Below are 72089 nucleotides of genomic sequence, written 5' to 3'. Positions count from 1 at the left end.
CAGTTGTAAAGCCATTACTAAAAAAACCTAACTTGGATAGTAATGAAATGGCAAATTATCGTCTATTATACAACGGCATGCAAATTTCTCGATTCTGATTGGCCATTCACACGTCTTTATTGGCAACAATCCACGGTCCTGGGCTCAGGACCCGCCCACAACCAAATCACATAACCCTCCCCGGCTCACTCCGGGAGAAAACAGGATCGCGGACAACAAATGGTTATGTTGAAAGCACCATAACGACTAAATATGAAGCGATTCTGTCAAGGGGAATGTGTTAGTATTTTAAACAATGTTGGATGATGTAATTGATGGGTCTTGACTCAATCTAGAACAAAAGAAAAATCGCGGATTGATTGATAGATTAATTGATTGATTTAAATTTCTTCCTTCCTACTTTCTACTGAATGCAGCGTTCTCTCTCACACTGTCCGACGCTGGCGTACCCACAAACACACACACACACATACACACACACACACACACACACACACACACACACACACACACACGCACACACACACTGTGACACACACACACACACACACACACACACACACACTCCTGTCTGCAACAGCGGGGGAGTCAGACTGAGAGAGAAGCAGCGCTGTTTTAAGTGAGCATGGTCTATTGAATTGATTGATTGGTTGATTGCTAATTTTATTACTGTACCCCTGGTTTCCAACTGGTTAAGTTTAGGCTAAAAGAAATAAATAAAAAAATAGGGCGAAGAAAACAATTGTGTGTATTGAGCCGTATTGTATTGTACCCATTCTGCATCTGGTAATAAAATTTTCAATCAATCATTCCAATAATACACAGTTGGATGTGTTAGTTGGTTGGATGCACTTCAAGCTGCTTCCACATGAGGCAACTTCTCTCAATCATTCCAATAATACACAGTTGGATGTGTTAGTTTGGTTGGATGCACTTCAAGCTGCTTCCACATGGAGTTGTGGGAACTACTTTTTCTGGCGGATGGTTTTTTCAATAAATCTTCGATTAATGTGTGTTTATTGTATAGAAATAAGGTTGGATGAATCTGGCAGTTGTATAAAAGCTTTACACCACGTGCAGTCGTGATTTGTGACCAATAAACCATGCCTAGGGGGGTCTAACGACCCTCGGCTGCGCCTCGGGCCTAACAACCACCCCTAGGCATGGTTTATTGGTCACAAACCACTCCTGCGTGTGATGTAATGCTTAAATATCCAACCTACCATTCATTAGTAAAGTACTTGAAAAGATAGTTTCAGTTCAAATAAATTCCTTTCTTGAAGAAAACAACATCTTAGAAGAATTTCAGTCAGGATTCAGAAAATATCATAGCACTGAAACTGCCCTCACCAAAATAATCAGTGACCTCAGGCTAAACTCTGATGAGAATAAGATCTTCATCCTTATCTTGCTAGATCTCAGTGCAGCATTTGATACAATCGATCACGATATTCTAATCGATCGTCTTGAAAACCATGTCGGTTTCTCAGAACATGTGCTAGGCTGGTTTAAAACATACATCAGAGGGAGGAAATTCTATGTTAAACTAGGAGATCACATTTCTGATATATACGACAACAACTATGGAGTTGCACAAGGGAGTTGCTTAGGTCCTTTACTCTTCTCCCTTTACATGTTACCGCTGGGTGATATCATCAGAGAACATAATGTAGATTTCCATAGCTATGCGGATGATACACAACTGTACATATCTGCTGAACCAAATGATACAGCGATTAGCTCCATTACAGACTGCTTACTGGCAATAAATAAATGGATGAGTAAGAACTTCCTGAAACTAAACGAGAACAAAACTGAAATTCTAATTATCGGCCCCAAAACTAAAAAAGAAACATTAATAAAGAACCTGGGAGGACTAACCCCTTGGATCAAATCTGAGGTCACTAGTCTCCGGGTTATCATAGATTCAGAACTGAACTTCAATTCTCATATTAACAAAGTGACGAAAACATCATTCTTCCATCTCAGAAATATAGCAAAAGTACGACCATTTATTAATCAGAACGATGCTGAGAAGCTAATTCATGCATTCATATCTAGCCGGTTAGACTACTGTAATGCACTTTTCACAGGTCTCCCTAAGAAAACCACAGAGAGGCTTCAGCTAATCCAAAACTCTGCAGCCCGACTGCTAACTAGAACCAAAAGGAGAGAGCACATTAGTCCAGTCTTAGCTGCTTTACACTGGCTTCCTGTAACATTTAGAATTGACTTTAAGGTCCTTCTCCTTACATACAAAGCTCTAAATGGACAGGGACCTAGCTACATCGCCAACACTCTAATAAATTACACACCAGCAAGAACACTGCGATCATCAGCTGCTGGACTACTAGAGGCTCCCAGAAACAGTCAAAAGAGGATCGGTAATGCAGCCTTTATCAACTATGCCCCAAAACTGTGGAACAAACTACCCCAAAACATCAGAGAAGCCAACTCGCTAGACATCTTTAAAAGACAGCTTAAAACCTATCTCTTTGCTCAGGCATTTCACTGTGGGGTAATGCAGGCAAATATCTGAAGATAGATATCTGCTACCACCTAGTGGCAAGGGGAAATATTATTATAGAAACATCAGGGATATCCTGACACAAATTGTACTTACTTGCACTATTCTTACCCTGCCTACTTTTATACACTGCCTATCAAATTCATGTGTCGGTTATCACACTTTTTACTTCTTACTGATGACTATTTTTAAACTGAATCATTTTAAACTATTTTTTATTATTTGTATTACTGAATCAAACTGTAAACAGAGCTATATTCTTACCCTACCTACTTTCATACACGTCCAATGAAATTCATATGTATGTTAGTGTGACGTACATGGGTACGTGGGTTGGGCATTACCATTATTCCTGTATTTATGACACCATCTGAACATCAGGTTAGTATATTATTTGTGTTGTCTGTTATGTGTGGTGTTGTGTCATCTCCTAATTGCTGTTTCTATTCACAGATGCCACTCATCTCCCTGATTGGATTGGTTGCATCTGATTGGTGCACCTTGGAACAGGCAGTGGAGATGGGTGGTTAATAGAGTGGAGATGACACACATCGGGGCGCCTCACTCTGTCAGTTGTCACTGATCAGAGTTTCGTGAGGTTGCCATTTATTGACCATTGTGGAACGATACTGTGCTTGTCTACTGCTTCGTGTGGACTAAGTACTCGGTATCTCTCTTGTTGGCTTTAGGCCTATTTTCCACTGAGTGTGGAATTGTACCTTTGGTACCTTTGAGTGTCTGTGGGCGCTTATTTAGTATATCTCACTTTGTCTGTTCTCCAATTACCTTTCTCCCTATTTGTTACATGTTTGTGGGTTGTCTTTTCCCTTTGTTGCATTATAAGTCAGAGGAGGTTTAAAGCCCTACCCTGTGTAATAAATATAATTTACTATTTTGGATCAACGTCTTGTGTTCACTTTATTACCTGCTCGGGACCTTGCTTTAAAAGCACTACTGGACGGGCTGGTTTTCACATACAGCCCGTTCCAGCTTATTCTATATTGTCTTGTGACATTGTTATGTGACATGGGGGCTCATTTCCGGTCTTTCATGTTCTTGTGACATGGGGGGCTCAATGCCGGTCTGCTGTGTACGTTTGACATAGGGGCTGATGGTATCAGGTAAAGTGGCGTTGTTGTTTATTAGTATTTATGTATCCATGCTGTGTTTTGTATAATAATTAACCATTCGTGTATGCTCTTAACCAGATCTCTTTTTTCTACCACATAGGTAACAGGGGGGGGTCACCTGCTTGGCTAGAGGGTGGGGGGCACGAGTCGTGATTCTGGTGGAGCGCGCAATGAAATCGGTAAGCGACTGAAGACATGTGTAGCCTTCATCCCGGTAGGGGAGTAGTTTAGCTGGGATAGGCTAGAGTGACACAGGTGACTCCTAGTTAAGTGGTTAGGAACATTTGTTATTGTTTTCATTTGGTAGATGTGGTCAGTTGGATTGTTTTGGTTAAGAGGTATAAAAGCAGAATGTGTCTATTATTATTGCGCACGGTCATGGTTAACTAAGTGAGGACGTGATATATATATATTTTTTTGGTGTATCATAAGTCACGCATAAAGACATATTATGGCTGCGTCGGCGTTTGTTTTTGAAGTCTTCGTGGCGGATCCAATAGAGGATCAGGTGGAAGGTTGCACTAAGGCGGAATTATGCCTTATTGCTAAGCATTATAATATTACTGTGCAAAGTTCCCAGTCCAAAGCTGATATGAAGGCGGCTGTAATAGCGGGGTTGGTGGAGCAACAGGTGTTCAGCACGGCTCGGGGAGTAGTGAGTCATAGTGACCAGGAGGTTGAAAACACTGGCGAATGGGTTGACTCTCCCTTGCGTGATCTTAACCCGGAGGGTGGTGCTATTAGGAAGAATGGTAGTACGCCTAGAGCTGAAAGTGAGGGCGCGGGGGATTCAGATAAAGAATCCACGTCTTCTGGCCATACGCGCTCTAGTCTGCGTTTTGCCCGTCTCCAGATGGAGGAGAGAGCGCTTTTGCGCAGGGAGGAGCGAGACAGGGAAGAGAGAGAGAGAGACAGAGAGGACAGAGCAGCTGTACGAGACAGAGAAGAGAGAGCGGCTGTACAAGATAGAGAGGAGAGAAAGGACGAGAGAGCCGGGCTGGAGAGAAAGGAGGAAAAAGACAGGGAACTTCAACTGGCCATAGAGAGGCTGAGGTTGGGAGCTGGAGCTGGTAGTGCTACCTCCTCTCCAGCTGGGGTTTCCCCGGCTCACTTTAATATCGGCCAGCACGTTAATCTGGTACCCATGTTCCGTGAATCAGAAGTAGAGGCTTATTTTTCTGCTTTTGAGCGGATTGCACAGGCTCTGCATTGGCCGGTGGAGATGTAGGTGATTTTACTTCAGACCAGGCTCACTGGCAAAGCCAGTGCAGCGGTAGCGTCATTAACTATGGCAGACAGTCAAAGTTATGAGCGGGTGAAGAATGCTGTTTTGCGTGTGTATGAGTTGGTTCCCGAAGCATATAGACAGCGTTTTCGCTCGCTCAGAAAGTCCCCTTCTCAAACAAATACAGATTTCTCCCGTGAACAGAGGAATCTTTTTGAACGATGGTGCGCGGCGAGTAAGGTGCAGGATCTTGCAGCCATGAGCGAGTTAGTACTCATGGAACAATTTAAACTCTGTATGCCCGAACGAACCGAACTGTATCTGAATGAACAGAAAGTGTCTACTCTCCAAGACGCTGCTGTTTTGGCGGATGAATTGGCGTTGACGCACAAACATGCTTCGGTGCGTAACGATACTGTGTGTGTTAAAAACGGTGCGTTTCCCTCTCGGGAATTACCATTTCGGGGAAATGGCGAGCGTGCGTATCGGCCACGCTCGCCTCCGTCTGAAAGGAGACATTGTAATTATTGTAAGAAGCCAGGTCATTTGGTGGCGGACTGTTATGCATTTGTGCGCGATCGGCAAAATACTGACAGGCCAGCTCAGGAACCAAAGGTGGTGGGGTTGATTAGCACTGTCTCACGCCCTGGGCGGGAGAAACCAGACAGTTGTTTTGATCCTTTTATGTCTTCTGGTTTTGTGTCACTGTCGGGTAAAGTCTGTGACCAGCGCGAGGTGAGGATCCTTCGTGATACAGGTGGTTCACAGTCCTTTATGCTGGCGGATGTATTGCCGTTAGATGTGGAGTCGTCTTGTAAATCAAATGCTATTGTGTGCAGGATAGAGATGGGCTACACACCCGCTCCGTTGCATATGATACATGTGAGGTCAAAACTAGTCACAGGTTGTTTTCCCGTGGCGGTTCGTTCCTCTTTTCCGGTAGCCGGAATTGATTTTATCATGGGGAATGATATAGCTGGGGGGAAAGTAATTCCATGTCTGGAGATGGTGGCCGCCCCGGTGTCTGAGTTTCTGTGCGATGCGTTGATTGAGTCAGCATCCCCACCACGCTCGCTGCCGTCTAGGAGACCGGTGGTGTGCAATTATTGTAAAGAGACAGGCCATGTGGTAAAAGGATGTCGTACGCTGAGGAAGCGACAGGACAAAAGAAAGTCAGCCCAGAAACCAAAAGGTGTGGGGGTTGATTTTGTCATGGGGAACAAGTTCGCTGGGAGAGTGTGATCCCTGTAGTGGAGGTTGAAAAGGCTCCATTGACTGACTTGTGTTGTGATGAATTGATTGATAATCACCCCAATGTGTTTTCTGCTTGTGTTGTCACCAAGGCACAGGACGGAAAGCGAACTCAAGTTTTGGCGTTGAGTGACTCTGTCGGTGGCGAGGCTCTCGCCGAGGACAGGGGGCCATCTATTGGAGATTATTGTAATTATTGGAGAGATGAGATGGAAGAGGTTGCTGTATGTAGCGTTCAGGGGAAGCTGGTAATTCCCGAACCATCTATTGGGGAGATGGAAGACGTATCACTACCACCTGAATTTTACATTCATCAAGCAGTGTCGCCCGAGCAGTTGATCGCTCTAAAGCGGTGGAGGCTGGGTGTGTAGCTGACCATGTGCGTTTGACATGGTTATTTGTGAGTTAGATCTCACCACATTTTGAGAACGGTTTGCATACGGTAGCCGGTGTGTGCTACATGCAGTTTTCACTGACGTCACTGCGCGTCTATTTGGCATACATGCATTGTTGTGCGTGGTGTTGTACGTGTGCATGAGACAATTGTTATGTTGTCTGGCCTGTGTGGTGCTGGTGTGCCCATTTGGTGGGTGATTGTGGGAGGAGAATTTTTTTTGTTGTTTCTGTTCTCCCTAGTGTGTGTACTAACCTCATGTTGGGTAATAAGTAATAATGTTTTGCTCACCCTACAGGTTCGCTCTTATGGGGGGAGGTGTGACGTACATGGGTACGTGGGTTGGGCATTACCATTATTCCTGTATTTATGACACCATCTGAACATCAGGTTAGTATATTATTTGTGTTGTCTGTTATGTGTGGTGTTGTGTCATCTCCTAATTGCTGTTTCTATTCACAGATGCCACTCATCTCCCTGATTGGATTGGTTGCATCTGATTGGTGCACCTTGGAACAGGCAGTGGAGATGGGTGGTTAATAGAGTGGAGATGACACACATCGGGGCGCCTCACTCTGTCAGTTGTCACTGATCAGAGTTTCGTGAGGTTGCCATTTATTGACCATTGTGGAACGATACTGTGCTTGTCTACTGCTTCGTGTGGACTAAGTACTAGGTATCTCTCTTGTTGGCTTTAGGCCTATTTTCCACTGAGTGTGGAATTGTACCTTTGGTACCTTTGAGTGTCTGTGGGCGCTTATTTAGTATATCTCACTTTGTCTGTTCTCCAATTACCTTTCTCCCTATTTGTTACATGTTTGTGGGTTGTCTTTTCCCTTTGTTGCATTATAAGTCAGAGGAGGTTTAAAGCCCTACCCTGTGTAATAAATATAATTTACTATTTTGGATCAACGTCTTGTGTTCACTTTATTACCTGCTCGGGACCTTGCTTTAAAAGCACTACTGGACGGGCTGGTTTTCACATACAGCCCGTTCCAGCTTATTCTATATTGTCTTGTGACATTGTTATGTGACAGTTAGAGTGATGCTCTGTTGTGAGGAGAAGATGACTTTTGACCTAAATCTAGCAAAGTTGTTTACCATTCCAGTTAGGTACATCGTGCCAAGGTTGATTCTCCTAACTGGGCCATTTTCATCTGCTTGAACAATCTTATCACACTTTTTACTGTAACCTTGCTATTTACATTTTTTATTTTTTTATGCTCGCTTATGCCTGTATTTTTTTACTGTTGTTGTATGTCCGTTCTATTTTATAACTTTTAGACTATTTTTAAACTTAATCATTTTAAACTATTTTATTATTTGTATTACTGAATAGAGAGCCTATTAGGATGTTAGATCCTAATGTGAAACACTGTGATTTACCATACCTTGTATGAAAAGTTCTATACAAATAAAGTTATTATTATTATTATTATAACATATAACAAAAATCATCATCCATAGCAATCAATACTGTATTGGCTGTGTGCCAGTATAAGAGACACCATCAACAGACAGTTACTCCACCAGGCATGTGTCAATGGAAATATGTACTGTAAAGATGCCAAGAACAAATGCAATGAAAATAACTGATGTATAGAGCCATGATGACTGAATGGAATTCCTTACCACCTGCACTAACTAGGGTTGAAGACAAACAGACATTTAAAAAACGCCTTAAAAATCATATAAGAAAGAGTGGTACTGTCAGTTAAGTAAACATAGTGGGTGATTGAGAAGATGGGTATGTGTGATTGGTGAACTTAGATATTTTATTATATAATATTTTTACGTGTTATTGAGGTGTATTGTATTGTTTTATTGTATTGTATTAATTGTATTGTATTGATTGTATTGTATTGTATTGATTTGTGTGGACCCCAGTAATAGTAGCCTATGCCTGTGGCAATGGCTAATGGGGATCCGAATAAACTAAACTAAATAAGAGAACATCGATTGTGTTGCGTCTTTCGTCTTTGTCCTTTTTCTTGTTATATTGTCTTGTATTAGACAACTATTTTACTTGCTTGAATTGACCGCAAAGTCAAGACAGCCATCCATCAAGTCATGTCGGGTCTCAAAGAAAGGTGGAAACACGTGGAAATATTATTATCTATATAAACCCATATGAAATACAATCCTGAGTATTATTATTAATATGCAAAAATAAACATGTAAAATTGTAAGCGAATATAACTAGATTAACCAACTGTTAACCATAGCTGCATTTACATATATCCACATCTGTCTGTACATACCTGCATATAATCCTTTGTATATCTGTAGATACTAGCCTCTATCTATCTATACATTTTCTACATATCCCTTACCTACTCTTACTAGTTACGCTGCTGGCCAGTATGACTTACTACTACCATAGTGTCTTTATACCTGTGTCACTGTACATGTTAATACTTAATACTACAACTCTGTACATACATCTGATTAGCACTAATACTAATCAGTGGCTCGGGAGGTAGAGCAGTCATCTGGTAATCTGGAGGTTCCCAGTTCGATTCCCCTTCTCCCGGGCAGCGTGTCGAAGTGTCCTTGAGCAAGACACTTAACCCCTAACTTAACCCCATTGCATTAGTCGAGGGAGGCGAGACGTGACTGTTGATTGGACGAGGAGTTGAGTGGCTTCTTTTGTCAGCAAGGGGCGGATCCTTCTGACATTGCTCAGGAGGAACATTCCATGCAGGGCAGGGATACAAACTGGTCAGACTACTGCTTGACCTTACTCCTAGAACCCACCTCACCCCTGCCCACTTTGACAATCTAGGATGGCTTAGAGTAGACGACAGAGTACAGCAACTTGCAATGGGCCTGGTCTACAAGATACACTACACGAGACCCCAAAGGGAGCTCCACAAATCATGTCAAACCCAGATTCGGCTCAAACAAGGGACTAAACATGTTTCGCAACTATGCCACATCAATGTGGAACGCCCTACCCACAGCTGTGAAGGAATGACTACCCACTTTCAAAAACACTCTCAAAGAACACCTACGAGACTGCAGTTCGAAACTGGCCCCTGTAAATATCCTAACCCAATGTACAGTAAATGTCCTAACCCAAAAATACACAAGACCCTCTTCTTGGGACCAAGTAAGGTTTAGTCGATATTCCAATGTACAGTTTTGCTTGTACAGTTGTAGTTTCCATCACCCACAACCCCCCCCCCCCCCCCACCTCCAATGTACAGATCCCCCCACCTACCCCCCCCCCCGCCCAACCTCCTCCAATGTACAGTTTCTACGTCAAATGTATATACTCTCTTTTTTACTCTTTTTTGTATCACAAACAGTACTGTATTTGTAAATCTGGTATGTCATAAATGTATAGATGTAGTAGTGCTGTCTATCTGTATGTCGTGTATGTCATATATGTTATGATTAATTTAAAATGGGGGACCCTGATGTAAACAAGACGAAAGTATTTCTCTGGTCTGCATCCCCTTAAAAATGTTGTGTATTGAGCCGTACTGTATTGTACCCATTCTGCAATCTGTTAATAAAGTTTTCAATCAATCAATCAATCAATCATACACGACACACTGAGGCCTACAACAAACTGACCGGATCGTCCTTTATTCATTATGTTGATTGTACTGTAGCACTATTTTACTCTGTCCATTCTATTGCATAATTTTACTATCTATTCTATTCTACTATTCTATTATTGCACTGTATTATTTTACTCTGTCTATTACTTTTCATTACAGGTACGAAACTGTCAGGTATTAAACTGTGTGGGTATCAAACAAGAGACTGTCGGGCTTTAAAACTGTAGGACTCAGGTCTAGAACTGCACCCTGAGAGAGGGAACTGCGCTCTGAGAGGGAGGTTCGAAGGGTCAAAGTGGGTATCAAACAGGAGGAAAGACTGTCAAGTTTTAAACTGTGGATACCAAACAGAGAAGGTAAAGACGACTTTGAACTGTTGAACAGTAATCCAGAACAATTTTATTGCACTGAAAACAAAACAAAAAATTTGCATGGAATAGCGCACAAACTACAGCATGTAGAAATGAACTGGTTAGTCAGTCTTGGACTATAAACAATGCATGTCAAATGAGCCATACTATTGTCTCCATAGCTATAATACAGAACACACGATGGGTCCGCCAACATCGCTAAAATGGTCAATAACGCTGGCGCCATTGAGTAAAGATGGGAAAAGAGCGTCAAAGTGTTAACAGGGACGGGGTTGAATGTGAACTAGATGAGGGAGGGACGGACGGACGGACGGACGTGAGTTTGTTTCTTCTCTGGTGTGAATCATAATGTGTCTCTTTACATCTGCCTTCCGAGTAAATCCTTTCCCACAAACTTCACAACTAAATGTTTTTCCCCAGTATGGCTTCTCATGTGTCTATTCAGGTATCGCCGTGTAATGTATCTTTTAGGACACAGTGTGCAACTATAGGGCTTTTCCCCAGTATGGCATCTTATATGCACTTTTAGGGAATATTTTTCACTAAATCTTTTAGGACACAGTGTGCAACTATAGGGCTTTTCCCCAGTATGGCTTCTCATGTGACTATTCAGGTGTGACCGTGTAGTATATCTTTTAGGACACAGTGTGCAACTATAGGGCTTTTCCCCAGTATGGCTTCTCATGTGAATATTCAGGTGTGACCGTGTAGTATATCTTTTAGGACACAGTGTGCAACTATAGGGCTTTTCCCCAGTATGGCTTCTCATATGTGCTTCCAAGTGTGTAAGAGTAGTACATTTCTTGCCACAAACAGTACATGTCCTGTGAGTTTGAAGGTGAAGTTTCAAGCTCTCTGTGGGTTCTAAATGTTTTCCACACAAACCACAGTCACTAGAATGGACTTTAAGATGGCGCATTAAAGCATTCCTATTAGGAAAACATTTCCCACACACTTTACAGCTCCAGGTCTCACATGGTATTTGGTTTGATAATTTCACCTCATGGGATGAAACCACAGAGCTCTTGAACTGGTTGCTGTTAGACAAACTCTGTGCTTTGTTTCTCTGTGTCTTCTTTGATGTCAGTGAGTTTAAACCAGGATGAGGTTCATTAGTCTCCAGCCAATCATCACTGTCATCAGTATCAGTTCCAGAACAGTCTGAAGAGAGGAGCTGGCCATCTGTAGTTGGTTCTAAATCACCATCTGGATCTAAGTTACTCACTGGTTCTGATAATCCACAGTTCTCTCCATCAGGTTCTGTTTTCATCTGTTCTGTTGAGGTGCTGGCTAGAGGCTCTGTCTCTCTGTTTTCCTGAGTCTGGGTTTGGTTAAACCACGAGGACTGAGGTTTCTCTTCATCATGTTCACTCTTCACAGGGACAGGGTTGAAAGTGAACTTGATATCAGCCTCCTCCAGACCTTGAAGCTGCTCTCCCTCCTGACTGGTCCAGAGTTCCTCCTGTTCCTCTTTAATCTGTAGGGACTCTGGGTCCTGGGTTTGGTTAAACCATGAGGACTGAGGTTTCTCTTCATCATGTTCACTCTTCACAGGGACAGGGTTGAATGTGAACTTGATGATATCAGCCTCCTCCAGACCTTGGAGCTGCTCTCCCTCCTGACTGGTCCAGAGTTCCTCCTGTTCCTCTTTAATCTGTAGGAGCTCTGTCTGCTCCTGACCCAGACTGGGGCTCCTCTCCTGCTGTTCAGGGGGAACCTCCTCTTCACAGACGGAGAGCTGTGGGGGATCTGGAGGGAGGCAGAATAATAACATGAATAGTTGTAATTGCTGTCACCATTGGAAAGCCACCCATTTTAAGAATTCACACATGTTCTTCCTATGCCCCAGGACAGTTCAGTCAGTATGTTCTTCCTGTGCCCCAGGACAGTTCAGTCAGTATGTTCTTCCTCAGTAAATCAAATCAAATCAAATCAAATTTATTTATAAGGCCCCGACAACACACGTCAATGTCCCCATGGGCCGTACACGTCCTCCCCAAACAAGTCAAGAAGAAACATCACATCAAATCAAGAACAAAACAAGAAAACCACAAGGTCAATTTTTTTTTAACAAACTTAAAATTAGACAAAGGCTCTGTGGCCGGCGGATTTCTTTTTAACCCTAAGAATCGATAGAAGCCCCGCATTTTGTGAGCACAGAGCAAGAGCAGCACAGAGCAAGAGCAGGCGAGTATCGAGAGATGAGATCGGATAGATAGAGCGGTGCAAGCCCATTTAAAATTTTGTAGGTGAGGAGTAGCACTTTAAAGTCAGATCGGGCTTGAATAGGAAGCCAGTGTAGGGCGGACAAAACTGGTGTGATGTGATCAAATTTTCTAGTTTTAGTTAGTATCCGTGCAGCCGCATTTTGCACAAGTTGACGTTTTTTTATGCTTGAATTAGGTAGGCCTGAAAAAAGTGCATTACAGTAGTCTAGACGTGATGAGACAAAAGCATGAATTAGGGTTTCAGCATCAGCCAGAGTTAAAATGGGGCGAATTTTTGCGATATTACGAAGATGGAAGAAGGCAATTTTGGTGACATTTTTTATATGTGCATTAAATGAGAGGGAGGTTTTTTTTGGTGGAGCTCTGGGATACATGACAAGTATCAAAGTTGAGGGAGATGTCCTGAAACAAGCCTCTGTGGTTTGGGGGGCCAACAATTAATATCTCAGTTTTATCTGCATTAAGGAGTAAAAAGTTTTGCGACATCCACTTTTTGACGGCAAGCAGGCAAGCCTCAATATTTTGTAATTGGGAGGAATCATTTGGCTTAATAGGTATATATAATTGGGTGTTGTCAGCGTAAAAATGAAAGTTTATGCCAAATTTGCGTATGATATTGCCGAGGGGTAGCATGTAAATCGAAAATAGTAAAGGGCCCAGGACAGAGCCTTGTGGGACCCCACATTGCACTGGGAGGGTCTCAGATGTTAAATCATTATAGACCACGCAGTGTGTTTTATCAGTTAAATAAGATTTAAACCAAGCAAGTGCGTGACCCCGAATGCCAACATGATTCTCAAGCCGACCTAGAAGAATCTAATGATCGATAGTATCAAAGGCTGCACTGAGATCAAGCAATAAGAGCACAGAAGTTAGGTTTGAGTCAAGAGAGAGCAGTAAGTCATTTGTGACTTTGGTAACCGCCGTTTCGGTGGAGTGTAAGGCTCTAAAGCCAGATTGAAAAGATTCATTAAGATTATTGTTTGATAGATGGTCAGTAAGTTGCGTTGCGACAATCCGTTCTAATATTTTGGATAGGAACGGAAGATTGGAGATGGGTCTGTAATTTTTTAAGATTAGAGGGTCGAGGTTCGGTTTTTTAAGTAGTGGTTTAATGACGGCTGATTTAAAAGCCAGGGGCACCACGCCAGTAGACAAGGAGGTGTTGAAGATATTGAGTAGGGCAGGGCCTAGAGTTGGGAAGAGCTTTTTGATGAGAGTTGCTGGAAGAGGGTCAAACAGACAGGTTGAGGGTTTAGCCGCGCCAACCAGTTTAGAGAGGGCACTAAGTGAGACGTTTTCAAGGCAGCATAGCGTATGGCTGGATTCAAAGTCGGGGGGAAAGCCCATCAGAGGTTGGGAGGGACTCTGATTGTTGAGTAAGCCAACAATTTCATCTCTTATGAGATCAATTTTCTTGGTAAAGAATTTAATGAATTCGTTAGCCGAGAACGCATGGTTTAGGGCACTTGGTTGTTTCTGGGTAAGTTTTGCAACTGTGTCAAACAGAAACTTTGAGTTGTTTTTGTTTTCGTTAATGAGCCTGGAAAAATATGAGGTTTTGGCAAGTGAGAGTGCCTTTTTGTAGTTACGTAAACTATTATTCCAGGCAAGGCGGAATACTTCGAGTTTGGTCGAACGCCATTTATGTTCAAGTTTGCGACATGCCTTTTTAAAGGAGCGAGTTTCCTCCATAAACCAGGGAGTTTGTTTTTGCGGAGCTCGTTTAATTTTAGGCTTAAGGGGAACGACAATGTCGAGCGTGCTACGAAGGGCGGCGTTAAGTTTGTCTGTAAAGAGATCAAGGGGGCCAGAGTAAGTTTAGTTTAGTTTATTTGGATCCCCATTAGCCACAGCAGTGCTGGGGCTATTCTTCCTGGGGTCCATAACACGTAAAATACAGTTACAGACTTATACACTCACAACATTCACATGTCATACAGACAATTAAAACAACAATAACAACCCAAATCAAATTCATAATACAATACAGCATGATATACTATTTAGCTTTTACATACATTATCTATGTTCATATCAGCCAATTATACCATCTTTTAATAATATATCCCTATCAGACACATGCCTTTTCATCTATACCTATCTCTTTATCAGACACATACATAAGGGAGAGGAAGGGAGAGAGGGTGTCTGGTAGGCAGTTAACTAGAATTGGGACAGTTGAGGCGTTAATACGACGGCTCATGTAGGATTCTACACTGTCTGGACGAGAAACCGTCAAATCAATTTGAAATTTGATGAGGTAGTGGTCTGAGAGAGCAGAACATAGGGAGAAACGGTCAAATCTGACACAGTGAGACCGCGGGCTAGGACTAAGTCAAGGGTGTTCCCACCACTGTGAGTGGGTTGGTCAACGATTTGAATGAGACCGACAGAGTCAATGATGTCGGTAAAAGCCTTATTTAGGGGATCTAGAGTTTTGTTGGAATGAATGTTAAAATCACCAACAATTAAAATGTTATCTGAGCGTGTAACAAGCTCAGAGATAAAAAGTGAAAACTCATCTAGGAAGAGGGTGTAAGGGCCTGGGGGGCGGTAAAGGACAGCCATTACAAAGGATGCAGTGGAGGTAGGAATCAGACTGCCACACTTTCTGTTGGGGGGAGAGGGACGCAACAGGAGCACCTCAAACGAGGAAAACGTACAGTTTGCGTCGGATGTAAAGTTGTGCTTAGAGTCGTAAATTAGAGCAACTCCGCCTCCTTTCTTGGAGGTGCGTGCGATATGGGAGCTACTATAATTAGGGGGCGAAGCCTCGTTTAAGGGCAGAAAGTCATTAGGTTTAAGCCATGTCTCAGTGAGGCCCAATACATCGAGACTATGGTCTGTTATCAGTTAATTTACCAAAAGAGCTTTGGTTGGCAGAGAGCGAATGTTGATAAGGCCAACCTTCACGCACTCTGTATATTTAACAGCGCGATTTTCAACCATGCGGGTAGGTTTAATCGCAATTAAGTTGGCATGGTTTATCGCACAAGGACGAGCTGGGTAAAGCGGAGCGTAATGAGATATTCTAGTTTTGATTGTATGTACCGGAAAGATACTATTATTATGTGATCCTGGCCCAATTGCAATACATAATAATAAATAATTTAGGACCTGCTCAGAGGTCATTAATCGGCAGTGATGCCACAGATTACTTGTAAAAGTAATCCGATTACTGATTACTGATTACTCCTTTAAAAAGTAATCTTAGTTACTTTACTGATTACTTGATTATCAGAGTAACTTAGTTACTTTGAAAGTAACTAGGTTACGAAGTCGTCGTCCCTGCTGCTGCCACAACATAAGAATGACAAAAAAAAATTAGTAAAATGTACTCAGTTTGAGTAAAATGTACTAATAGGGCAGGTAGGCCTATCTTGCTATCTATAGATCTATAGATTTCACAAAAGATAAATGGTCAATAACACCACATGTAGGCTGATATGTAGCCTACCTTTGAGGCCTGCCCCATTCAGATATGGTTCTACGTTATTATTATTTATTATTGTGTGAATGAATGAATGAAAACTTTATTTAACAGATTGCAGAATGGGTACAATACAGTACGGCTCAATACACACAATTGTTAAGGGGATGCAGACCAGAGAAAGACGTTTGTCTTGTTTCCATCAGGGTCCCCCATTTTCAATTCATATAGACATTTATGACATACACAACATACATGACATTTATGGCATAGGGACATATAGGTATTTAGTACTGATACATTTGTGACATAAGCGGTATTCAAATATACAGTACTGTTACCCCTAGATCATGACAGAGTATATACATATGATGGGGAGGGGACTGTACATTAGGAGGGGGTGGGTGGGTGGGAGGGAAATATATACGGCGGGGAGGGAATATATATACTGCAGTGTTGTCAGTGTGCTACTGACAACCTACATACTGCAGTATGGTGTTCCATGTAGTGTTGTCACGATACTGGAATTTCGACTTCGATACGATACCTTGAAAAGTATCGATACTTCGATACCATTTCGATATCAAAAAAGAAAAAAAAAAATATTATATATATATATTTTTTTTTTTTATTTTTTTTTAAACAAATTTAGCTTTTGTTGCTGGTTGATTCTCCTCAGCTTCTCTCTGGTACTATAAGATAAGATAAATATAACACTTTTAAAACCCTTTGTTTATCTTTAGATCACACATTTAAAAAGAACTGTTCATCTCACTTCAATCATTTTTATTGCAGATGCAGAAGTTAGAACATAGTATTTTCTCAAGCAGACAGATGTAAACACTCACTGTAATCTGTGTTGCATGTACCTGACAAACTGAACTGTTTGTATTACAGTTGGTAACAGTTTTGATAAAGATAACAGGGCGAGGGCTATATGTGTAACATATATAACTTCACAACAGCAAAATTACTAGTACTAGTAGTAGTAAACAATAATTAAAACTTTTTTTTGCATTAGTGAAAACAATAAGGACACATTCAAAAGGCAGGGTAAGAAAAAGGTGCAATCTTATGCATTTTCAAGTCAAGTTCTTCTTAGGTAGTGCATTACCTTCTCATACCATTACACCTACTAATACCACCTTCTCATACCTTCTCATACAACCTTCTAATACCTTCTCATACCACCTTCTCATACCACCTACTAATACCTTCTCATACCACCTTCTAATACCTTCTCATTACACCTACTAATACCTTCTCATACCACCTTCTAATACCTTCTCATACCACCTTCTAATACCTTCTAATACCTTCTCATTACACCTACTAATACCTTCTCATACCACCTTCTCATACCTTCTCATACCACCTACTAATACCTTCTCATACCACCTTCTAATACCTTCTCATACCACCTTCTCATACCTTCTCATACCACCTACACCTACTAATACCTTCTCATACCAACTTCTAATACCTTCATACCACCTACTAATACCTTCTCATACCACCTTCTAATACCTTCTCATACCACCTTCTCATACCTTCTACATTACCTAGTGATACACATAAAGCATAAGAGCCGTGGAAGGCTCGCCGTCATCGGGTAGAGTAATCCAATATACAGGTCCAGTCGCTCTTGACCCGGAGCTCCTCGGATGCAATCACCACTAGGGGTCTGACCAGCCTGGATAAGCGTCCAGATAACGTCAGGAACGATGGGGGTACTGATAACTGTAGGACTCGAACCGAACGATGCACAATACCTACTTAGTACTTATACCTTATCATACCTTATATAAAGGCCTCAAGTAAAAAAAAAAACTGCAATCTTATGCATTTTCAAGTAGCAGCCAGCAACTAGCAAATGAAACAATATTCTTCTTGAGGTAGGGCATTTAGACAGCAGAATGACTAAAACAATAATTCAAACTTTTTTGCATTAAGCACACATTCAAAAGGCACTAAAGTGCAAGTACAAAAAAAAAGTGCATTTTCAAGTTAAATTCTTTTTAAATAGGTAGTGCACTTATTCAACGGCCTCAGACTAATCACACATAAGGTGGTGCAAGTAGTGTAATAATGTACTAGCCTAAAGTTTCTTTACAACTTTCAGATTTTTTGCTAGGAACACCAGCATGTCAATGTGCTCCTCTGTAAGCCGTGCCCTTCTTGGACTGCAAATGAGCCCTGACGTACTAAATACACGTTCTGAAGCTGAGCTTGAAGCAGAGATGCACAAATACTTTTTCGCCAGCTGGGCAAGGTGAGGTAAAGTTCTCTCATGTGTCCTCCACCATGCGAGTGGGTCGTCTCCTGCGCTGAGTTCAGGCATCTTTTCATATATTGTGAACTCGTTTTTTAGTTCAGCCTCTGCGTCCTCTGCATCCTCGCCACCACCATGTTGACCCTTCTTTTCCCCCTGTATGCTGGTTAACAGTCCCTTCAGATCCGTTCTACTTTTCTTCGCTGGTACGCCTGGTAGTGGTAGTGGTTGCATGGCAGTGGCACATGGAGGAGGAGGAGCGGGTGTTTGTCTTCCTGTTTCAGTGCGAGTGTCCATCAGATTTCGTTTGACCTCGTCTCTTAACATAACAAAACTGTCCTTGAACCTTGGGTCGAGAAACGTGGCTGTGTTCAACACCAGCTGCAGAGCCCGTCGACGTCGTTATATCGTTCGTTGAGATCTGTACCAATATTTTCTTTAAGTTCACATTTGAGGAGGCTGTCATTTTCCTCAATGGTCAAAGTTGAAGATAACTTCCAAATTAGGGGCAGGACAGAGGAGAGTGTGGTGTGCTTTTCACCACTAAGGGCATCAGTGAAAGAGCTGACAGGGCTCAATATATCTTTTACAGTCTCAAGAATTGTAATGTCTGAATCTTTAGGCATGAGGTGCCATTTCTTCCGATCGTCGGCTAGAACTGAACAGACCGCTTGCTGCTGTTCCAGAAATATCGCCACCATTTGATACGCTGAGTCCCAGCGTGTCGGCTCATCATGGATCAGTTTGTGTTCAGGCAGTTGCAACTCTTTTTGCTTCTGCTTCAGCTGTCGGGACATCTTTGGTGACCTGCTGAAGGCAGACACTGTCTTTCTCAGCCTCGACAGTGCTGCAGACACACGGCCTATATCCAGACCCTTGCTAATGGCTAGGTGAAGGTTGTGCCCAAAGCAGGGGACCCATGTGAAGTCCTGCTTAAATGCTTTCTTGTTATTTGAGGCATTATCAGTGGTGATGCCACTGCCAGCCATATTTGACATGTCCAGCTTCCATGTTTCATGTACCATCTCCTCCAACGCCTCTCTCAAACTGTCCCCCGTGTGCTCTGAGTGCAGCCCAACACAGCCCAAACACCAGCTCTGCATGTCCCAGGATTCTGTAATAAACTGCAGAGTTACTGCCATGAATGTGGACATGGCCCTGCTGGTCCACAAGTCAGTGGTGCATGAAAATAAGGGTTTCCCCCTAAGGCTCTCCATGATTTTGTCTTTTGTTTCATTATATAGGGCAGGGATTTCAGTTGACATGAAGTGGTTCCGTGAAGGAAGGGAATACTTGTTATTTAACTGTCCAAGCAGTTGTCTGAACCCATGTTTCTCAACAGTATAGACAGGGACCTGATCCATGCATATGTACTCTGCTACAGCCCTGTTAAGTTTCTTGGCTTCCTTTGAGTTTGCATGATACTTCCTTTGTTGTTCAAGTAATGCTGGTAGGGTAGGCTGCTGTGCTGTTGCTGGTCGATTCTCCTCAGCTTCTCTCTGGTACTATAAGAAAAGAGAAATATAAGACTTTTAAAACCCGTTGTTTCTCTCTAAAGAAAGAAATACATAGCAAACATGACTTAGTTATGCAATAGTGCTGCTGCTTTTTATTTGGTTAAAATATTTTAGTTAATAAGACTAAAATATATGACTACAACAATTTTCATTAGAGAGAGAGATTTCTCCGGGGCTGGTAACGTTAACCTCAGAGAGAGAGAGAGAGAGAGAGAGAGAGAGAGAGAGAGAGAGAGAGAGAGAGAGAGAGAGAGAGAGAGAGAGAGAGAGAGAGAGAGAGAGAGAGAGAGAGAGATATTTCTCCGGGGCTGGTAACGTTAACCAACCTCGTGTCGAGTGTAGTATTGTATGACCTCGACATAACGTTTAAACGTAATTTTACTCCGTTTCCATGCGGTAGCCGGCTAGCTAGCATAAGCTAACAGAGGAACGACTAGCAGTAGCTATCTAACGTTAGCTAATAGCTGTAACGTACAACGAATCAGCTGTTGATATGATGCGCCATCAGTAGACAACGTATCTTGTATTAAACTAGAGTTAGTGGTTTAATGCTTCAGTCACAAACCTCTTTCATTTCTTTGTGGAGATCCGCGTGCCGGTCCTTCAGGTGTTTTGCCATATTTGAGGTGTTGGCACCTTTCGTTGGCACTGCCCTGTAACACCGCTTGCAAATGGGCATTGTGACATCTTTAACTTTCCCTTCTGTGTTTACTTCAAAACCGAAGTACTTCCAAACAGCACTTCTGCTGTTTTCTTTATCTTTAAGTTGTGGAGGCGCTGCATCTGCCATCTTAGTTCACTCAGCTAAAATGTTTACTGAAGAGTGAAGACGCCGACGGCTCGCTCTGTGAGGGGGAGGGCTGGAGGGGGAAGCGTGCTCTGAACAGCTGGAGGGGCAAGCGTGCTCTGAACAGCGTGTCAACAAACTTCCGGTAGAACACTGCCAGCGGGTACCGATACTACAGAAAGTATCGGTATTTCGGGAAATGAGTATCGTAACTGTTTTAAATATTCAGTATCGATATTTATCGATACTTCGATATTTTTGACAACACTAGTTCCATGTTCATGAATTATAGTGCAATGCAAAAGATGTTTAACTCAAAGGTGGAACATACTGTTTGGCTGGTGGTGCAGCTCCGAGTCCTGTAGAAGTCGACGGTCGTGCTGTGCTGTATATTCCATATGCGGTAGACAGTATTTTGTTTCCTCCGCAAAGTGAACGTTTTTTTCACCCGGCTTAACAAACGTTAAGTAGACTAGTGAACTTCCAGTGCAAGAAAGCATTACGAATACGAGCGCGAGCTTCTCCCTGCTAGCGCGCAGTTTAGGTCAGCCTGAAAATAACAATAACAGCCGCGCCCACCAGCATGGCTCAACACGCCAGGTTGCGTGCTGTGACGTCACTCCCCAATACAAGGAAAAGCTTTCCAAACATATATTTGACTGTCGAAAACGAAAGAAAATACTGCATTCCGCCTGCATTATGATGAGATAGTAACGAAATAGTAATGCACAGCCACTTGGACAAGTAACTGCAATCAGATTACTGGCTTGTAAAGATTAACGCGTTAGATTACTATTTTCGGGGGAAAGTAATCAGATTACAATAACGCGTTACTTAGTAACGCGTTAGTGGCATCACTGTTAATCGGCATGCATGCGATTCGTCTCTGCGATTAACCCATCCCGTCGCCCCCCCCCAAGGGCAGCCAGGAGCAGACAGGCGCAACGTGAGCCGCGCCAGGGGACCAATCCAAGTGCTCCTGTCCGTCTTCGTCAAGGACGCCACAGCGTTAGCGATCTTGTTGTTGTGCATGTTTTTCCATTGGGTTTATCTTATCGGGGGGGGGAAACCCTTGCGAGCACGGGGAGAACATGCAAACTCCACACAGAAAGGCCTGGGAGATACCCCACCGGGTAACTGGCATCATGGAAACCTGGTCCCCAAGCGGGAATCGAACCCTGGACCTTCTTGCTGTGAGGTGACAGTGTTAACCACTACACCACCGCGCCGCTATAGTACACGGAGGAAATATTGTGGTAGGGGCTGGGACCAATGTACTGAGTATGTACTGACATACTGACTGAACTGTCCTGGAGCACAGGAAGAACATAGATGGTGAAAAAACTAGGTAGTTCACTATGTCTGCCCATGATTAAAATGACATAAATGACATACGCAACATACAGATATATATCATGACATTGACATACACAGTACTGTTACATTTGTGACATACATGACATTGACACATACAGGAACACAGTACTGTTACATTTGTGACATACAAGATATGCAAATATACAGTACTGTTAAACAGAGATCTTAACAGAAAATATATACATACGAGGGGGAGGAAACTGTACATTAGGAGGGAGTGGGTGGGTGGGAGGGGACATGTGTATTGTGAAAGCCAAGGTAGGTGATTCAATAACGTTACTAGATCAACTGATCTTTACATTCAAATTTTTTTTCAAATAGTCTACTAGTACAGATGTTTGGATCAAAATGCTGATCGGTACTTTGGTAGTTCGTTCAGACGGGAGAGGAGAGGGGGTGTTTGCCTCCTTTCCTCAGACAATTCTTTGCACTCTTCTCCCTGATTTGTAATAGCTTTTGGCAATCTGAAGTACTCTAAGTGCTTTTCCCGGTCCGACCGATTAGTACAGCCGAAAACACAACAATAATTGACCATTTTGAGTAACAATGACCTGGAACAGTTGCGAGTTCGGTTGCGTTGTAAACATTCAGTATCTCCAAAATGGTAGACTTCCGGTTTGATGATGCGCCGTAAAAACGCTTGCCTACTACAACACAGTACATAAGCTACAGTCTAGGCATGTGTATGGCTGGGAGATTTATACAATTAAACTCTTACACTAAACCAAAATAAAATCAAAACATTACTTAAAACAGAAATGGTAAACTAGCGCCACCTGCTGAACATAGCAGGAAATGTCACAGTGCATAGAGTTAGCAGGTAAATTAATTTACATTGATAAACATAAAATATGCATGTGTAGCAGGTATATATAAAATATACTGTTATGTATTCCACAAAGAATCCCTCCCTCACGTTTTATTTTAATTTGTTTATTATTATTTTTTTTATTCTCAAAGTCTTTTATTTTGAAATCGTCACTTCCTGCCGAAGTGACGTATTTCCTTTGGTGCGTGCCTCTTCCCGTTCAGTCTGGCCTGAATGAGGAAGAGGTAAGAGCTGTTCCGTGCCTCTAAAACATATCTTTGGTTTAAAAGAACGTATTGATGGTTTACTATTGTAAATAAGTTGCCGGGCAAATGAACCGGGGTGTATGTAATGGTATCTAAGCAATAATGAACAGTTGTGCACTTTTTGTAAAGGAATTTAACTGTGGTGACGATCTCTTGTATGACACATGCTGATTGAGTTAGTAGTATGGATGAGCAGGTTGTGTAGGCCTCGTCCTGACAGTGTGACATATTTCCCTCATTGCAGCCTGTGAACTGGAGCCACCTGGTGGACAAGAAGTAATGCCATATTCTTCTTGTTTGTTTTGCTCCCAGGTAAATTAATGAATCCTATTGTTTATCTTGTATTATCTTATTGTATTGTTTCATTATAAATGTGTTATTTCAATGTTTGATTAAAAATGGTAGTCAGTCTGGCCTGAATGAGGAAGAGCCTGTGAACTGGAGCCACCTAGTGGACAAGAAGTAATGCCATATTCTTCTTGTTTGTTTTGCTCCCAGAAATAAACATTGAATGGGCCGCAACCTGTCTCTTCACTTCACATGCACGACGACATTCAAGAGGGTGGCCTTAGACCAGCTACAGTGGTGCCGTTGACCAGGACGACGCAAGTACCAACACCAGCTTGGTCACCGGGAGGTCGTCGAACAGAACTACAGAAGAACAGAAGAAAGATGCTGTGATCACTAAAAAAAAATTTTTTGCAATGAGGGTCAAGGCCAGCTTGATCATCGGAGGTCGGAGGAAGAGGAGGAAGAAGAAGAAAATAAAGTTCCCTTGGGAGGTTTGTGTCGAAGTGACTGTGTCACAGTTGAGAGGACATTGTGTTCTTTCTAAGAAGAGAAAAGAGGACATCGTGTTCTTTCTAAAAAAGGAGGACATCGTGTTCTTTCTAGAAAAGAGGACATTGTGTTCTTTCTAAAAAAGGAGGACATCGTGTTCTTTCTAGAAAAGAGGACATTGTGTTCTTTTTGAAAAAAGAGGACAGTTGAGTTGTTGGAAAGGACTGGTGGTCAGTTTTTGTTTTTCTGTTTTTGTTAAAGGTGCTGAAGCATTTGGAGAAATTCTTTTTTTGTGATTAGTGGGATATATATAATTTGTTTCCCCTTCTTTCCTGATAGCTCGTTTTGTAGTAAGAGAAGGAAGATGGATCCCTATGTCGTAGAGGGGAGTTCATACATTTTTTTTTAATATTGGTTTATATACATGTACATAGTATAATTGGGAATATGGTTATATGGCAGTGAGCAGAGCCTGGAATTTTATTGTCGTGTCACTGGAACTCTCTGCTTTGGTGCAGAGCTGGTGCCTTGCAGCATACAGAGTCGGGAACTCTCTGTCATGTCACGGGAACTCTGTGCTTTGTGCAGAGGCCAATTAATTTTTTTTTTTGATTTCACACTCCTTGATTTCCACGTCCTGTGTTTGTATCTAAGTGTTTAGGTTGCAGGGCAGGTTGCCGTAGTTGCTGCAGTTAGCTCACACCGTGTGGTCAAGGGGCAGGATACTGTAGTGACTGCGGTTAGCCTTTGCAGGGCAGTGTACTGTAGCGGCTGCAGTTAGCTCACACCGTAGAAACCGACGTTGTCTAGGTCAATGGGCAGTATACTGTAGTTGCTGTAGTTAGTGCATATTTGTTTAGTCTGTGTACACTTTAGTCTTGCAATGTGTCACTGTAAGTAGTGTTACTGCATGTGCTCACAGGTAGGATATGGGACTTGAGTAGGCCGGGTAGGTTTGGTGTATAAGGCACCAAGCGATTCTAGGAGGAACAGAGGACTGATCAACCTTTTGTTTTCTCTGAACCTGTTTGACAGGTAGCTTCTAGCTGATTCTGAAGATATGTTTCTTCATGTAAACCCGTGCCGGTTCTGACGTGTGTTGGAGGTCCCTGTTAGTGTGTGTCATGTCTGTCGGTTCAGGATTTTAGTGGAATTCAGGGGGGGAGTATGTAGCAGGTATATATAAAATATACTGTTATGTATTCCACAAAGAATCCCTCCCTCACGTTTTATTTTAATTTGTTTATTATTATTATTTTTATTCTCAAAGTCTTTTATTTTGAAATCGTCACTTCCTGCCGAAGTGACGTATTTCCTTTGGTGCGTGCCTCTTCCCGTTCAGTCTGGCCTGAATGAGGAAGAGGTAAGAGCTGTTCCGTGCCTCTAAAACATATCTTTGGTTTAAAAGAACGTATTGATGGTTTACTATTGTAAATAAGTTGCCGCGCAAATGAACCGGGGTGTATGTAATGGTATCTAAGCAATAATGAACAGTTGTGCACTTTTTGTAAAGGAATTTAACTGTGGTGACGATCTCTTGTATGACACATGCTGATTGAGTTAGTAGTATGGATGAGCAGGTTGTGTAGGCCTCGTCCTGACAGTGTGACATATTTCCCTCATTGCAGCCTGTGAACTGGAGCCACCTGGTGGACAAGAAGTAATGCCATATTCTTCTTGTTTGTTTTGCTCCCAGGTAAATTAATGAATCCTATTGTTTATCTTGTATTATCTTATTGTATTGTTTCATTATAAATGTGTTATTTCAATGTTTGATTAAAAATGGTAGTCAGTCTGGCCTGAATGAGGAAGAGCCTGTGAACTGGAGCCACCTAGTGGACAAGAAGTAATGCCATATTCTTCTTGTTTGTTTTGCTCCCAGAAATAAACATTGAATGGGCCGCAACCTGTCTCTTCACTTCACATGCACGACGACATTCAAGAGGGTGGCCTTAGACCAGTTACACATGGAGCCACATACCTGCAGAAGACACATAAAACAACACCGCTGGAGTCTTCTGGTCACTGCACATCTTGCATACCTACATGTACAAAATTAAACTATTCATTAGTTTGTTCACCATAATAACTCATACTCCATGACTGTACTAAATTAAACTATTCATTAGTTTGTTCACCATAATAACTCATACCTACATGTACAAAATTAAACTATTCATTAGTTTGTTCACCAGAATAACTCATACCTACATGTACAAAATTAAACAATTCATTCGTTTTTTCACCAGAATTAATAACTCCGAGAACAGAGTGAATGGAATAATGCATGGAATGGCCATAGCAATCATTGCGATATTTAACGTACCTATAAAACTAGTACTAGTGGTAAAATTAGCACAAATGTCATAAAACCATGTAATAAAATAAACATTAAGCATTGTATTACAAGTTAAAACTTAAATGAGTTACATTTAGCATAAACTAGTGAAATAAGGAACTATATTTCAAAGAACCACCTCCCCTCAGCAGAGAGAGTGGGTATGGCAACACAACAGGGACAAACAGCGCAATATGCAATGACCCAAAACTTCACAGGTGGTGTGACAGGATCTCACTGCCACCTAGTGGTAGCCTATGTTACTGTGTACTGTGTTGATTGATTGAACATTTTATTAAATGGGCCTGGTCTACAAGATACACTACACCACTCAGGTACCCATGTACATGTCGAAATACTTCCCAAAGGTCAGTGAATACCATGCCCACAACACCAGAGGGAGTTCCACAAATCATGTCCAACCCAGATTCGGCACAAACAAGGGACTAAACACGTTTAGCAATTATGCCACAACAATGTGGAACGCCCTACGCACAGCCATAAAACAATTTGAATCCCTACCCACATTCAAAACCACTCTTAAAGAGCACCTACGGGAGGCTGCAATTAGAAACTGGCCACCGTAAATGTCCAAACCACCCCACCCACCCACCCCCTCCTAATGGACAGTCTCCTCCCCATCATATGTATATATTTTCTGTTAGGATCTCTGGGTAACAGTACTGTATATTTGCATATCGTATATGTCACAAAGTAACAGTACTATATACCTGTATGTCATGTATGTCCCTATCTCTGTGGGTTCTAAATGTTTTCCACACAAACCACAGTCAATAGAATGGGCTGTAAAATGGCGCATTAAAGCTTTCCGATTTGGAAAACATTTCCCACACACTTTACAGCTCCAGGTCTCACATGGTATTTGGTTTGATAATTTCACCTCATGGGATGAAACCACAGAGCTCTTGAACTGGTTGCTGTTAGACAAACTCTGTGCTTTTTTTTTATGTGTCTTCTTTGATGTCAGTGAGTTTAAACCAGGATGAGGTTCACTAGTCTCCAGCCAATCATCACTGTCATCAGTATCAGTTCCAGAACAGTCTGAACTGAAGAGAGGAGCTGGCCATCTGTAGTTGGTTCTAAATCACCAGCTGGATCTAAGGTCGCTTTCACACTAGAGCTGTTTGGTCCGGACTATCGGACCAGAAGTCGATAGTCCGCTTTTTCGGGTTTGTGTGAATGCGCAGTCGAACTCGGTCCGCGGACCAAACACGCGAACTCGGTCCGCCAAAAAACATAGGTCTCGGTTCGCTTCATCTGACCAAACGCGGACCAAACGTAGGAAGTCACCTGATAAACTGTGCATCTTGGGCAGAAGGAACACCGCAGCTTATTATTATTATTATTATTACCGCGGCGCGCGGCACACTGCATCTATCTATCTATCTATCTATCTATCTATCTATCTATCTATCTAACTGTGCATTTTGGGTAGAAGGAAGAAAAAAACACGGCTTATTATTATTATTATTATTATTATTATTATTACCGCGGTGAGCGGCATTACAAGCACACTGTGTAAACATGTCTCGTGGACAGACTTGGGTGAAGTGAAAGCCCTGATCGACATATGGGCAGAAGACCAAATAAAACAGCTGCTTGTGGGCACTCACAATAACAACGAGGTGTACAAGAGGATGGTGGTAATGGGCTTCAATAGAACAATGGATCAATGCCACGTCAAAATAAAAAACTCTGCCTCCGCTGATCTGGAGTCAGACAGGGCTCGCAGTCCACACACACAGATACACGCGCACGCGCGCACACACGGGCTCGCAGCCACACACACACACATTTCCACTCTCTATCAATGCCACGCCTCTGCTACTATCACTGCTACTATCACGCTTCACGCAGTTTGTGTATTTCGCGCATTTCACTTCCTGAAGGGGAGGGATTTCCACTCTCCATTGTGTCCAATAGACGAGCGCCCTTTTCGACCGCGTGACATTGTTCAATAAAGTTTGGTGCGCCTGACAAATTACTGTGTGAATGCAGACGAACCAAATGATGAATGCAACAATGTTGCAACTTCACCACCAGAACCGCACCGAGTCCACCAAAACTATATGTGAAAGCACCCTAAGTTACTCACTGGTTCTGATAATCCACAGTCCTCTCCATCAGGTTCTGTTTTCATCTGTTCTGTTGAGGTCCTGGCTAGAGGCTCTGTCTCTCTGTTTTCCTCAGTCTGGGTTTGGTTAAACCACGAGGACTGAGGTTTCTCTTCATCATGTTCACTCTTCACAGGGACAGGGTTGAATGTGAACTTGATATCAGCCTCCTCCAGACCTTGAAGCTGCTCTCCCTCCTGACTGGTCCAGAGTTCCTCCTGTTCCTCTTTAATCTGTAGGGACTCTGGGTCCTGGGTTTGGTTAAACCACGAGGACTGAGGTTTCTCTTCATCATGTTCACTCTTCACAGGGACAGGGTTGAAAGTGAACTTGATGATATCAGCCTCCTCCAGACCTTGAAGCTGCTCTCCCTCCTGACTGGTCCAGAGTTCCTCCTGTTCCTCTTTAATCTGTAGGAGCTCTGTTTGCTCCTGACCCAGACTGGGGCTCCTCTCCTGCTGTTCAGGGGGAACCTCCTCTTCACAGACAGAGAGCTGTGGGGGGTCTGGAGGGAGGCAGAATAATAACATGAATAGTTGTAATTGCTGTCACCATCGGAAAGCCACCCATTTTAAGAAATCACACATGTTCTTCCTGTGCCCCAGGACAGTTCAGTCAGTATGTTCTTCCTGTGCTCCAGGACAGTTCAGTCAGTATTTTCTTCCTGTGCTCCAGGACAGTTCAGTCAGTATGTTCTTCCTGTGCCCCAGGACAGTTCAGTCAGTATGTTCTGACTGGTTCTGATTCAAACCCATTAAATATATAATTTTAAATTTTTTTCTCCCATCCCAATTTCGTATTATCCAATTCTTCCCTCCCCTGTCTTGAACGTTGCTAGACTATGCCTCCCACTGGTCGGCTGTAGTGAGGACAGAAGCCTTGCATCACGTGTCCCCTCCGGTACACAAGGAGGCAGCCTGTCGCATCTTTTCACCGCAGCAGCTCGAACTCTCAGTGGCGAGGAGTAACGCATGGGAGGCTCACGCTGCCCCCGCTACTTCCTGTTTCCGCCGCACCGGCATCACCCAACCGACCTGTAGGAGTCGCTGTCCACAACGTCCAATCCCCACCCACCAGTTTTCCCACCCTCTAACACTGCCAATTGTGTTAGTATGACGACCGGCCAAGTCGATAGCAACGCCGAGAGCTGGGCTCGATACCAGCGTATCCTGCGTTAGTGGCGAGCGCCTTGCCCACTGCGCCACTCAGCCGCCTCAAACCCATTAATTAAGATTAAAATGCCAACCTAACAAACGAAGGTCTGAACGTTCGGGCTCAGCCCTACCTCTATGTAAAGTCATCTACTAGTAAACTAGCAGTCTTACATGTATATAAAGTCATCTACTAGTAAACTAGCAGTCTTACCTCTATGTAAAGTCATCTACTAGTAAACTAGCAGTCTTACCTCTATGTAAAGTCATCTACTAGTAAACTAGCAGTCTTACCTCTATGTAAAGTCATCTACTAGTAAACTAGCAGTCTTACATCTATATAAAGTCATCTACTAGTAAACTAGCAGTCTTACCTCTATGTAAAGTCATCTACTAGTAAACTAGCAGTCTTACCTCTATGTAAAGTCATCTACTAGTAAACTAGCAGACTTACCTCTATGTAAAGTCATCTACTAGTAAACTAGCAGTCTTACCTTGATGACTTTACATAGAGGTAAGACTGCTAGATTAGTAGATGACTTTATGTAACGGTTCTCATTCAGTCAGAGACAGAAGAGTGACTCTGAACTGCTTTTTGACATGTACAGTATTGTCCCTCAGCTGCAGAAGACACATAAAACAACATATTTGTAGTCTTCTGGTCACTGCACATCTTGCATACCCTCAGCAGAGAGATACAGAACTGCTCTGTTCTTTTGTAATGCCTCAATAACATTTACTTTATAAAGAAATAGGAAAAAGAAGAGTATGTTTTATCAAAATAGGATAAATTAAATTAAACATGATGGAAAGAAACTGTGGAAAACATTAAATGAGCTAATGGGCAGATCAGGGGACAACACACCCTCCTTTATAGAGTCAGGCAGTGCCTTCATTACTAAACCTCTAGATATTGCAAACTACTTTAATGATTTTTTTTGTTGGGAAGATAGAGAAACTAAAAAGTGAGATAACAATCTTTCAAAACAATTGATTAATGACCAACTAATGACCTCCAGACCTTGAAGCCGCTCTCCCTCCTGACTGGTCCAGAGTTCCTCCTGTTCCTCTTTAATCTGTAGGAGCTCTGTCTGCTCCTGACCCAGACTGGGGCTCCTCTCCTGCTGTTCAGGGGGAACCTCCTCTTCACAGACGGAGAGCTGTGGGGGGTCTGGAGGGAGGCAGAATAATAACATGAATAGTTGTAATTGCTGTCACCATCGGAAAGCCACCCATTTTAAGAATTCACACATGTTCTTCCTGTGCCCCAGGACAGTTCAGTCAGTATGTTCTTCCTGTGCCCCAGGACAGTTCAGTCAGTATGTTCTTCCTGTGCTCCAGGACAGTTCAGTCAGTATGTTCTTCCTGTGCCCCAGGACAGTTCAGTCAGTATGTTCTGACTGGTTCTGATTCAAACCCATTAAATATATAATTTTTTTTATCCACTTTTTCTCCTTATTTTAATTTTTTTTCCACATCCCAATTTCGTATTATACAATTCTTCCCTCCCCTGTCTTGAACGTTGCTAGACTATGCCTCCCACTGGTCAGCTGTAGTGAGGACAGAAGCCTTGCATCACGTGTCCCCTCCGGTACACGAGGAGGCAGCCTGTCGCATCTTTTCACCGCAGCAGCTCAAACTCTCAGTGGCGAGGAGTAACGCGTCGTGGGAGGCTCACGCTGCCCCCGCTACTTCCTGTTTCCGCCGCACCGGCGTCACCCAACCGACCTGTAGGAGTCGCTGTCCACAACGTCCAATCCCCACCCACCGGTTTTCCCACCCTCTAACACTGCCAATTGTGTTAGTATGACGACCGGCCAAGTCGGTAGCAACGCCGAGAGCTGGGCTCGATACCAGCGTCTCCTGCATTAGTGGCGAGCGCCTTGCCCACTGCGCCACTCAGCCGCCTCAAACCCATTAATTAAGATTAAAATGCCAACCTAACAAACGAAGGTCCAAACGTTCGGGCTCAGCCCTACCTCTATGTAAAGTCATCTAGTTCTACTAGTAAACTAGCAGTCTTACCTCTATATAAAGTCATCTACTAGTAAACTAGCAGTCTTACCTCTATATAAAGTCATCTACTAGTAAACTAGCAGTCTTACCTCTATGTAAAGTCATCTACTAGTAAACTAGCAGTCTTACCTCTATGTAAAGTCATCTACTAGTAAACTAGCAGTCTTACCTCTATGTAAAGTAATCTACTAGTAAACTAGCAGTCTTACCTCTATGTAAAGTCATCTACTAGTAAACTAGCAGTCTTACCTCTATGTAAAGTCATCTACTAGTAAACTAGCAGTCTTACCTCTATGTAAAGTCATCTACTAGTAAACTAGCAGTCTTACCTTGATGACTTTACATAGAGGTAAGACTGCTAGATTAGTAGATGACTTTATGTAACGGTTCTCATTCAGTCAGAGACAGAAGAGTGACTCTGAACTGCTTTTTGACATGTACAGTATTGTCCCTCAGCTGCAGAAGACACATAAAACAACATATTTGTAGTCTTCTGGTCACTGCACATCTTGCATACCCTCAGCAGAGATACAGAACTGCTCTGTTCTTTTGTAATGCCTCAATAACATTTACTTTATAAATAAATAGGAAAAAGAAGAGTATGTTTTATCAAAATAGGATAAATTAAATTAAACATGATGGAAAGAAACTGTGGAAAACATTAAATGAGCTAATGGGCAGATCAGGGGACAACACACCCTCCTTTATAGAGTCAGGCAGTGCCTTCATTACTAAACCTCTAGATATTGCAAACTACTTCAATGATTTTTTTTGTTGGGAAGATAGAGAAACAAAAAAGTGAGATAACAATCTTTCAAAACAATTGATTAATGACCAACTAATGAGAAATAAAGATTGTGAGTTTGACTTTCAAACTGTGCAGGTGAATAAAGTAGAAGCATTTCTTAGTAGTGTAAATGTTGAAAAACCATCAGGATTAGGATCAGCGACTTCGGGTCATTGAGAAGCGCTATATAAATAAAAATGAATTATTATTATTATTAGATGGGAAACTCTTGGGTATGGTTTCTGGCTCTATTGCACTACCCAGTACCCATATGCCATATTCTTCTTTATCTAAGCTTACTGGAAGGTGTATGTATGTCCATTGGCATGGAAAGCTGCAAAAGTTATTCCACTACCCAAAAACAAGAAGGACATGTTTTCAGGTGCTAATAGCCGTCCTATCAGCATTCTTCCAGTGCTTAGCAAACTCATGGAAAGAATTGTGTTTGAACAGGTTTCAACACACTAACAAACTCAACTCTGAATTTCAGCATGCGTACAAAAAAGATCACTCCACACCTAACTCCTAACCCATAAGCTACAGTCTAGACGTGTATGGCTGGGAGCTTTATACAATTCAACTCTTACACTAAACCAAAATAAAATCAAAACATTACTTAAAACAGAAATGGTAAACTAGCGCAACCTGCTGAACATAGCAGGAAATGCCACAGTGCATAGATTATCTGATAGACTATCAAAACCACTCTCAAAGAGCACCTACCAGAGACTGCAATTCGAAACTGGCCCCTGTAAATGTCCTAACGCAACCCCCTCCAATGTACAATAAATGTCCTATTAAACCCAATAATACACGAGACCCTCTTCTTGGGACCAAGTAAGGTTTAGTTGATAATCCAATGTACAGTAACCCCCCCCAGTACCCCCCCCCCCCTTCACCCCTCCTACGAACCTCCCACCTACCAACCTCCTCCAATGTACAGTTTCTTCATCAAATGTATATACTCTTTTTTTAGACTCTTCTTGTATCAAAAACAGTACTGTATTTGTAAATATGGTATGTCATAAATGTATAGATGTAGCAGTACTGTCTATCTGTATGTCATATATGTCATGATGAATTGAAAATGGGGGACCCTGATGTAAACAAGACGAAAGTATTTCTCTGGTCTGCATCCCCTTAACAATTGTGTGTATTGAGCTGTACTGTATTGTACCCATTCTGCAATCTGTTAATACAATTTTCAATCAGTTAGCAGGTAAATTAATTGACATTGATAAACATACAATATGCATGGAGCGACATACCTGCAGAAGACACATAAAACAACACCGCTGGAGTCTTCTGGTCACTGCACATATTGCATACCTACATGTACAAAATTAAACTATTCATTAGTTTGTTTGACCATAATAACTCATACTACAGTAGGCCTACATGTGCTAAATTAAACTATTCATTCGTTTGTTCACCATAATAACTCATACCTACATGTACAAAATTAAACAATTCATTCGTTTGTTCACCATAATAACTCATACCTACATGTACAATATTAAACAATGCAGTTTTTTCACCAGAATAAGTCATAATAACTCCGAGAACAGAGAGAATGGAATCGGCATGGAATGGCCGTAGCAATCATTGCGACATTTAACGTAAAACTACTGTAGCCTACTAGTGGTCAAATTAGCACAAATGTCATAAAACCATGTAATAAAATAAACGTTAAGCATTATGTATTACAAGTTCAAACTTAAATGAGTTACATTTAGCAGAAACTAGTGAAATAAGGAGCTATATTTCAAACTGAACCACCTCCCCTCAGCAGCGAGAGTGGGTACGGCAACTCAACAGAGCGCGATATGCAATGACCCAACACTTCACAGGTGGTGTGACAGGATCTCACTGCCACCTAGTGGTAGCCTATGTTACTGTATGTACTGTGTTGATTGATTGAACATGTTATTAACATATTGCAGAATGGGTACAATACAGTACAGCTCAATACACACAATTATTATAATTAAGGGGATGCAGACCAGAGAAAGGCTTTCATCTGGTTTACATCAGGGTCCCCCATTTTCAATTCATCATGACATTTATGACATACACATATAAATACAGTACTGTTTAAGAGAGAGAGAGATCCTAAAAGAAAATATATACATTCGAGGGGGAGGAGGGGGTGGGTGGGTGGGGGGGTTGGACATTTACGGGGGCCAGTTTCGAATTGCAGTCTCCCGTAGGTGCTCTTTGACAGTGGTTTTGAAAGTGGGTAGTGATTCACATTGATGATCTACACAGGTAAACAGCTACAAGTGTAAACAGTCATATGTACAGTTAATGGAAACAGTCAAATACAGTTAGACAGTTACTTGCAATCCTACATAGAACCTCTAACTTTAACAATTTTCTTTATTAGACAGTAATCAAACAGTTATATTCTAATTAGACACCACATACATCTAAATTATGCTGTAATTAGAAACCGCATATAATGCAGTATTAGACCCATTTTGGTACACTAATAAGATGTAATAAGTCCTAGGCTACAAAAACTAGAACTAATATGACTTACTTTGTATCAAATTAGACAAACACTAGAACTAATATTTTCTTTAATAGTATTAGTACTATTACCTGTAATTAGAAACTGCATATAATGCTGTATTAGACCCATATGTTTGTCATTAGAAGAGAACTGTATAGACTACTGTAAACTAAAACCACATCGAGTCACATTAAGGTCTCTACTTCACAAACGGCCCTCGTATCCTGGATGTTCTCTGGAGTTCTGTGAGTTTGTAGCTAGAAGGTCTAATACACACATTTCTCACTGTTAGATCCTCATTAAACCTTCTTAGAGGGCAACTAGAGACACATTACAAAAGAACTGCACCATAAACTGAAGTGAAATCACATATCTGCTACTTAATTATTGACTGTATATATACATTAATATTAATCAAGAAGTTTCATGACAGGCTAAATCTCAGGTTAAAGCATACTGATAATAATGGAAGGCCTTATTGATTAACTTGCATATAACATCCACACACAAAACCAATGACAATGGTCTAAGGCTAGCTATAACCATATTATCCATATATATATATATATATATATATGACAAATATATGGTATATATATATACACACACACGCACGCACGCACACACACACGCACACACACACGCACACACGCACACACACACACAAGTTGTTATAGCTATCATATTTGAATAGAAAGCCATGGCAACAACACAGGGCTTAATGTTACACTATTATCTTTCGTCCTGTTAGCTAGCTAACTTAGTTAGCAGCTAACGGTGCATTGTCTGGTTAGTTCAATATATATAAAACGTGGGCTCAGTGATTAACGATAGGTTATGACTATAACCAAGTTCTGTTAGTTAGGGGCGATGCTTGGCATCACTACTGCACTATCTCGCGTACGTGCACGCGTACTGAATAAACCACAAATGTACCTCTAATACCAGTATTAGTCTGACCACACCCCTCATCAGCTTACCTTCATAAGCAGGTGTGTGGTCACCTGCTCTCCTCCTTCCCAAGCTTTCACCACAAGGTGAGGACAAGGGCTGCAGCGGTCGTCTGATGCCAAGCATCGCCCCTAACTAACAGAACTTGGTTATAGTCATAACCTATCGTTCTGTATCGTTAGTGGCTTAGCTTGGCATCACTACTGCACAAGGGAGGCCAAGCGGAGCCACTTGGCTGACAAATACACCCCGCTGACAGCCCCCCAAAACCATCAGAACAGGGAGGGCCGAGCCCCCCCGACCCCCCCTAATGGAGGGTATCCCCCCTATTAGAGGCCTCACGGGAAGGCGACGGACCCGACCGTGCGAAGAGGCACTCAAGCAACTTAACGCACAGGGTGAGCAGACCGTGGCTTGACCCCACGACTACACACACGCACAACCCGCATGCCACCCGGGAACGAACGGAGGAACAACCTCGTTACTGCCCCCAGAATCACGGGGCCAAGGGCAAACCCAACCCCGTGGCAAGGCCGTAGCAGCGGAGCGCGAAGGAAGACCCAGACCCACCAAAAGGACTGGACTCCCTGGAATGGGGGCCCGGAGAAGTCCCTGTTCCTAATCCAATTTCTTCCATCATGGTGTCAAGTGTGGATCTACCGAGGCACCTCTTCCTTGTGGTGAAAGCGAGAAGGAGGAGAGCAGGTGACCACACACCTGCTTATGAAGGTAAGCTGATGAGGGGTGTGGTCAGACTAATACTGGTATTAGAGGTACATTTGTGGTTTATTCAGTACGCGTGCACGTACGCGAGATAGTGCAGTAGTGATGCCAAGCTAAGCCACTAACGATACAGAACTAGTTCCTACAACTCTGCCAATCCACAATACTCACTTAGCCTTGGTCTTCTGTCTTTCTGTCCTCAGCAGTCCAGACCACCATTAGCAGTGTGGCTATTGCTAAAACAAATATATGTGTCCCTCTGGCAACAATACTTCTGGTACGGAAAAAAAACAAGTTTAGTTTTAATCTGCATCACATTTCCCATATCTTCCTTCCTTTCGGGTCATTTGGATAACGGTAAATACTCAATTAATGCATAATGCAGGCGAGGTATCAAATCAAATTTGTATAGCCCGGTACCAGAATGAATTGTTCCCTTGGGCTTCATAGATCAAGAAGAAACATCACAATAGATTCTCAACAAAAACCACCATAAAATCCACAGTTTTGCAACACCATCAGACTTTCCCCAATGAAGACAAGGAACAACCACCTAAAACCTAGCAATAGGAAAGAAAAACTTGGGGAGAAACTTCAGATGGGCTGTTCAAAGGGGATCCCCATCAGGGTGTTGGTGATGGTGTTGCTAAGGATGATAGATGGAAGGAGAACAGAACAAGCGAATAATTGGTATGTATGATGAAGACTTTATTTCAGACTCAAGGTCCATATTACACATATACAAAACTACAACAAAAATACAATAACAAAAGAAACAAGGCCAACAACATAGATTAAAATACATAAAGGCATCGATTCCAATGTTTCCACAAATCCGAGGAGTAAAATCAATCAAATCCTTTATTTGACCAGATAACCATCATTGAGATTAAAAATCTCTTTTTCAAGAGCGATCTGGCCAAGCAAGGCAGCAGAAAGTGTCAACATAAAAAAAAGAACATCACAATAAAATACAGATAAAACATTCACAGCCGGCTCCAATTTCAGGCAAGTTATCAAACAGGCAAATGATCAAACACAGTTGCACTGTCCGAGCGGGAACTGAGTTCGTAGGATTTTTTTGAATTTGATTTTGTTTTGAATTCTCCGAGGGTGACCAGACCTGGTAATTTTAGGTCCTCCTGTATCTTGTTCCAGGATGAAGGGGCAGCATATTTAAAGGCCCTTTTTTCCAATTCAGTTCTCATGTTCAAAACTGGCCCCTGTAAATATCCTAACCCAATGTACAGTAAATGTCCTAACCCAAAAATACACAAGACCCTCTTCTTGGGACCAAGTAAGGTTTAGTCGATATTCCAATGTACAGTTTTGCTTGTTGTAGTTTCCATCACCCACAACCCCCCCCCCACCACTGACCGGATCGTCATTTATTCATTATGTTGATTGTACTGTAGCACTATTTTACTCTGTCCATTCTATTGCATAATTTTACTATCTATTCTATTCTACTATTCTATTATTGCACTGTATTATTTTACTCTGTCTATTACTTTTCATTACAGGTACAAAACTGTCAGGTATTAAACTGTGTGGGTATCAAACAAGAGACTGTCGGGCTTTAAAACTGTAGGACTCAGGTCTAGAACTGCACCCTGAGAGAGGGAACTGCGCTCTGAGAGGGAGGTTCGAAGGGTCAAAGTGGGTATCAAACAGGAGGAAAGACTGTCAAGTTTTAAACTGTGGATACCAAACAGAGAAGGTAAAGACGACTTTGAACTGTTGAACAGTAATCCAGAACTATTTTATTGCACTGGAAAAAAAACAAAAAATGTGCATGGAATAGCGCACAAACTACAGTATGTAGAAATGAACTGGTTAGTCAGTCTTGGACTATAAACAATGCCTGTCAAATGAGCTATACTATTGTCTCCATAGCTATAATACAGAACACACGATGGGTCCGCAAACATCGCTAAAATGGTCAATAACGCTGGCGCCATTGAGTAAAGATGGGAAAAGAGCGTCAAAGTGTTAACAGGGACGGGGTTGAATGTGAACTAGATAAGGGAGGGACGGACGGACGGACGTGAGTTTGTTTCTTCTCTGGTGTGAATCATCATGTGTCTCTTTACATCTGCCTTCCGAGTAAATCCTTTCCCACAAACTTCACAACTAAATGTTTTTCCCCCAGTATGGCGTCTCATGTGACTATTCAGGTATCGCCGTGTAATGTATCTTTTAGGACACAGTGTGCAACTATAGGGCTTTTCCCCAGTATGGCATCTTATATGCACTTTTAGGGAATATTTTTCACTAAATCTTTTAGGACACAGTGTGCAACTATAGGGCTTTTCCCCAGTATGGCTTCTCATGTGAATATTCAGGTGTGACCGTGTAGTATATATTTTAGGACACAGTGTGCAAGTATAGGGCTTTTCCCCAGTATGGCTTCTCATATGTGTTGCCAAGCATGTAATGTCAGTACATTTCTTGCCACAAACAGTACATGCCCTGTGAGTTTGAAGGTGAAGTTTCAAGCTCTCTGTGGGTTCTAAATGTTTTCCACACAAACCACAGTCACTAGAATGGACTTTAAGATGGCACATTAAAGCTTTCCTATTAGGAAAACATTTCCCACACACTTTACAGCTCCAGGTCTCACATGGTATTTGGTTTGATAATTTCACCTCATGGGATGAAACCACAGAGCTCTTGAACTGGTTGCTGTTAGACAAACGCTGTGCTTTGTTTCTCTGTGTCTTCTTTGATGTCAGTGAGTTTAAACCAGGATGAGGTTCATTAGTCTCCAGCCAATCATCACTGTCATCAGTATCAGTTCCAGAACAGTCTAAATCACCAGCTGGATCTAAGTTACTCACTGGTTCTGATAATCCACAGTTCTCTCCATCAGGTTCTGTTTTCATCTGTTCTGTTGAGGTGCTGGCTAGAGGCTCTGTCTCTCTGTTTTCCTGAGTCTGGGTTTGGTTAAACCACGAGGACTGAGGTTTCTCTTCATCATGTTCACTCTTCACAGGGACAGGGTTGAAAGTGAACTTGATATCAGCCTCCTCCAGACCTTGAAGCTGCTCTCCCTCCTGACTGGTCCAGAGTTCCTCCTGTTCCTCTTTAATCTGTAGGGGCTCTGTCTGCTCCTGACCCAGACTGGGGCTCCTCTCCTGCTGCTCAGGGGGAACCTCCTCTTCACAGACAGAGAGCTGTGGGGGGTCTGGAGGGAGGCAGAATAATAACATGAATAGTTGTAATTGCTGTCACCATTGGAAAGCCACCCATTTTAAGAATTCACACATGTTCTTCCTGTGCCCCAGGACAGTTCAGTCAGTATGTTCTTCCTGTGCCCCAGGACAGTTCAGTCAGTATGTTCTTCCTCAGTAAATCAAATCAAATCAAATTTATTTATAAGGCCCCGACAACACACGTCAATGTCCCCATGGGCCGTACACGTCCTCCCCAAACAAGTCAAGAAGAAACATCACATCAAATCAAGAACAAAACAAGAACACCACAAGGTAAATTTTCTTTTTTTTTTATTAAAAAATTAAATTAAAAATTAAAAATAAAAATTTAATTAAAATAAATCCAAAATAAATAAAAGCAACACTCCCACGCGAAGGTAAGGAAAAGGAAAAACTCACTAAAACCTAGCAATAGGAGGGGGTTACCAGACATGGGAGCAAATAGACATCCTAACTAAACTAGACAGATTAATCTAAGGGTCAGACCCCGATCAGGTGAGATCAGGGTAGGTTGAAGGAGAGAGAGAAAAGATGGGTCTTAAGCAGGGATTTAAAAGCTTCGACAGAGCAGGCGCCCCTGACGACGGCAGGTAATTTGTTCCACAGGTAGGGAGCGCGGTAGACAAAGGCTCTGTGGCCGGCGGATTTCTTTTTAACCCTAGGAATCGATAGAAGCCCCGCATTTTGTGAGCGCAGAGCAAGAGCGGGCGAGTATCGAGAGATGAGATCGGATAGATAGAGCGGTGCAAGCCCATTTAAAATTTTGTAGGTGAGGAGTAGCACTTTAAAGTCAGATCGGGCTTGAATAGGAAGCCAGTGTAGGGCGGACAAAACTGGTGTGATGTGATCAAATTTTCTAGTTTTAGTTAGTATCCGTGCAGCCGCATTTTACACAAGTTGAAGATTTTTTTATGCTTGAATTAGGTAGGCCTGAAAAAAGTGCATTACAGTAGTCTAGACGTGATGAGACAAAAGCATGAATTAGGGTTTCAGCATCAGCCATTAAAATGGGGCGAATCTTTGCGATATTACGAAGATGGAAGAAGGCAATTTTGGTGAATTTTTTTATATGTGCATTAAATGAGAGGGAGGTTTTTATGGTGGAGCTCTGGGATACATGACAAGTATCAAAGTTGAGGGAGATGTCCTGAAACAAGCCTCTGTGGTTTGGGGGGCCAACAATTAACATCTCAGTTTTATCTGCATTAAGGAGTAAAAAGTTTTGCGACATCCAGTTTTTGACGGCAAGCAGGCAAGCCTCAATATTTTGTAATTGGGAGGAATCATTTGGCTTAATAGGTATATATAATTGGGTGTCGTCAGCGTAAAAATTAAAGTTTATGCCAAATTGATATTGATGATATTGCCGAGGGGTAGCATGTAAATTAGCTGATGACACAGTAGTGGTGGGCCTGATCTCTGCCAACGACGAGAGGGCCTACCTGGAAGAGGTAGATAATCTGTCGCAGTGGTGTCAGGAGAACTGCCTCTCCCTGAACGTCAGCAAAACAAAAGAGATGATTGTGGACTTCAGGAGGTCGGGGGTCAGGGACTACAGCCCCCTCAGCATCGACGGGGCACCGGTTGAGAGAGTGAACAGTTTCAAGTACCTCGGAGTCCACATATCCGAGGACTTGACATGGACCACACACATTGACAGTGTTGTGAAGAAAGCACGGCAACGCCTCTACTTCCTCAGGCGCCTGAGGAAGTTCCAAGTCAGTCAGAAGATCCTTAAGAACTTCTACTCATGCGCAATAGAGAGCATCCTGACTGGCAATATCACCTCCTGGTTTGGGAATAGCACTGCACAAGACCGTAGCAGACTACAGAGAGTGGCCCGTTCAGCCGAACGCACAATTGGAGGGGGGCTTCCCACTCTCCAGAACATTTACAACAAGCGGTGCATGGGTAAGGCCAAGAGAATTATCAAAGACTCCAGCCACTCAAACAACTGCCTCTTTGAACTGCTGCGGTCAGGCAAGCGATACCGGAGTCTCATGGCAAGCACAGAAAGACTCAGAAGAAGCTTCTATCCCCAGGCCATCAGGTTGCTCAACGAACAATAACACTATGCAACAACCATCAAAAGCACTCACAGCACACACATCCACACACTCACTTTAAACAAACAACTCACTGCAGCACCCACTCTACACACTTTAGAACACCTAAACACACTTTATATTTATTGGCAAAGAATTTGCACTACAACCCATACCTCAGTACACCTTACTGTAAATTGTACCTAAATTGTACCTCAACCCATTTCCGCTTTGCACTATATAGTATATTGTAACTAGTATATTGTATAGTATATTGTATGCTAACTCAGTTACTTCTACTCTGCATTGAACACTGTACATATGTACATACTGAACACTTGTGTCTACGTACGTGACTTCTATTTTATACTTGCTATACTTATTTTATTTTATACTTATCCTTTTGTCTAGCACAGTCTCTGGAGCGTAACAGAATGAAGCATTTTGTATAAAAGTATTCTGTACTTCTGTATGACAACTAATAAAGAAACTTGAACTTGAATCGAAAATAGTAAATGGCCCAGGACAGAGCCTTGTGGGACCCCACATTGCACTGAGAGGGTCTCAGATGTTAAATCATTATAGACCACGCAGTGTGTTCTATCAGTTAAATAAGATTTAAACCAAGCAAGTGGGTGACCCCGAATGCCAACATGATTCTCAAGCCGACCTAGAAGAATCGAATGATCGATAGTATCAAAGGCTGCACTGAGATCAAGCAATAAGAGCACAGAAGTTAGGTTTGAGTCAAGAGAGAGCAGTAAGTCATTTGTGACTTTGGTAACCGCCGTTTCGGTAGAGTGTAAGGCTCTAAAGCCAGATTGAAAAGATTCATTAAGATTATTGTTTGATAGATGGTCAGTAAGTTGCGTTGCGACAATCCGTTCTAATATTTTGGATAGGAACAGAAGATTGGAGATGGGTCTGTAATTTTTTAAGATTAGAGGGTCGAGGTTCGGTTTTTTAAGTAGTGGTTTAATGACAGCTGAAGCCAGGGGCACCACGCCAGTAGACAAGGAGGTGTTGAAGATATTGAGTAGGGCAGGGCCTAGAGTTGGGAAGAGCTTTTTGATGAGAGTTGCTGGAAGAGGGTCAAACAGACAGGTTGAGGGTTTAGCCGCGCCAACCAGTTTAGAGAGGGCACTAAGTGAGACGTTTTCAAGGCAGCATAGCGTATGGCTGGATTCAAAGTCGGGGGGAAAGCCCATCAGAGGTTGGGAGGGACTCTGATTGTTGAGTAAGCCAACAATTTCATCTCTTATGAGATCAATTTTCTTGGTAAAGAATTTAATGAATTCGTTAGCCGAGAACGCATGGTTTAGGACACTTGGTTGTTTCTGAGTAAGTTTTGCAACTGTGTCAAACAGAAACTTTGAGTTGTTTTTGTTTTCGTTAATGAGCCTGGAAAAATATGAGGTTTTGGCAAGTGAGAGTGCCTTTTTGTAGTTACGTAAACTATCATTCCAGGCAAGGCGGAATACTTCGAGTTTGGTCAAACGCCATTTATGTTCAAGTTTGCGACATGCCTTTTTAAAGGAGCGAGTTTCCTCCATAAACCAGGGAGTTTGTTTTTGCGGAGCTCGTTTAATTTTAGGCTTAAGGGGAGCGACAATGTAACTGAGGGGTACAATTCCCTGACTGTATTACTAGATATGATACTTACTACCACTACCTTTGTACTTAATATTCGGCCACCCAGTACTCGGCATAAATATATTATGATGAACACTGTCACGTAGATGAAACGGATCCAACACAAATGTACGAATTAGAAATAGGTCTTTATTTCTACACAGCGATGGTGTGTAGAGCAAGCACTTAATCAAATCAATCACATTTATGAATGGGAATTAGTATGCACTTTTATGGCAAGAGTATTCGTCGGTATATCAATAGAGAATGTCCAATCTCTGAAGGCGCAGGTGGTACATATACGACCTGGAATAGTTTAAGGAATAACAGCAATGATACTTTAATGATTATAGACTGGATACACTAGGGGGGGTTAATCCGGTCGCTTGTAAGCCGACAGGAGTAGGAAGGGGGGGGGGGGTAGAGTCCGGCTGCCTCATCCGGCCAAGGGTATCCCAGGTGAACCCACTGTAGTGCCGTTCAATGCGCCGGCGATCCTTGGACCACAGATGAAAGCAGGTGGACTCTCTGTGAGCCGGCTCTCTCCGGTCCACGGGGGAGAGACGTGAAGCGACCTCGTCTTGCAGAGCGTCTCCTCACCTTGCGTCCTCTCCAGGGGGGGGGGTTCCAACACACGGCAGTGTCGGGGGTCTTTATCCATGGAATAATCAACGTATACAAAGCATAATCCGTGCCTGGGAAGGCGGGCTGTCGTCGGTAGAATAATCCGGTATACAGGTCCACTCGCTCGTCGGCTCTGGGGCTCCTCGGGTGCAATCTCACATGGGGTCGATCATCCTGGATAAACAGCCAGTTTTCTGCCCGAAACGATGGGGTGCTGACTACGGTAGTATTCTCACCGCACGAAGCACTATATATTAACAGACTATTATTAGCTTAATAGACTACGTCCAACTCGACGATATAGTGCCAAATATGACTATTCAAATATTAATATACACAATGTCTCAATACCGATGGTAGGCCGAACTTGGCCTTACTCCCACACGTGGCGTCGCGGGGAGGCTTTACGTCTGTCACTCTATTGGAGGGTAAGAAACTGGACTGAAAAGGAAGTCCTACTTTAGTAGCGCAGTATATATACGCACTATGAACAAATAGTCCCATTAGTGGTGCGGTAGCCAGATTCCTACGCGGAACTAATAATAATAATAATAATAATTTAGGACCTGCTCCGAGGTCATCAATTGGCACACATGCGATGCATGCATGCAATTCGTATCTGCGATTAACCCATCCCGTCGCCCTTCCCCCCCAAGGGCAGCCGGGAGCAGACAGGCGTCAACGTGAGCCGCGCCAGGGGACCAATCCAAGTGCTCCTGTCCGTCTTCGTCAAGGACGCCACAGCGTTAGCGATCTTGTTGTTGTGCATGTTTTTCCATTGGGTTTATCTTATCGGGGGGGAAACCCTTGCGAGCACGGGGAGAACATGCAAACTCCACACAGAAAGGCCTGGGAGATACCCCACCTGGGTAACTGGCATCATGGAAACCTGGTCCCCAAGCGGGAATCGAACCCTGGACCTTCTTGCTGTGAGGCGACAGTGTTAACCACTACACCACCGTGCCGCTCTAGGACTTGTTCGTACATGTTGAGCGGTACGTTTGAACTGGGTCTGGGGGGTATGGCAGCCTGGCACCAAGGTCTCGACCAATAGTAGAATGGAGACTATTATGGGATGTTCAGTAGGCTAGAATGGATATTCAATGCATATTGTACAAGGAATATACAAGGGATATCAGGGAATATTAGAGAATATACAAATACAATTAAATATATATATATAATAAATATATATATTCGGTTTAATCTGGCCCTTCACAACAGCCACCCCCTGATTGGTCCCAGACCTAATCAGTTAAGCAGAGACAGATTAATCGCGTTGTCTATTTACACATAAGGGTTTGCTGTAGGGGTCAGTCAACTTCACAAAGTCATAGGGTTATAGGGTCATGGTCATCATCGATTGTGTCTGGGAGTCGGGGCAGTTCTATGAGCCTCGCCACGGGACGGGTGTAAGTGCGACCCTGGACGAGCACTTCAGCTGCTCGGACCTTGCCGTCGGCACCGGGGATCACTTTGCTTACGCGGCCGGCCGGCCACATAGCTCTGGGCAGTGATTGATCAATAATCATGACGACTGTTCCTTCTGTCAAATTGTCTCTCTCCTTTACCCACTTCTGGCGGGTCTGTAGAGACGGTAGGTAGTGCAGTAGGAAACTGCTCCAAAACTTGTCGGCTAATACTTGGCTGTACCTCCACATTCGTCGGCCGTTCGCTTCTTCAGGCCGGTACATTGTCTGGGGTAATGCAGGATCTAGCCGCCCCATCAGGAGTGTGTTGGGGTCTGCGGAGATAACAGTGCTCAATCCACAGAACACAGACTTCTTATTTTCCACCTCCTCTGGACTTGCTTCCCTCGGGATAGGCATGGGCCACTGTCCTTCCGGGAGTCTTAGGAATGCGGGGCCGTCACTGTAAGCATTGTGACGGGTGAGGTCATCTAGGGGCATTCCCCGGGTGATGACGTCGGCTGGGTTCTGTTTTGTATCAACGTAGCGCCACTCTGTTTCTCCGGTTAACTCTTCGGTTAAGTCTTGAATCTCGGTGACTCTGACTCCCACGAAGACTTTGTACTTGCATGAGTCCGATTGGATCCAGGCGAGTACTGTCGTGGAATCTGACCACAGGATTGTTCTAGACACCGGTATGGTGAGCTCACGTTGGATGAGCGTGGCTAGGTGCGCTCCGGCTAGGGCTGCGCAGAGCTCTAGACGTGGGATAGATTGTTGCTTGCGTGGGGCTATTCTCGAGCGGGCGAGGACAAATGCTGTGTAGATCTCTCACCCCTTTTCTTGGGCCCGCAAGTAGGCTACTGATCCGTATGCGACCTCTGAGGCGTCACTGAAGACGTGTAAGTCCATTTTACATGTCTCTGGCCTCACCGTGGGTGGGAAGTAGCTTCGGCGCATATTAACGCCTGGGAGTGAGTGGAGCTCCATCTCCCACTCTCTCCAGGTGGATGCAAGATGTGCGGGAATGGGGTCGTCCCAGCCCTGGTCCTTGTCCCACAATGCTCGTACAATCATTTTTGCCCTGGTGGTGTACGGTAGAATACATCCTAGCGGGTCATATTGTCGGGCGAGTGTTGTGTACACACTCCGTCTGGTGGTCGGCGCCGCCGCCGGCCTTCCCTGCTCCGTAGTCAGGGGCTTGTGTCTGTAGTGAAGCGAATCTGTTTTGAATCGCCACACCAATCCCAGGGTCATCTCCTGGGCTTCTCCCGGGATTGTAGCCATCCAGGTCTCGCTGCTGGCTGCCTTGTCCTCGGAGGAGAGGCTGCGCAGTACTTGCGGATCGCTGCTGGCCCACTGCCTGAGATCAAAGCCGCCTTTGATCAATGAGGCGCGGAGTTTAATCAGGAGAGCCTCGGCTTCTTCCTGGGTTGAAAGGCTTTGTAGACAGTTGTCTACGTAGAAGCTGTTCTTTACGCTGTGTCGGACCTCTTCGTCCGCTGCTGGGTCCTCTGCTACATGTTTCTGTAGTGCAAATGTAGCACAGCAGGGGCTGCACGTCGTTCCGAAGGGGAGGACTTCCCATTGGTAGATGGCTGGGTGCTCATCTCCTGGCTTCTCTCTCCATAGGAACCGTAACAGGGGCTTGTCCTCCTCTACTAATCTCACCTGCAGGAACATTCCTTTAATGTCCCCGCTGATGGCCACCTTTTCCTGGCGGAAGCGGAGTAGAACGCCGAGTAGGGAGGGGCCGAGTGTGGGACCGGGCAGTAACTCTTTATTCAGATTTTGGGATCCGATCTGGTAGCTGCAGTTAAATACTATGCGGTCTTTACCGTTGTGATGGACCTTGTGGTGAGGCACGTACCACGATTCAATGGTCTGGTCAGCCTCTTTAATGTCCATCTTTGTGACGTGTCCCGCTGTGATGAGCTTCTCAATCTCAGCGCGGTTTACACTCTCTTGGGCGGGGTTCTTGGCTAAGCGCCGCTCCGTGTTCAGCAGGTACCGTTCTGTGGCGTCTGTCTTGGCGTGGAAAGTAGGCATTCCTTCTCGCCGCAGGAGTGGCGTGGCGTATCTCAACACGCCGTTGACCGGGACTCTCTTGGTCCCTGTCTCGAGGAGGTGAATGGCGTAAATGTCATCTTTAGAGCGAATGTCTTTCCTTCCGTTCTTAAAGGGCATTTGTTCCAAGGTCCATAGCCGCTCTACGTGTTGCAGGAGTGCGGTTTCTCCCTCCGTGACTCGGGAGTGGAGACATCTAGTGGCTGTACTTCGGTTGAGAGATTTGGCGAGCGGGCCTTGGAGAGTCCATCCCAAACGGGTCTCGACTGCTGCAGGACAGCCTCGGGGTCCGGTATGAACCCGGTCTATCGGGACAATGAGGTCTGCATGGTCGGAGCCTATCAACAGGGTCGGCATAGCATTGTCTATGAGCGGGATCGGTAACTTGCGCAGATGTGCATATTTCTCCATCAGCTTGGCGACGGGGTATGTGTACCGCGACAGTCCTATTTCTTGGCTGGTGAAAGCGTCTGTAATCTGGTACCGTCGCTCAGGCTGGCCGCTTGCTGCGATAGAGAATGAGACATTCTCGCCCTTTATCGTCTTCAAATCTCGTCTTATTGTCCGAATTGTCATTTGGGTTTCGCTTCCCCGCAGCCCTAGCTGGGCCGCAGCGGAGGCGAGCAGAAGGGTCTTCTCTGACCCGTCATCGAGGACGGCGTAAGTGTCCAGGACTTTATTCTGGTAGCTTAGTGTCACACGCACTACTTTTAGGAGTACTCGGGCTCCACTGCTGCTGGCGGGATCGATGTACATGACGCTCGCTTTGCTGCTGGATGGTGCGGGTGAAGGGCGCCGTCTGTTACTGTCGTGAAGTATGTCCAGATGGGCTCCATCGCACTTGGTGCACCTTTTCTTTAAGCGGCATTCGGCTGCCATGTGTGAGCGCGCACAGCGAAAACAGCGCTTGTTGGACTTTATCCATTGACTTGCTTCCTCCGCGTTCAGCTTGGGGAAGGAGTCACATTGCGCTAGCCAGTGTTCTTTCTCACAGTAGGGGCACACTATCTTCCACTTCTCCGTTCTGGAGGGGGTACTGTGGCTCCTGCTGCTCGGTACTGACTCCGATTGGTGCATCACAGTCACCGATCTTCTTCCATCATTTAGTCGTCTGGTTCCTTCTCTGGAGCCAGGGGTGCTCCGTCCGAATGTATCTAGCCGTAGGCTGCTGACTTCTCTCGCCAGGAAGTCTGCTAGATCGAGGAGGTTCGGTTCGGGGCCATTCGGGTCTCGGTGGTCTCTCTGCCGTCTAAAACGCTCCTGTCGAGCGGGCGGCAGCTTCTCCAAGATCCTTTCCACATTTGAGTTGGCGTAAAGTTCATGCCTCCCCTTCTCTCTCTGCGCTCCCAACATCCCTACCAGGGACTGCACTCTGATGGACAGGTCGTCCAGTGCTCGATTGTCTATTGCTGGGGGTAAGCGGTCGATGTGTCGGATCTCCTGGATCACGTAATCCCATATGCGCCCATACCTCTGGTCCAATGCTACCAGCGCTGCTGTGTATGGGGTGGTGGAAGTCGCGTAGGCGAGCGCTATATTATGTGCGCGGGGTACCTTTAAGTGCTTCAGTAGGATGGCGTATTTGTGGCGTTCATCCAGTACATCCACCAACATGGTCTCCAGACACATGCGGAGTTCTGTATACTGGGCCCGGTTCTCTTGGGTGAAGTCGGGTACCATAGGCGTGCCAATGTATGACGCTGACTGTGGATACATCGGCGAGCGTTGGGGGAGAGGCCTCCTAGGCGAGTCTCCTCCCGCTCCTTGGTATGGGCTGGTACCGGCAGTGTACCATGGCCCGCTTGTCCAGGTGCTGTTCCTCGGTGCGGGTCGTGCGTCGTGCTCACCCGGGTATAGAGTCGGGGGTCTGTAGCGCAGCTCCGCGGGAGTATAGCCTGGGCTGTACCGGACCTCCTGGTCCGGTAGAGTACTGTGCTGTCGTCGGGCGTGGTTCTCCTCCTCTTCCTCTTCGTCTTCAGTTAGGTCATCCAGTGCTTGTAGTCTCTGGTTTAGCCTCTCCACAGGATATGCTGCTCCTTCCCGGTTGCTAGGTCTCGCTTGGACCGGTGGGGGGAGGTGGTCTGTGGGGGGTATAGACCTCGTCTGTTGGTCAAGTTCAGGGTTGTTTACTCAGCTAGGGGATGCCGCCCTGGAGGTGTGTCTAGACGAGTTCCTGGAGCCTCTGGCGGAGGGAGAGGGTGTTGTCCGTCTGATCAGCTGTTCTATTAGTTGCGCTTGCTGTCTGTCGCGCTCTGCGTCCCGTAGAGCACCAGCAGCTGCTCGCTGGCTGTCTGCTCGGTCTCGGGCCACATTCTCTTCCCTCTGAATGCGTCTTATTTCTAGACGTATATGCTCTTCTTCGCTCCGCTGCTGGATCTGCAGTCGGTCGCGTTCAGCAGCGGCGTTCAGGCTGATGAGGAAGGCCTGCTGTAGGGTCCTCTCTGCCTCGCTGGGAGAAGGCGGTTGTATAGGGGAGCCTTCCCTCGGGGTACTCCTTGCGGAGCCTTGGAGCTCTATCTCCACGGTGCTCTCCCCGTCTTCTTCCGTGCCGAGTTCTCTCTCGGTAGCGTTGTATTCCTCCCGGGACTCATCGGGGACTACTTCTTCAGTACTGGCGGGGTGTGAAGTCATGTCTGGTTCCCACTGGTCCCCACCGTGAACTTGGTCAGTTACATTAGAACCCGTAGGGGCCTCTATGGTCGGGGTAGTCTGGGCGTTGGGGTTAGACATACTTTTACTTTCTAGTTTTACCGCGTTTACTGTTAGTAGAAGACTAGGTTGTTGACTGACAGCGTAAGCCTCTAAGTACTGAGGGAGCCGTCGTTCGCGCTGCGGGCGTTGGTTAGGAGGATCGTTTCGTGGAGTGTTCATCATAGGCCATTTCAATATTAATAACACTATATTAATATTACACTAATTACCCTCCGGCTCGAAGGACCAATTGTAACTGAGGGGTACAATTCCCTGACTGTATTACTAGATATGATACTTACTACCACTACCTTTGTACTTAATATTCGGCCACCCAGTACTCGGCATAAATATATTATGATGAACACTGTCACGTAGATGAAACGGATCCAACACAAATGTACGAATTAGAAATAGGTCTTTATTTCTACACAGCGATGGTGTGTAGAGCAAGCACTTAATCAAATCAATCACATTTATGAATGGGAATTAGTATGCACTTTTATGGCAAGAGTATTCGTCGGTATATCAATAGAGAATGTCCAATCTCTGAAGGCGCAGGTGGTACATATACGACCTGGAATAGTTTAAGGAATAACAGCAATGATACTTTAATGATTATAGACTGGATACACTAGGGGGGGTTAATCCGGTCGCTTGTAAGCCGACAGGAGTAGGAAGGGGGGGGGGGTAGAGTCCGGCTGCCTCATCCGGCCAAGGGTATCCCAGGTGAACCCACTGTAGTGCCGTTCAATGCGCCGGCGATCCTTGGACCACAGATGAAAGCAGGTGGACTCTCTGTGAGCCGGCTCTCTCCGGTCCACGGGGGAGAGACGTGAAGCGACCTCGTCTTGCAGAGCGTCTCCTCACCTTGCGTCCTCTCCAGGGGGGGGGGGTTCCAACACACGGCAGTGTCGGGGGTCTTTATCCATGGAATAATCAACGTATACAAAGCATAATCCGTGCCTGGGAAGGCGGGCTGTCGTCGGTAGAATAATCCGGTATACAGGTCCACTCGCTCGTCGGCTCTGGGGCTCCTCGGGTGCAATCTCACATGGGGTCGATCATCCTGGATAAACAGCCAGTTTTCTGCCCGAAACGATGGGGTGCTGACTACGGTAGTATTCTCACCGCACGAAGCACTATATATTAACAGACTATTATTAGCTTAATAGACTACGTCCAACTCGACGATATAGTGCCAAATATGACTATTCAAATATTAATATACACGATGTCTCAATACCGATGGTAGGCCGAACTTGGCCTTACTCCCACACGTGGCGTCGCGGGGAGGCTTTACGTCTGTCACTCTATTGGAGGGTAAGAAACTGGACTGAAAAGGAAGTCCTACTTTAGTAGCGCAGTATATATACGCACTATGAACAAATAGTCCCATTAGTGGTGCGGTAGCCAGATTCCTACGCGGAACTAGGACTTGTTCGTACATGTTGAGCGGTACGTTTGAACTGGGTCTGGGGGGTATGGCAGCCTGGCACCAAGGTCTCGACCAATAGTAGAATGGAGACTATTATGGGATGTTCAGTAGGCTAGAATGGATATTCAATGCATATTGTACAAGGAATATACAAGGGATATCAGGGAATATTAGAGAATATACAAATACAATTAAATATATATATATAATAAATATATATATTCGGTTTAATCTGGCCCTTCACAACAGACAATGTCGAGCGTGCTACGAAGGGCGGCGTTAAGTTTGTCTGTAAAGAGATCAAGGGGGCCAGAGTAAGAAAGGAAGGGAGAGAGGGTGTCTGGTAGGCAGTTAACTAGAATTGGGACAGTTGAGGCGTTAATACGACGGCTCATGTAGGATTCTACACTGTCTAGACGAGAAACCATCAAATCAATTTGAAATTTGATGAGGTAGTGGTCTGAGAGAGCAGAACATAGGGAGAAACGGTCAAATCTGACACAGTGAGACCGCGGGCTAGGACTAAGTCAAGGGTGTTCCCACCACTGTGAGTGGGTTGGTCAACGATTTGAATGAGACCGACAGAGTCAATGATGTCGGTAAAAGCCTTATTTAGGGGATCTAGAGTTTTGTTGGAATGAATGTTAAAATCACCAACAATTAAAATGTTATCTGAGCGTGTAACAAGCTCAGAGATAAAAGTGGAAAACTCATCTAGAAAGAGGGTGTAAGGGCCTGGGGGGCGGTAAAGGACAGCCATTACAAAGGATACAGTGGAGGTAGGAATCAGACTGCCACACTTTCTGTTGGGTGGAGAGGGACGCAACAGGAGCACCTCAAACGAGGAAAACGTACAGTTTGCGTCGGATGTAAGGTTGTGCTTAGAGTCGTAAATTAGAGCAACTCCGCCTCCTTTCTTGGAGGTGCGTGCGATATGGGAGCTACTAAAATTAGGGGGTGAAGCCTTGTTTAAGGGCAGAAAGTCATTAGGTTTAAGCCATGTCTCAGTGAGGCCCAATAAATCGAGACTATGGTCTGTTATCAGTTCATTTACCAAAAGAGCTTTGGTTGGCAGAGAGCGAATGTTGATAAGGCCAACCTTCACGCACTCTGTATATTTAACAGCGCGATTTTCAACCATGCGGGTAGGTTTAATCGCAATTAAGTTGGCATGGTTTATCGCACAAGGACGAGCTGGGTAAAGCGGAGCGTAATGAGATATTCTAGTTTTGATTGTATGTACGGGATAGACACTATTATTATGTGATCCTGGCCCAATTGCAATACATAATAATAAATAATTTAGGACCTGCTCAGAGGTCATTAATCGGCATGCATGCGATGCATGTATGCGATTCGTCTCTGCGATTAACCCATCCCGTCGCCCTTCCCCCCCAAGGGCAGCCAGGAGCAGACAGGCGCAACGTGAGCCGCGCCAGGGGACCAATCCAAGTGCTCCTGTCCGTCTTCGTCAAGGACGCCACAGCGTTAGCGATCTTGTTGTTGTGCATGTTTTTCCATTGGGTTTATCTTATCGGGGGGGAAACCCTTGCGAGCACGGGGAGAACATGCAAACTCCACACAGAAAGGCCTGGGAGATACCCCACCGGCAGGGAGCGAAATTAACTTTTTGACTCACCGGCCAGTGGCGGGTAGATGGGAAGAGTCTACCCACACAGACTCTTCCCCACACTCTCTTCCCAGGAGCAGTCGCATTTTTATCTCCTCTCCCTCCTCCAGAGAAACACCTCAAGGCCTCTCTCTTATCGGTTTGGAGACGTCCGTACCAGCCCTTACAGCTCGTTTCACCGGAGCCTAGATCTGCACTCGCTGGAAACGCTCAGACGTTTTGACCTTTTTCTTCTTTCTTTTTTACAACAGAATCCTCAACTCGACTCGACTTTTGACCGTAATATGGATCTAATAAGCTGGGCTTTTACAGCGATTGATCGCATATTCTCTACAAGGAAGCAGAATGCGGATGACCCATTATGCCCTCTTGGGAGCTATCAGGCGGGATACACAATAAATTCATACGGGACCTGGCTCGCGATATGCTTTTTCCCGCTGGAGATAAACGACGTTGAGGACGTATATCTTCTAATTGTCATGCTGCTCGGCCTGGGCTCCGTCAGCTGCTGGATCTGGTACTGCCTGAAGCTAATTCGGAAGAAGTTGATTTCCCTGGCCAGGGATCTGGCCGGGATCAAGGAAAACCTAATGGAACTGTTTAAGAAGATCGCTGACCTAAGTACCCTGCGCGGGGATGAACAATTGAGCTCCAAGACCATGTTGGAAAGAGGCGAACTCTACCACGTAGACGAACAGTCATGCTTGAAGACAATTCTTGAGAGACTTGCTTCTAACCATGCAGAGGAACTTTCGCGGTCACAGGCCATACTGGATATCACGTCGGAAATTAGGGACGTGAAAATAAAGATGCCACCGTACCGTAATAGGGGATACGACGATGGTGACGATGATTAGACAAAATTGACCTGATTCTGACCATATGCGGCATATCTGCCTCGAGCTGCATGTTATCACCCCCCCCCCCCCTCCCCCTTCCCACACCCCCCCTTATCCTTTCTGCTGTGGAACAGACCGAGGCCAAGGTCAATCGCGGAGGAGTTGACTCTCCGGCGATGTGATTTCTGGGAAAGAGGAGACAAACTGTACTGTCTGGAAGCGATAAGATTGATGAGGCCCCCCCTACCCCCACCCCCCCCCCCATCCGCCCCTGTTGTTGTAACTCAACTGGCGCCATATGCCGTGGCAGGCTGCCTCTGATGCGCGTCGGTGGGGGCCCCCTTGACTGCTTCACAACCAAATTCCTTACCCGAGTCTCCAATGCCCCCCCCCCCCCTCCACTCCGCCCCCCCTCCAGTTCACCAGGCGCGATCCACTATGTTTCTACATGGTGGAATGCAGCCGACTATCGCATACAGTGTCTCAGGCCTCCTGTAATGATGACATGTGTCAACAAATGTACATGTCTGTTGAATTTATGCTGTGCCATTGTTACTGTAAAAATGTAATGATTGTGTTGTTGTTAATATCATTAATGAGACGTTGAGCTGTATGTGTGTGTCACGAATTTCCCCAAGGGGATTAATAAAGGAATATCTTATCTTATCTTATCTTACCCGCCAAGCATATTTCTTACCTGCCAAAGTTTTTTTGATTAAAAATATATATATATTTTATATACAAAATTTTGTTTTAAATAAAATATATATTATATAATCATACTTGTAGTTGTATTATCTGCGAGACATCGCCACCACGCAATAAGTCAAAATGCTTGCTATCTGCAAACAGCTCCACTGTCTGTGTGTATACTTGAGTAGCCTCCAGCTCCAGCAAGGATTCTCCGGCCCTGCAGCTAGACCCTATATTCAGCTAGACCCTACATTCAGCATGCAAGGATTCTCCGGCGATGCAGCTGGACCTATTTATAACGTTACCGTTCTTTTGTCAAATCACATTCAACATGCCCTCAGCTAGAATACGCATTCAATCAATGTTATAAGACATTGATATCAGGAGCTATCTGTAGCTACTGCTAGCCCGGTAGATAACGTTAAGACAATTTAGTTTACTGGGACAGATGGATCAACGTGAGCTAGCTAAGCTAGCTAACGAGGGACCGGAGGTATTATGCACTCGAGTAGACTATTGCTGGAGCATTTGTTGATATCAGCAGCTATCAGTAGCTAGCCAGCTAGATACCGTTAGACAATGCCTCGTCATGTATTAAACTAAAAGTGAATAGTTGACTGGGTCATTGTTTAAACAGTAACGTTAGCTCTTGGAGGTCCGATATAGACTAGAGCAGATGGAAGTAAACAAGCCAAATGATAGCTTCCGATTGGTCATTTGCTTTTTTTCTCATGAAACCAGTTACGTCACTCTACTGTGATTGGACCGTTGACTTGAGTGCGATGTGGGACTTGTAGTTTTTTAACGATCTCGCGGCGGAGAAAAAAAAGACGAGCGGCTATAATCTGTACTCGCACAAGAGTATCGTTATGAAGTTATGAACTACACGTCTACACGCCACACGGCGGGCAGCCCTCTAAGTGTCATGCGCCAAAGGTAAAAACAGCCCCTGGCGGGCGGCGGGCTTTAGTTTCGGTCCCTGCCCACCGGGTAACTGGCATCATGGAAACCTGGTCCCCAAGCGGGAATCGAACCCTGGACCTTCTTGCTGTGAGGCGACAGTGTTAACCACTACACCACCGTGCCGCTATAGTACACGGAGGAAATATTGTGGTAGGGGCTGGGACCAATGTACTGAGTATGTACTGACATACTGACTGAACTGTCCTGGAGCACAGGAAGAACATAGATGGTGAAAAAACTAGGTAGTTCACTATGTCTGCCCATGATTAAAATGACATAAATGACATACGCAACATACAGATATATATCATGACATTGACATACACAGTACTGTTACATTTGTGACATACATGACATTGACACATACAGGAACACAGTACTGTTACATTTGTGACATACAAGATATGCAAATATACAGTACTGTTAAACAGAGATCTTAACAGAAAATATATACATACGAGGGGGAGGAAACTGTACATTAGGAGGGAGTGGGTGGGTGGGAGGGGACATGTGTATTGTGTATTGTGAAAGCCAAGGTAGGTGATTCAATAACGTTACTAGATCAACTGATCTTTACATTAGACATTTTTTTCAAATAGTCTACTAGTACAGATGTTTGGATCAAAATGCTGATCGGTACTTTGGTAGTTCGTTCAGACGGGAGAGGAGAGGAGAGGGGGTGTTTGCCTCCTTTCCTCAGACAATTCTTTGCACTCTTCTCCCTGATTTGTAATAGCTTTTGGCAATCTGAAGTACTCTAAGTGCTTTTCCCGGTCCGACCGATTAGTACAGCCGAAAACACAACAATAATTGACCATTTTGAGTAACAATGACCTGGAACAGTTGCGAGTTCGGTTGCGTTGTAAACATTCAGTAGCTCCAAAATGGTAGACTTCCGGTTTGATGACGCGCTGTGAAAACGCTTGCGTACTACAACACAGTACATAAGCTACAGTCTAGGCATGTGTATGGCTGGGAGATTTATACAATTAAACACAAAACCAAAATAAAATCTGGATTCGCCTGTTCGAATCCAGCTCACAGCTCCGGCGTTGTCAGGTGAAAAGAAGCGGTTGATTGGCTAGACGTGTGTCGGAGGAAGCACGTGATAGCCTCCACACTCCCAGACCGACTGTGGGGGGTAAGTGCGCAGCGACCAGGAAGGGGATTGGGAATTGGCATAACGACTAACATTGGGATGGGAGAAAATCGGAGGAAAAAGGAGGGGGGAAAAGATAATAATAAAAAAAAAAAAAACAGAAATGGTAAACTAGCGCCACCTGCTGAACATATGTCAAATATATACATATACAAATGTCACAGTGCATAGAGTTAGCAGGTAAATTAATTTACATTGATAAACATAAAATATGCATGGAGCCACATACCTGCAGAAGACACATAAAACAACACCGCTGGAGTCTTCTGGTCACTGCACATCTTGCATACCTACATGTACAAAATTAAACTATTCATTAGTTTGTTCACCATAATAACTCATACTCCATGTACTAAATTAAACTATTCATTAGTTTGTTCACCATAATAACTCATACCTACATGTACAAAATTAAACTATTCATTAGTTTGTTCACCAGAATAACTCATACCTACATGTACAAAATTAAACAATTCATTCGTTTTTTCACCAGAATTAATAACTCCGAGAACAGAGTGAATGGAATAATGCATGGAATGGCCATAGCAATCATTGCGATATTTAACGTACCTATAAAACTAGTACTAGTGGTAAAATTTGCACAAATGTCATAAAACCATGTAATAAAATAAACATTAAGCATTGTATTACAAGTTAAAACTTAAATGAGTTACATTTAGCATAAACTAGTGAAATAAGGAACTATATTTCAAAGAACCACCTCCCCTGAGAGTGGGTACGGCAACACAACAGGGACAAACAGCGCGATATGCAATGACCCAAAACTTCGCAGGTGGTGTGACAGGATCTCACTGCCACCTAGTGGTAGCCTATGTTACTGTGTACTGTGTTGATTGATTGAACATTTTATTAAATGGGCATGGTCTACAAGATACACTACACCACTCAGGTACCCATGTACATGTCGAAATACTTCCCAAAGGTCAGTGAATACCATGCCCACAACACCAGAGGGAGTTCCACAAATCATGTCCAACCCAGATTCGGCACAAACAAGGGACTAAACACGTTTAGCAATTATGCCACAACAATGTGGAACGCCCTACCCACAGCCATAAAACAATTTAAATCCCTACCCACATTCAAAACCACTCTTAAAGAGCACCTACGGGAGGCTGCAATTAGAAACTGGCCACCGTAAATGTCCAAACCACCCCACCCACCCACCCCCTCCTAATGTACAGTCTCCTCCTCATCATATGTATATATCTTCTGTTAGGATCTCTGGGTAACAGTACTGTATATTTGCATATCGTATATGTCACAAATGTAACAGTACTATATACCTGTATGTCATGTATGTCCCTATCTCTGTGGGTTCTAAATGTTTTCCACACAAACCACAGTCAATAGAATGGGCTGTAAAATGGCGCATTAAAGCTTTCCGATTAGGAAAACATTTCCCACACACTTTACAGCTCCAGGTCTCACATGGTATTTGGTTTGATAATTTCACCTCATGGGATGAAACCACAGAGCTCTTGAACTGGTTGCTGTTAGACAAACTCTGTGCTTTTTTTTTTTTATGTGTCTTCTTTGATGTCAGTGAGTTTAAACCAGGATGAGGTTCACTAGTCTCCAGCCAATCATCACTGTCATCAGTATCAGTTCCAGAACAGTCTGAACTGAAGAGAGGAGCTGGCCATCTGTAGTTGGTTCTAAATCACCAGCTGGATCTAAGGTCGCTTTCACACTAGAGCTGTTTGGTCCGGACTATCGGACCAGAAGTCGATAGTCCGCTTTTTCGGGTTTGTGTGAATGCGCAGTCGAACTCGGTCCGCGGACCAAACACGCGAACTCGGTCCGCCAAAAAACATAGGTCTCGGTTGGCTTCATCTGACCAAACGCGGACCAAACGTAGGAAGTCACCTGATAAACTGTGCATCTTGGGCAGAAGGAACACCGCAGCTTATTATTATTATTATTATTACCGCGGCGCGCGGCACACTGCATCTATCTATCTATCTATCTAACTGTGCATCTTGGGTAGAAGGAAGAAAAAAACACGGCTTATTATTATTATTATTACCGCGGTGCGCGGCATTACAAGCACACTGTGTAAACATGTCTCGTGGACAGACTTGGGTGAAGTGAAAGCCCTGATCGACATATGGGCAGAAGACCAAATAAAACAGCTGCTTGTGGGCACTCACAATAACAACGAGGTGTACAAGAGGATGGTGGTAATGGGCTTCAATAGAACAATGGATCAATGCCACGTCAAAATAAAAAACTCTGCCTCCGCCAGGCCACGTGAGCAGATCGGCGCGGCCGAGAAATCCGCTCTTCGCTCTTTAAAGCTTGGTCCGCTCCGCTAATCGCTCATGTTGACCCCGCCCCCAAGTCGCTCTCCGCTCGCTCCCCGCTCACCTTGAATCGAGCGTTTTTTTTTTTTTTTTTGGAGCATGGTGTAAATTAGCTCAAACTACAACAGTCTACACCCCCTGGGCCCCTTAACAATTGTTTGTATTGAGCCGCATTGTAATTGTACCCATTCTGCAATGTTAAATAACGTTGTTTATCCATTCACTAGCTCTACTAAGCGATGATAGGCTAGCCGAGCCACAATGCTATGGTCGCTGCCATTAACGTTAGCATGTAAGCTAACGTCAACAACAATGGCGTCGATACTTTTTCTAGGAGTGAGTGAAGGAGGAGGAGTGAAGCCTGAACATGATATCACAGGTTCACCCTTCTCATTGGTTGAAAATGGCCTTCATGTTTGTACATCGCCATCTGTTGCTTTGGCATTGTACTGCATGTATATTATTACATCAGTGTTAAACCACTGTGAGCGGCCTGGAGTGGATTGGAGCGGAGGAGAACTCTCGCTCCGGACGTCGCGCCGACTCATTTTAAAACCCACTCCTCGCTCACGTCAAAACCGGCCGCTCCGCGCCCCGCGCCGCTCACGCTCCGATCCGCTCACATGCACTGGCCTCCGCTGATCTGGAGTCAGACAGGGCTCGCAGTCCACACACACAGATACACGCGCGCGCGCACACACACGGGCTCGCAGCCACACACACACACATTTCCACTCTCTATCAATGCCACGCCTCTGCTACTATCACTGCTACTATCACGCTTCACGCAGTTTGTGTATTTCGCGCATTTCACTTCCTGAAGGGGAGGGATTTCCACTCTCCATTGTGTCCAATAGACGAGCGCCCTTTTCGACCGCGTGACATTGTTCATAAAGTTTGGTGCGCCTGACAAATTACTGTGTGAATGCAGACGAACCAAATGATGAATGCAACAATGTTGCAACTTCACCACCAGAACCGCACCGAGTCCACCAAAACTATATGTGAAAGCACCCTAAGTTACTCACTGGTTCTGATAATCCACAGTACTCTCCATCAGGTTCTGTTTTCATCTGTTCTGTTGAGGTGCTGGCTAGAGGCTCTGTCTCTCTGTTTTCCTGCGTCTGGGTTTGGTTAAACCATGAGGACTGAGGTTTCTCTTCATCATGTTCACTCTTCACAGGGACAGGGTTGAAAGTGAACTTGATATCAGCCTCCTCCAGACCTTGAAGCTGCTCTCCCTCCTGACTGGTCCAGAGTTCCTCCTGTTCCTCTTTAATCTGTAGGAGCTCTGTCTGCTCCTGACCCAGACTGGGGCTCCTCTCCTGCTGTTCAGGGGGAACCTCCTCTTCACAGACAGAGAGCTGTGGGGGGTCTGGAGGGAGGCAGAATAATAACATGAATAGTTGTAATTGCTGTCACCATCGGAAAGCCACCCATTTTAAGAATTCACACATGTTCTTCCTGTGCCCCAGGACAGTTCAGTCAGTATGTTCTTCCTGTGCCCTAGGACAGTTCAGTCAGTATGTTCTTCCTGTGCTCCAGGCAGGCCTGTACACTGCGATGATATGATCGCAAATTGCCCCCTAATTTGGTCCGTGCGAGTTTAAAATAATATCTGGGGGCAAGCTTGCGAGTGGTAATTTCAACCCTTCATTCGCATTTCACTCCTAAATTAATCCATACAAATTGTAGTAAAACATTAGCCTACAACCAGGGCTGTACAGTGCAATATAATGTTGCGGTTGTAATTTAATTAGACAGACCAGCGCGGACCTTTAATAACATGCAATTTAATTGACACGAGCAATGAGCTAACGGTAGCTTCTAACCAAGGTTACCATTAGGATTATGCTAAGCTAACTAGCGATCTCTGCTAACCCTGGAAAACGGTCAAAGCGGACTCCACAAGACTAGTTCCATTCGTGAGGAAAGGGGTGGGTTATATTGACAACGCTTGACAACAGAAGTTTAAACATAACTTCATATTTATTGGTTATTCATTTCTGTATATCATTGAATTTCCATCTCCGTGTGTCTCCATCTCTTCCTGTTTACATTCGAGTGTGACGTCATCACCTACGGCAGCTTAGACTATCAAAACGCGAAGGGGGGGGGCTGGCTCTCTTGTTCGCCCTCTCTCTCTCTCTCTCTCTCGCTCTCGCTCTCTCTCTACATTCAATAATTTAAAGTAGCCAAATGTTACACACAGTATAAATACTAACTGGATAGTTGATGATATAAACATTTAATTTCATTATCTGAAATATTCTAAAATCATTAAGTCTGTGTGATTATTATTTTCTCACAGTAGTGTGTGTATATATATATATATATATATATATATATATATATATATATATATATATATATGTGTGTGTGTGTGTTTGGCTAAAGTGGATAGAAAACACAGTACTGTGTAAAAGGCACCCAAGAGTTTTTATATAAATTGTCTTAGATGTAAATAATTTTTTTTATTAGTGTGTCAGTAGACTACTCTTAGTACATTTTCATTAAATTATTTTTTAAAGCATCTTCATGGTTTAATAATGCAAACATATGTTGCAGGGACTTATTATAATCATCATATTGGCGTGACTGTATGCATCAAAGGGTTAAATCAAGCATTTTTAAGTGCTTTAGAGGAAATGTCAAAATATTGCGATATCATTTAGAGGCCATATCGCCCAGCCCTACTATAATGGTAAAATAGTTATTTAAAAATTTGCCCCTAAAAAATATTGTTTGCCCCTAAATTTCTCATTTAGGGGCAAGTGTGCCCCTAGTGAAAAAGCTTAGCGTACAGCCCTGGCTCCAGGACAGTTCAGTCAGTATTTTCTTCCTGTGCCCCAGGACAGTTCAGTCAGTATGTTCTGACTGGTTCTGATTCAAACCCATTAAATATATAATTTTTTTATCCACTTTTTCTCCTTATTTAATTTTTTTTTATCCGATCCCAATTTCGTATTATCCAATTCTTCCCTCCCCTGTCTTGAACGTTGCTAGACTATGCCTCCCACTGGTCGGCTGTAGTGAGGACAGAAGCCTTGCATCACGTGTCCCCTCCGGTACACAAGGAGGCAGCCTGTCGCATCTTTTCACCGCAGCAGCTCCAACTCTCAGTGGCGAGGAGTAACGCATGGGAGGCTCACGCTGCCCCCGCTACTTCCTGTTTCCGCCGCACCGGCGTCACCCAACCGACCTGTAGGAGTCGCTGTCCACAACGTCCAATCCCCACCCACCAGTTTTCCCACCCTCTAACACTGCCAATTGTGTTAGTATGACGACCGGCCAAGTCGGTAGCAACGCCGAGAGCTGGGCTCGATACCAGCGTCTCCTGCGTTAGTGGCGAGCGCCTTGCCCACTGGGCCACTCAGCCGCCTCAAACCCATTAATTAAGATTAAAATGCCAACCTAACAAACGAAGGTCCGAACGTTCGGGCTCAGCCCTACCTCTATGTAAAGTCATCTAGTTCTACTAGTAAACTAGCAGTCTTACCTCTATGTAAAGTCATCTACTAGTAAACTAGCAGTCTTACCTCTATGTAAAGTCATCTACTAGTAAACGAGCAGTCTTACCTCTATGTAAAGTCATCTACTAGTAAACTAGCAATCTTACCTCTATGTAAAGTCATCTACTAGTAAACTAGCAGTCTTACCTCTATGTAAAGTCATCTACTAGTAAACTAGCAGTCTTACCTCTATGTAAAGTCATCTACTAGTAAACTAGCAGTCTTACCTCTATGTAAAGTCATCTACTAGTAAACTAGCAGTCTTACCTCTATGTAAAGTCATCTACTAGTAAACTAGCAGTCTTACCTCTATGTAAAGTCATCTACTAGTAAACTAGCAGTTTTACCTCTATGTAAAGTCATCTAGTTCTACTAGTAAACTAGCAGTCTTACCTCTATATAGTCATCTACTAGTAAACTAGCAGTCTTACCTCTATGTAAAGTCATCTACTAGTAAACTAGCAGTCTTACCTCTATGTAAAGTCATCTACTAGTAAACTAGCAGTCTTACCTCTATGTAAAGTCATCTACTAGTAAACTAGCAGTCTTACCTCTATGTAAAGTCATCTACTAGTAAACTAGCAGTCTTACCTCTATGTAAAGTCATCTACTAGTAAACTAGCAGTCTTACCTTGATGACTTTACATAGAGGTAAGACTGCTAGATTAGTAGATGACTTTATGTAACGGTTCTCATTCAGTCAGAGACAGAAGAGTGACTCTGAACTGCTTTTTGACATGTACAGTATTGTCCCTCAGCTGCAGAAGACACATAAAACAACATATTTGTAGTCTTCTGGTCACTGCACATCTTGCATACCCTCAGCAGAGAGATACAGAACTGCTCTGTTCTTTTGTAATGCCTCAATAACATTTACTTTATAAAAAAAATAGGAAAAAGAAGAGTATGTTTTATCAAAATAGGATAAATTAAATTAAACATGATGGAAAGAAACTGTGGAAAACATTAAATGAGCTAATGGGCAGATCAGGGGACAACACACCCTCCTTTATAGAGTCAGGCAGTGCCTTCATTACTAAACCTCTAGATATTGCAAACTACTTTAATGATTTTTTTTGTTGGGAAGATAGAGAAACTAAAAAGTGAGATAACAATCTTTCAAAACAATTGATTAATGACCAACTAATGACCTCCAGACCTTGAAGCCGCTCTCCCTCCTGACTGGTCCAGAGTTCCTCCTGTTCCTCTTTAATCTGTAGGAGCTCTGTCTGCTCCTGACCCAGACTGGGGCTCCTCTCCTGCTGTTCAGGGGGAACCTCCTCTTCACAGACAGAGAGCTGTGGGGGGTCTGGGGGGAGGCAGAATAATAACATGAATAGTTGTAATTGCTGTCACCATCGGAAAACCACCCATTTTAAGAATTCACACATGTTCTTCCTGTGCCCCAGGACAGTTCAGTCAGTATGTTCTTCCTGTGCCCCAGGACAGTTCAGTCAGTATGTTCTTCCTGTGCTCCAGGACAGTTCAGTCAGTATGTTCTTCCTGTGCCCCAGGACAGTTCAGTCAGTATGTTCTGACTGGTTCCGATTCAAACCCATTAAATATATAATTTTTTTTATCCACTTTTTCTCCTTATTTTAAATTTTTTTATCCCATCCCAATTTCGTATTATACAATTCTTCCCTCCCCTGTCTTGAACGTTGCTAGACTATGCCTCCCACTGGTCAGCTGTAGTGAGGACAGAAGCCTTGCATCACGTGTCCCCTCCGGTACACGAGGAGGCAGCCTGTCGCATCTTTTCACCGCAGCAGCTCGAACTCTCAGTGGCGAGGAGTAACGCATGGGAGGCTCACGCTGCCCCCACTACTTCCTGTTTCCGCCGCACCGGCGTTACCCAACCGACCTGTAGGAGTCGCTGTCCACAACGTCCAATCCCCACCCACCGGTTTTCCCACCCTCTAACACTGCCAATTGTGTTAGTATGACGACCGGCCAAGTCGGTAGCAACGCCGAGAGCTGGGCTCGATACCAGCGTCTCCTGCATTAGTGGCGAGCGCCTTGCCCACTGCGCCACTCAGCCGCCTCAAACCCATTAATTAAGATTAAAATGCCAACCTAACAAACGAAGGTCCAAACGTTCGGGCTCAGCCCTACCTCTATGTAAAGTCATCTAGTTCTACTAGTAAACTAGCAGTCTTACCTCTATATAAAGTCATCTACTAGTAAACTAGCAGTCTTACCTCTATGTAAAGTCATCTACTAGTAAACTAGCAGTCTTACCTCTATATAAAGTCATCTACTAGTAAACTAGCAGTCTTACCTCTATATAAAGTCATCTACTAGTAAACTAGCAGTCTTACCTCTATGTAAAGTCATCTACTAGTAAACTAGCAGTCTTACCTCTATGTAAAGTCATCTACTAGTAAACTAGCAGTCTTACCTCTATGTAAAGTCATCTACTAGTAAACTAGCAGTCTTACCTCTATGTAAAGTCATCTACTAGTAAACTAGCAGTCTTACCTCTATGTAAAGTCATCTACTAGTAAACTAGCAGTCTTACCTTGATGACTTTACATAGAGGTAAGACTGCTAGATTAGTAGATGACTTTATGTAACGGTTCTCATTCAGTCAGAGACAGAAGAGTGACTCTGAACTGCTTTTTGACATGTACAGTATTGTCCCTCAGCTGCAGAAGACACATAAAACAACATATTTGTAGTCTTCTGGTCACTGCACATCTTGCATACCCTCAGCAGAGAGATACAGAACTGCTCTGTTCTTTTGTAATGCCTCAATAACATTTACTTTATAAATAAATAGGAAAAAGAAGAGTATGTTTTATCAAAATAGGATAAATTAAATTAAACATGATGGAAAGAAACTGTGGAAAACATTAAATGAGCTAATGGGCAGATCAGGGGACAACACACCCTCCTTTATAGAGTCAGGCAGTGCCTTCATTACTAAACCTCTAGATATTGCAAACTACTTCAATGATTTTTTTTGTTGGGAAGATAGAGAAACTAAAAAGTGAGATAACAATCTTTCAAAACAATTGATTAATGACCAACTAATGAGAAATAAAGATTGTGAGTTTGACTTTCAAACTGTGCAGGTGAATAAAGTAGAAGCATTTCTTAGTAGTGTAAATGTTGAAAAACCATCAGGATTAGGATCAGCGAATTCGGGTCATTGAGAAGCGCTATATAAATAAAAATGAATTATTATTATTATTAGATGGGAAACTCTTGGGTATGGTTTCTGGCTCTATTGCACTACCCAGTACCCATATGCCATATTCTTTTTTATCTAAGCTTACTGGAAGGTGTATGTCCATTGGCATGGAAAGCTGCAAAAGTTATTCCACTACCCAAAAACAAGAAGGACATGTTTTCAGGTGCTAATAGCCGTCCTATCAGCATTCTTCCAGTGCTTAGCAAACTCATGGAAAGAATTGTGTTTGACCAGGTTTCAACACACTAACAAACTCAACTCTGAATTTCAGCATGCGTACAAAAAAGATCACTCCACACCTAACTCCTAACCCATAAGCTACAGTCTAGACGTGTATGGCTGGGAGCTTTATACAATTCAACTCTTACACTAAACCAAAATAAAATCAAAACATTACTTAAAACAGAAATGGTAAACTAGCGCAACCTGCTGAACATAGCAGGAAATGCCACAGTGCATAGATTATCTGATAGACTATCAAAACCACTCTCAAAGAGCACCTACCAGAGACTGCAATTCGAAAACTGGCCCCTGTAAATGTCCTAACGCAACCCCCTCCAATGTACAATAAATGTCCTATTAAACCCAATAATACACGAGACCCTCTTCTTGGGACCAAGTAAGGTTTAGTTGATAATCCAATGTACAGTAACCCCCCCCAGTACCCCCCCCCCCCTTCACCCCTCCTACGAACCTCCCACCTACCAACCTCCTCCAATGTACAGTTTCTTCGTCAAATGTATATACTCTTTTTTTAGACTCTTCTTGTATCAAAAACAGTACTGTATTTGTAAATATGGTATGTCATAAATGTATAGATGTAGCAGTACTGTCTATCTGTATGTCATATATGTCATGATGAATTGAAAATGGGGGACCCTGATGTAAACAAGACGAAAGTATTTCTCTGGTCTGCATCCCCTTAACAATTGTGTGTATTGAGCTGTACTGTATTGTACCCATTCTGCAATCTGTTAATACAATTTTCAATCAGTTAGCAGGTAAATTCATTTACATTGATAAACATACAATATGCATGGAGCGACATACCTGCAGAAGACACATAAAACAACACCGCTGGAGTCTTCTGGTCACTGCACATCTTGCATACCTACATGTACAAAATTAAACTATTCATTAGTTTGTTTGACCATAATAACTCATACTACAGTAGAACTACATGTGCTAAATTAAACTATTAATTCGTTTGTTCACCATAATAACTCATACCTACATGTACAAAATTAAACAATTCATTCGTTTGTTCACCATAATAACTCATACCTACATGTACAATATTAAACAATGCAGTTTTTTCACCAGAATAAGTCATAATAACTCCGAGAACAGAGAGAATGGAATCGGCATGGAATGGCCGTAGCAATCATTGCGACATTTAACGTAAAACTACTGTAGCCTACTAGTGGTCAAATTAGCACAAATGTCATAAAACCATGTAATAAAATAAACGTTAAGCATTATGTATTACAAGTTAAAACTTAAATGAGTTACATTTAGCAGAAACTAGTGAAATAAGGAGCTATATTTCAAACTGAACCACCTCCCCTCAGCAGCGAGAGTGGGTACGGCAACTCAACAGAGCGCGATATACAATGACCCAACACTTCACAGGTGGTGTGACAGGATCTCACTGCCACCTAGTGGTAGCCTATGTTACTGTATGTACTGTGTTGATTGATTGAACATGTTATTAACAGATTGCAGAATGGGTACAATACAGTACAGCTCAATACACACAATTATTATAATTAAGGGGATGCAGACCAGAGAAAGGCTTTCATCTGGTTTGTCATTGGTTTACGGGGGCCAGTTTCGAATTGCAGTCTCCCGTAGGTGCTCTTTGACAGTGGTTTTGAAAGTGGGTAGTGATTGACATTGATCTACACAGGTAAACAGCTACAAGTGTAAACAGTCATATGTACAGTTAATGGAAACAGTCAAATACAGTTAGACAGTTACTTGCAATCCTACATAGAACCTCTAACTTTAACAATTGTCTTTATTAGACAGTAATCAAACAGTTATATTCTAATTAGACACCATACATCTAAATTATGCTGTAATTAGAAACCGCATTTAATGCTGTATTAGACCCATTTTGGTACACTAATAAGATATAATAAGTCCTAGGCTACAAAAACTAGAACTAATATGACTTACTTTGTATCAAATTAGACAAACACTAGAACTAATATTTTCTTTAATAGTATTAGTACTATTACCTGTAATTAGAAACTGCATATAATGCTGTATTAGACCCATATGTTTCTCATTAGAAGAGAACTGTATAGACTACTGTAAACTAAAACCACATCGAGTCACATTAAGGTCTCTACTTCACACACGGCCCTCATAGCGTGGATGTTCTCTGGAGTTCTGTGAGTTTGTAGCTAGAAGGTCTAATACATACATTTCTCACTGTTAGATCCTCATTAAACCTTCTTAGAGTGCAACTAGAGACACATTACAAAAGAACTGCACCATAAACTGAAGTGAAATCACATATCTGCTACTTAATTATTGACTGTATATATACATTAATATTAATCAAGAAGTTTCATGACAGGCTAAATCTCAGGTTAAAGCATACTGATAATAATGGAAGGCCTTATTGATTAACTTGCATATAACATCCACACACAAAACCAATGACAATGGTCTAAGGCTAGCTATAACCATATATATATATATATGGCAAATATATGGTATATATATATATACACACACACACACGCACACACACACACACACACACGCACGCACGCACGCACGCACGCACGCACGCACGCACGCACGCACGCACGCACACACTCACACACACACAAGTTGTTATAGCTATCATATTTGAATAGAAATCCATGGCAACAACACAGGGCTTAATGTTATACTATTATCTTTCGTCCTGTTAGCTAGCTAACTTAGTTAGCAGCTAACGGTGCATTGTCTGGTTAGTTCAATATATATAAAACGTGGGCTCAGTGATTAACTAGTTCCTACAACTCTGCCAATCCACAATACTCACTTAGCCTTGGTCTTCTGTCTTTCTGTCCTCAGCAGTCCAGACCACCATTAGCAGTGTGGCTATTGCTAAAACAAATATATGTGTTCCTCTGGCAACAATACTTCTGGTACGGAAAAAAAAACAAGTTTAGTTTTAATCTGCATCACATTTCCCATATCTTCCTTCCTTTCGGGTCATTTGGATAACGGTAAATACTCAATTAATGCATAATGCAGGCGAGGTATCAAATCAAATCAAATCTATTTGTATAGCCCGGTACCAGAACGAATTGTCCCCATGGGCTTCATAGATCAAGAAGAAACATCACAATTAGGGATGCTCGATATTGGCTTTTTTACCGATAATACCGATATACCGATATTGTCCAACTCTTAATTTCCGATACCGATATCAACCAATGACGATATATGCAGGGTCCCCCCCCCCCCCCCCCCCCCCCCAAAAATGGAATAATTTCAGGTAATTAACATTACATGAATGAATGAATGAATGAATGAATGAATGACCTTTATTTATATAGCACCATTCACAGCACGAATGCACAGGGTGCTTTACACTACAGCTTAACACTTTGACTGCCATGAAACGTGTTTTGACGTCATTGCTGGCCATGCTCAAGTTGCCGGAGGTTGTGCTACGTCCGTAGTATTTCCGGGTGCTCGCTATAGGTCCCGCGACTCTGGCTCGTCACGCTACACAGTGATCGATTGCCAATAACTCGATAAACAACATGATTTGGACGTATATACCATTATACAAGCTGGAGATGGACCGGGTAAATTTACATCCCATAATGATAAGATTTCAACTCTACGATGATCGCCCAACGGCGCGCGAAGACTGGGGTGAGTTTCAGCGTGTAACGTTACCGTCTTCGATACTAACTGCTATTATCAACATTTGACCCACATTAGATGATTGGTATAACGCTGCCCACGGAATTATAAACGGCCCCTAGCCCATCCGGTCAACATCAGATGACGTGTTGTAACTTCTAGAAGTACGTCTAGTTGTAATTTTTTATATCGCGCTGATTGCCATAAAACTGTATTGCATCATCAATATAATGTATTTGGGGCTATAGATCACGTTCTGGAGAAAGCTGCAGAAAGAGATGAAAACATACTTATACATTAGACCATACTTTACTATGAATATGTGAATGAAAAAGTTTAACGTTGCTACACAATGAACAATACATATAGGACTTTGAATGGGCCCTAATAATGGCAATGTAGCAATAGAATTTAAAAAGTTATAGCCCTGCAAAGAAGGGGACTTTCTCCATAGACAAATAGCGCTGGCAATCTATGGTATATCATGAATTTAACCTTAGGCAACCAAAGTGTTAATATAAAAACACAATAAAACAAAATCAGAAATAAATGACAACAACAACAAACAGCAGTTAAAAACAGTGAAACCAGATAGAAAAAGTAGAATAAAAGAATTTGGATAAAATCATGAGTCACTAATTAAAACAAAACTATAGAACAGTGAGGACAAGAAAAAGTGCCTATGTATGACCAAAGGCCTGTCTGAACAAATGTGTTTTTAGTTGTTTTTTAAAAGAGTTTTCAGAGGGGGCAGTTCGCAGGTCCAGGGGGAGAGCGTTCCAGAGCCTTGGTGCTGTCACCTTGAAGGCTCGATCACCCCTTGTTTTCAGCCTGGACCTGGGGACCACCAGGAGGTGCTGATCGGCAGATCTGAGTGAGCGGGTGTTGGTGTAGGGATGGATGAGTTCAGTGATGTAGATAGCGGCCTGACCGTGAAGTGCTCTGAAAGTGAAAGTGAGGACTTTGAAGTGAATTCTATAGTGTACCGGGAGCCAGTGCAGGGATACCAGAATGGGAGTGATGTGACATGATTTTTTTGACCTTGTGAGTAGCCTGGCTGCAGCATTTTGGACCATTTGTAGTTTGTCTGTGGATGATTTGGTGAGACAGGTGAAAAGTGAGTTGCAGTAGTCAAGCCTAGAGGAAATAAAAGCATGCACGGACAGTTCTAGTTCAGAGTGAGATATGATGGTGCGTAGTTTTGCAATGTTTCTGAGGTGAAAGAAGCAGGTGCGTGTGAGTGTTTTGACATGTTTGTCTAGGTTCATGGCCTGGTCAAAGACAACACCCAGGTTTCTCAGGTGGGGACGTATGTTGTCTTTAAGGGACCCCAATTGAGTGGCCACTCTAGCTGCAGTCTTTTCAGCTGCTACGATCAGCACCTCCGTTTTTTTGCATTTAACTGGAGGAAGTTACTCCCCATCCAGCTCTCAATGCCGAGCAGGCACTCCTGGAGAAGGCTGAGTTTCTCCAAGTTGTCGGGTTTAAAAGAGCAGAGTAGTTGTATGTCGTCTGCGTAGCAGTGGTATTTAATGCTGGTGAATTTATTGATGAGGAGGCCTAGGGGAAGCATGTAAATGGCAAAAAGGAGTGGTCCTAGCACCGATCCCTGTGGTACCCCACATGAGAGGGGGGTGGGGTCAGATTTAAAAGGACCCACAGCCACGAGAACGTTCTCTCCCTTACAGGCACGTGCACACATAGAGGCCAAGGGGTGCTTGAGCGCCTGCCTTTTTGAGCCTCATCAAAAAAGTGCCCCTTTTGAAAAAAGAAATAATTTTTTTTTTTTTTTTTTTTTTTTTTTTTTTACCGTTACACATATAGACTGCCCTTCCAACTGAAAAATGTCAGGATAGAATCAAAATATTAGGTAAAGAGAGAGATGCCCCATATTCCATTGCAGTTTGCACGGCCTCCTCAGCGTGCCTCTCCACGGACCTATATATTTTATGCATAGCGTGGGTGGTGATGATGATGATGATAGAAACCGCTGTGGCGCATACAGTTGAATGCTGGTATTACACTCATTGAGGGACACGAAGAAGTCAAATCCGATGGGATTTGGGAATCTCAAATACAAATCGGGATTGGAATAAAAAATGCATTTATATTAAACAATACAGAATATACAGCACTTCTTGGGGTCTGTAGGGTAAGCACTTATTCCCTCCCCCCTGAATATTTATAGAGATGTATGGGCCTTTTAAGTCAGTGATAAA

Source organism: Notolepis coatsorum (genome assembly GCF_963971535.1).
Source record: "Notolepis coatsorum genome assembly, chromosome: 5".
NCBI lineage: Eukaryota > Metazoa > Chordata > Actinopteri > Aulopiformes > Paralepididae > Notolepis > Notolepis coatsorum.
The sequence above is the reverse complement of the archived record's forward strand: the minus strand, read 5'-3'. Positions refer to the sequence as shown.